The 71,611-nt window shown below is 44.1% G+C and overlaps 2 protein-coding genes across 3 annotated transcripts; both read right to left on the minus strand.

Moving 5' to 3' along the window:
• Positions 1-2,634: 2,634 nt before the first annotated feature.
• On the minus strand, positions 2,635-29,130 carry SMC3 (structural maintenance of chromosomes 3). 2 transcript variants are annotated; one of them, XM_027692120.1, is made up of 29 exons: positions 29,000-29,130; positions 26,207-26,282; positions 24,146-24,184; positions 23,295-23,362; positions 22,847-22,918; positions 22,580-22,659; positions 21,979-22,057; positions 20,502-20,619; positions 19,779-19,954; positions 19,033-19,113; positions 18,613-18,777; positions 17,980-18,101; positions 17,340-17,553; positions 15,597-15,700; positions 15,282-15,381; positions 14,667-14,827; positions 13,763-13,904; positions 12,695-12,845; positions 11,563-11,715; positions 9,205-9,356; positions 8,835-8,993; positions 8,352-8,459; positions 7,944-8,052; positions 7,192-7,439; positions 6,858-7,070; positions 5,985-6,176; positions 5,658-5,835; positions 5,022-5,128; positions 2,635-4,710 (listed from the first exon to the last, which is right to left on the minus strand). In XM_027692120.1, the coding sequence occupies exons 1-29, from the start codon at positions 29,012-29,014 to the stop codon at positions 4,639-4,641; spliced, it is 3,654 nt and encodes a 1,217-aa protein (XP_027547921.1). In that variant the 5' UTR covers positions 29,015-29,130; the 3' UTR covers positions 2,635-4,638. The 2 variants fall into 2 exon arrangements, with proteins under 2 accessions (XP_027547921.1, XP_027547923.1); XM_027692122.1 differs by lacking the exon at positions 24,146-24,184.
• A 13,130-nt stretch (positions 29,131-42,260) lies between these two features.
• Positions 42,261-52,588, minus strand: DUSP5 (dual specificity phosphatase 5). Its single transcript, XM_027692275.1, has 4 exons — positions 52,076-52,588; positions 47,645-47,787; positions 45,982-46,201; positions 42,261-43,865 (listed from the first exon to the last, which is right to left on the minus strand). The coding sequence occupies exons 1-4, from the start codon at positions 52,467-52,469 to the stop codon at positions 43,465-43,467; spliced, it is 1,158 nt and encodes a 385-aa protein (XP_027548076.1). The 5' UTR covers positions 52,470-52,588; the 3' UTR covers positions 42,261-43,464.
• Between the last annotated feature and the right edge of the window lie 19,023 nt (positions 52,589-71,611).

A 71,611-nucleotide genomic window follows, 5' to 3' on the forward strand; every position in this document is an offset into this window, starting at 1 on the left:
AAGAGATGGAGAAGGAAAGAGTAAAAACTATATTAAAGGATGAGCAAAGCAGAGTAACTAGAAATAAGGATCTCAGCCTAACTGGCTTCTCTCTGCAGTTCAGCTGACTGAAAGAGCAAGAAGAGAGATGTGATGCCAGGACTGAGGTGAAAAATATCTCCTAATAAAATAATCCCTAAATATACTTACAGAAATGCAAATACATAACATTTCCTTCTTGTTTGATTGTAAAACCAAATTCACTCTTTCCTAACCCTCTTGGAAATTAACAGTACCACTGGTGAAATGAATTTAAGCACACATGTGAAAAGATTTTAATTTGGTTACTGAATGCTCTTATTGGTTATTAGGGAGACAGTAAAAACATCCATTATGCCTAATGAGGAATGAAAGCAGATGCTGGAAATAAAGATCATCCATGGTCTAAAGGTTACCTTTCCCCCTAGGAAAATATTCTGAAACAATGTCTGAAGACTCTCAGCTTGCCAAATCAGCAGGGCTCTAGTAAAAGTCAATAAAAAAAATTGCCATTTCCCCCCAGATGAAGAGCTGTTCTCTATTAGAATCAGGTGCTCCAATCACAGAGCAGCTGTTCTTCAGCAGTGCTCTCATATACCTATTAAAAAAACCCACACTCTGATAGGAGCAACTGAGAGGATCCCAGAAGTTGCCAACTCCAACAGTCAGGGTAACTCACTTCATACCTCCAAATTGAGGGAAGAATTTTAACAGAAGCAGCCCATCACCTCTATTAATCCCTGCCTTGGGAATCATCACCTCCCACATCCACAGGTTAATCTGCATGGAGAGAACAAGGACTTCATTTGCTAGAAAGAATTATTAGTAATTTCTCATAGAGGAACCAGAATCTTTTACTTTTGTGACAATTTTTTACTTTAGTTGCACAATGTTTATTTTTACATAAACTTACTCATACACTTTTCTGGATTGGCAAAGTTCTACCCAATAACATTTTAGCAAATTATTAAAATCTTAAAGGCTTTCATAAATTTTTAAGCAAAAACTGTAATTTATTCCCATTTACTTACATTCTTGTCCATGTAAAACTATTTATAATTTGTATTTCTCTATTTGTTCAGGATCCTCACAATCCTGAAACTCCAAAAACCCACAGTAAAGTTTTGATTTTACCCTAAACTTTAACAATAAAGTAAACTTCCTTTTTGCATTTAGTCCAGTTTGGCTCCATCTCCTGCCCAAGGTTACAAACTACACCTTGTAACATTTAGATAAGTTTAAAACTATGAAACTCAAAGGTGTTAATCTTACAAAGTACTTAAAGAATGTTTGCTAGAGATGAAAACTATCCTAAGATATTAGAAGTGATCAGTGATTCAGCTGTTAAGTGTCACATGTTGATAATTAAGAAAAGGAACAGCTGAACACCTGTATTGGCGACACCAATGACACTCCAGATACCTACAATTTCTGGGATATCCTACGTTTTAGGGAAAGGGTGTAGTTTCATCGAATTCTGCCTTAAAAAGTTTCAGGTGGAAAAAACAGGACACCTGTGAAGAAACTCCATGACACAGTAACTTCCAAAAAAGCTTATTTTTAAAACTTTAGGAAGAATTTAAAGCACTGGCAGACAGAAAAGGCAACTTGTAAACCACGATGCTGAATGGAGCAGATATGAACCATCACAAACGGAACACAGAAAGAACATTCACCTCAGAAATGTACCACTCCAATCACTGCATTCCACAATGGCTGTGTCACATCTTCAGATTTATGTAGCAATCTGAAGAAAATCATCAGGGGGCAGCAAGTAAAGAAAACTTCTCTGCTACTCCTGTCCTTCACCATGGCCAAAACAGGCTGGGGAAAAACCTCCTTTAGGTTATATGTACTGGCATTTTTTTCAAGACCATTCTTTCATCTTTGCATAAGGACTTTCCTTAGGACAATCTGTAACAGACGAGGTTCTGCTTTTCCTACTTTCATGCAGTTCTCTCCCATGCAATTTGCTTTTCAATAGAGTGAGTTGGTATGGATTTTGCTACATAACCTACCTGACTCCATCCCTGTCTGAAGCCCTCTTCAATTGTAACCACAACTCCCAACTTAGCAACCCAAGCTCACTGTGGAGCGTTCTCAGCGCCACACAGAGGCTGTGCTCTGACAGCTGGAGGAGGTGCTGTGTTAGTTCAGCCTTTCCCATTCCAGTCCCACGCATGCCAACATTACTGGTAACACTCAGTGAACCAGATGAGGGAACTGATGCCCTTAGGTTTTTTCACACTTGCCATACATGACTACACACCAGAAAGGCAGCACAGCATTAAAATGAGCATGTGGGAAACAGTATCCTCACAGGGAAACAAGGTGTCAGCTTAGAAAGTACCTCTCTAGCAGCGCTACTTTCTAAGGACATAATAAAGTTTAGTAGTAATTTAAACAAACAAAAAACCACCATCACCCTCCAAACTTACCTTGGAAAGGGATTCTGAAAATCTTGATAAATCTCCCAAGCTTTGTACAAGTAGGTCTAAAGCTTGGTCTTTAGCAGATGAGAAACCGAGCAATAGCTAAAGGTCTCTCTGTTCTTATCAACACAGTATGCAGTGGTTTCCACCAGCTTGCTAGTTACCCTTTTCCTACTGTGCTCGGTAACCAACTTAATGCTACACCCAACCCAGAGGAGAATTCCTGAGACAGTTGAGATTGCTTAAGTTATTCAGTCGCATTTAGGTTCTATTATGCTGAGTACTGTATAAAAAAATCCCAACACTATAAAAACAAAACCCCTTTTGCTCTGATCTACCTGCATTTTAAAGAGATTATATGCGAGAAAATTCATGATCAGTCTTAGATGGATTTAGTACGAAACTTCTTAATAAGCACAGTAATTAGCTCCATGGCCTGTGAACTGCTTCTCTCTTCCAAAATTCAAACTAACAACTGTCAAGCTGATACCCTAACACTGGCAAGCCTGAGTTAACTGAGAACAGAGCCTGCTACTTCCAGAGCAATTTATGTATTTGGTGGTCATGGATTACAGACACTTCCAGTGCGCCCTTACACACACTGGACCAAAAGGCATGAAATCAGCAACCTGAGGTGTGAACCTGAACCTCAGGCTGGGTCCTTTAGGTCCTTCTCTGGACTTTGAACTTGCTGGTTTCACCTCTAAGTAGTTCAGGAACACTTTGGTCTGCATCCACCATAAATGCATGTTCAGAACTCTGTATGAAGAGGACAGATTTCAAATTCTTCAGGGTTCTCAAATATAGTTTATTCATATGGTAAAAATTTTGGGGGCATTGGGGTTACTTTGTTTCATGTTTTGTACTCTATCCTCTCTTCACTGAGAGAAGTCTACTATGCAGCTAGTGAGTCCCTAGAACTACAGAAAGCTTTGTTATGTCACAACAGCCTCCTCCTTTCAGCTTAAGACTTACTGCAGGTAGTAATTTCCTACATGTTTATCACTCCCTGGGGAAGTTGCTCCACACCAGCTTTAGTACTCTTCTCTCACCCTGCCTTGTGATGCAAGGATATGCACTCCTGAGCCCAGGAGGCCTGCCATCAGTTCATGCTCTCCTTTCCTGCACTTCCCAAAGCTCTCAGTGGGGAGGGAACAAGGGTGCTTGTTTCTCACTGTACTATCTACAGTTACATAAAGTACTGTTTAAGGTTATGATATTTTTATAAATGTACTATTGTAACACCTACTGATTCTGTTTTTACAACTGCTTTGCTATTTAAGAAATATATGGCTTGTAGTAAATCTTTAAGTGTTCCAGGGGAACAGAACAAATTATTCAAAACCCCTTTGCCAAAAGCCTAGACAGCAGCAAAAGACTTCACTTTTTGCCTAGTGACTGTCACTTGGCCCAAGTTATGCTGGTCTCTCAGGCTGAAAAGATGTGATGGAGCAGTTACACTGGCCAGTGTGCCAGGAAAAGGAGAGGGCTGTGATTTATTTTGATACAGTTCTGGGGTCTTTTCAGACTTTTCTGATACTTATATTTTTTTCAGTTCAATAACCAGAACAGTGTGAATTTGGACAAGCATAGATTTGGGATGGTTTTCTGCTGGCACTGACAAGGTGCAAAAAAAGGGAGGAAAAGAAGTAAGAGTGGCTTGGAAGAATTGCTCTGTCTTGTGTCTCTGAAATATTCCACTCAAATATGACCAAATAATGCTTACTCCAGCTCAGTGGATTCCTCTTAAGAAAGACAATATAAAGCAGACTTTTACTGTATACAAGTTACAGCAATAAAACCAATCATTTTAATTGAAGCCATTAAAAAAAACATGTGAGGCAATATAAATGATAAAACTATGCTTAAGAAGAAATAGCTAGCACTTTCTGAAAAGCTTTAAAACAGCAACAGACACTTTACAAAAGATTTGAGGGAAGAGAATAAAATTTCTGAACTACAGGTACTGTATAAAGGTAACATTAACAATTATCTTATAAAATACAGCAACAGAGACAAAATGGATACTCAAGCTCATTTGAAACTAAGCCTTCTGGGGTCTTGGTTAAAATGTATGTTCAAAAACTATTTTAAACAAGGACTAAATAATTCGTATTTTAAATGTACAGGTCCCTGGCATAAACAGCACTATACACATCTTCCAAACAAGCAGTAAGTACAAGTTCCTTTAACCATGTGTGGTGTCATCTTCTACAAAGTCTTTGGCCATTTCTGCTGTGATCACATCAATATGACTGACCTGGCGGAACAAAGAAATGTGCAGTTATTACAGTATCTATCTCCTGCAGAGGAATACAGACATTTCTGAAGGCTTCAGAACTCAGCAATACATCTATAATCGATTTCTAATTCCCTTTAAGGAACATGACAAAGGACACATCTAGATATTTAATATCTTTTTCAGGAAGGAACTTTTTATAGAAGACTGCAACATAACTAGAAATCTATCACTGAAGTGAGCCTGCTTCAGTTTGAACTCTTGTTAAGTCAAGTCTCAAATTTAGCTATTTTAGTTATGGTGTTTACTGAGAACCTTATCATATTATTTACCTTGTTTCTGAATTTTACACCATAGAACTTGTCAGCTGACTCAAGTAGTTCAGGTCTAAAAGTTGTTGTAATAAACTGAGCATGTTCAGCTAGTTCCATAATCATATCTAAAAATGAACACAGAAATTCTTGATTAGTGTAATCTTTCCAATAAAGCAGGACAGACAGGTAAAGAGTTTGCTATTGTTTATTCAGAATGAGGTTTCGTTTAATTAAAAAAAAATAAACACCAACAAATCAAGAGAGAACCCATACCAGGTTTTAAGTACTATCACTAATTCCAGTATCAACTCTTGACAAATCCAGCCACTCTGCAAACATAAGAGTGGTATTAAACTTCTGTGATGAAAAACAGAGTAAGTACTTTTCCACTGACTTTTAAAATCAAACGAGACTTCCAAACAGGACTGTTTCCACCACACTGAAGTGTAGTAAGGAGACCCTTTAGACACAGTAGATAGCACAGAGCTTCGTCCTAAAACCAAGTTCATGAAAGCTTCAGAAGGCACAAAGTTAAATTCTAACACACACTGGACTTCTCAAAAATGTGCTTTTATGATTAAAAGCTTTAATCAGGGATGAGAAGACAAACTGTTACTTTTAATCACAATGAAGATAAGAAAGGTAGACAGGTACCTGAGACAGCTTTTCTGTGCTGGGCATCCAAGGCTTGGTCGATTTCATCAAACAAGTAAAATGGAGCTGGATCACATTTCTGGATGGCAAATATCAGGGCCAGGGCCACTAAAGATTTCTGTCCACCTGAAAGTTGCTGCATTTCTCTCATTTCACCCTGCTTGCCTGTGAAGGATACCTAACAAAACAATATAAGAGCAAGATGATTTCAAAACACTAAACCACATCACTTGATATTAAACCAACAGGACCAACTGAATGTTGCCTTTAATTAAAAGCAACTTAAACAAATATTTAGAGTACTTAAATACAAATATTTTTCTTTACCCTTATGCCAACTCCAGTGAACTGATCTACAGATGGAACACTGCTCTGAGATCCAGACCCCCTATCACTCTCGGTGCTGCCTTCACCTTCATCCTGGGACTGATTGCCCTCCACATCTCCTTTCTTCATTACTAATGTGGCCTTGCCACCAGGCACTAACTTCTGGAATACTTCACTGAAATTTTTTGACACCTGAAAAAGAAACAGTCAATAAACCAGCTCATTCTTAGAGTGGAATCAAATGCAGACAACAACTGCTTTTACATGATCACACAAAGTATCTGCTTCAAAGCAGAGATCAACATTCATTCTTAAGCAGAACTGAGAAATGTTATGCTGTACAGAGCTTGGCTTAAAAACAGCTAAGACAAATATTCTTGTAGTATGAGAATTTGAAAAAATCTTTTTTAAAAAATGGTAGAATTATAACATAAAACTGTAGCAAAAGTATGATTTCTTTCAGTCACCTTCTATTAACCAAAAGACCTTTTAAGAGGAGCCTTCACACACTTTGTAGTTAAGATCCTTTGCTAACATTGGAAATACTTTCACTAAATCTGGAGAATGGATTTGGTGCAGTTTTTTACCAGACATGTCCCAGAAAGGGTTGTAGGTAGTACAAAGAGACTCACTTGAAAGGAAATATTAAAGAGGTTTAAAGTAAAGCTAGAGATGTAATAGAGATGAGCACCTGTTTAAAAGGTTAGTTATTTTTCAGTATTTAAAAAACCCACAAGCCTCAAGTTACATGACATTGCCTTCTGTTATTACAGACATACTTAGTATTTGCTTCTTCCCATAGAGCTGCTATATAATGGGACAATTTGATTGATTTCAGCATCAGTGTCTTTACAATTGTTCCCATTTTGTTACCTGTTTGAAAGTCAGCTGAATAGCCTCGTATTTCCTAAGCTCAAGGACATTCATCAGCTCCATGATGGATTTGTAGCCCCTGTCCAGTTCCTCTTGTCTTTTTATCAGTTTTTCCTTCTGCTCTGAGAAATTCACAAACTGATCTAAAGCTTTTTTATTAACGTGACTGTATTTCTTCAGTTCCGTATTGCACTGCTCCAGCTTGCGGAATAACTGTAAATGGAAAACATTAACACATCAAAGTGACTTGCAATTCCAGCCACATTTGACACTTAAGATGAAGGTGACACTGATATTTCAGGTCAGGAAACGTGAAACCAAGCACACTATTTACCTGCTTTAAACTTAAAGTCTGATACTTTTCAAAAGCCTCCTGTGGAAGTGAACCCAGCTCTCGGATTTTCTTCATGCATTCCTCTTTCTTCTTGAGAAGCATGCCTTGCCTGTTGGTCATTTTCTCAAGTTCTTTTGTATCATGGTTAATGGCATCCATATGCTCCTTTTCCATGTTCTTCCAGCGTTCCATGCTCTTCTGAAGTTCTTTAATTCCTGCTTCTGTTTTATCAATAGAGTTATCCAGATCTGCGATATTGGGTGAGAGTACAAAACCCAAAGGAGTAAGTCTTACATGCCTGCATAAGATCAGCAATTATCCAGAAAAGTATTTATGAAACAAAAAGATAAACTAAAGAACACGATCTATTAAGGACCAGAAGGTTAAATTTCAGGCAAAAGGCTGAAAATCCCTCTCTTTTCTTCTCCATAAGCATTATGGCTTAAAAAACCCCCAAATGTACTACAGTCATATTGTTAATGTCTAGAAAGAGAAGCAAAGAAAGTTTTGAGCCACACAGATGCAATATTTTATTTGACTGCAGCTGAGTTTTAGATAGGTTAGACAAAGTTCAGGAACAACTATACAAGATTTTGCTTGTAGGAAGATATGTACTATGCCCTGAAGTCAGAAGCCTGTTATCACCAAGTTAATTACTTTTCACATTATGGTCTATTTCTAAACCAAAAGACGGTACATGTGAACTTCCAAAACACTGTAGAGTTTTCTTTCAAAAAAATGATGCTACCAACCATCTGACCGTGCCAGCGTGTCCTTCACTCGTTTGTTGATGGCCTCAAGTTCCGATGTTGTGGCAGTAAGAACTGTGCCACCTTCTGTTTCTCGAAGCTCATTCAGTTCCTATGGGATAAATAAAAGCCACCGAGCTTCAGCACAAAGTGGAGTAGAAGTATAAGCCAGACAAACAAGTTATCCTCTGCTACTCTACATATAACTGTGTTCAATATTTAGTAAAGTTTTAGAGAATAGCTAGATTTTCAAACAAATCTGTCATTATGATGCCACACACACAGACTGTGTATTCAAAGCACAGATAATGCAGGGTAACGAATGAGTATTTATCAAGTGATTAATACGTGTTAGCCCTGGAAATAAATGAAAACCAGACTGTAAAAGTACATTTAAAACAAAATTCTTACTTGTTCCACTTGGTCTAAGCGTTTTCTCAGATTCTCATTGAGATACGTTTCAACTCTTGTGATAATGCCTTCTAGTTTAATCCTCTCATTCAAAAGCTGTCTGTTTTCCTGAAAAAAGTAAAAAAGAATATTAGTTGCCTTACCTTATTTTCTTTTCCCGCACTGTGCATAATCCCTTCAGATGATGCCTAATTGTATTTATTGCTGTGAAGTTCAATAGCAGGAGCAAAGAAATTCCTATGATTTCACCCCAAATAACCTTAATTCTCACACAATCAGCTGGCAAAAACCACCCAGCATTTGAGAAAAACATGCAAATACACCTGGCAAATGAGAGAACTTCAAACATGCCTACCTAGTACTGATGAAGTGCTACTTTAATGACACTGTATTCATAACTGACTTTTCATATAAAAGAACAAACATAAGTTTATTGCAAAGAAAGGTACCACATTTAATGGCAAGACATTTTAATTTCCTTACTTGCTGTAGTTGTCGAATTTCATCATTAAGAGCATCTACACGCTTCTGATCTTCAAGACTGAGCTGAGACAACAAATCTGTCCCCAATTCTGCTTTTAATGATTCTCTGGTTGACTCCATAGCATGCAAACTCGCCTCCAAGCTCTGCAAACTACGTTGCTGTGGGACAGATATTAGTCAGAATCATTCCTCAAAGCAATTTGTATATTTATATGAATTTCACCTTTCTGTTTATATTAACATACACACCTCTAGTCATCTCTTAATATTTCATTAAGATGTTAACCAGAAAGGAATGCAAGTTTATCAGTAATATTAATGACACAATTAACATAAAGGGATTAACAGCTTTCAAAAACCCCATACCAACCTTAGGCATAAATGTCTTTTCAGACTGCTGCCTTTTCTCCTTCAGCATTTTCATCTCTGACAAAATACTGTCTCGAGAGGCTTTGAACTTCCTCTGCTGTGTTTCAATTTGCTGCATTTGGTTCATTAGCTGGTCAATCTCATTATTAATCCATGCTGTGGGCTAAGGAAAACTCTGTCCTTGTTTTAAAAGGCCTTTTATACCTACTAGAACCTCTGTCATCAAAACAAGAAACAAACAAAAAACCTCACTATACCATAATATTCAGTTGTACAGGAGAAATCAAGACTCATCAACAAAAGTAACTTGAGCAGCTTATCAAGTAACTTTTCAATACCAGGAACTAAGCTAAACGAAGCTTTCCTTGTTTATTTTACAACACGGCATTGAAAAGAACACAGGGATACATTTGAACATGCAAGGAAAACTCAAATCTTACAAAATACAGAGGAGATGCCTACATTTACAAGGAAGTATTAGAACAATACCATTATCCCTCGCTCAATTTTGAGGCAAAAGTGTAATTTGTTCAGGCCAATTTTGATACAATGGCTTAAGGCACAGTGCAGAGCTTGCTAAGACTGTGTTTTAATTTATATTGTGTTGCTATCATGTTACTCCTACTGCAATGTATATTTAAACACATCACCCTAAATGCTTTAAAAATGAAATAATTTCCTAAGCAGAGGTTACAGTAAAACACGCATATTAAAGCATTTGGGGAAAACTAAATGAGCTATAGAACAGGAAGTTACTGGGAATGGATATTTTACTTTTAAAACAACTGAGGTCTGTTTTTATTATGTTTTAGAAGTTACTGCCAGATTGCAGTAACAGCAACCAACAGCTGAAGCATATGCCACAGAGCACTCTACTTACATCCTCTATAGATCCCTGCTCAAAAAGAAACTCAGGCCTGAAGATTTTGACTTACATGACAGCAAGAAAAATTTCTCAGTTCCAAAATAGTAGTCCTGGTTAAAAGTTAAACTACACAGAAACACAAGGGTCTAACAGGTAACTGGAGAATTTAACTACAAGCAACAGGAATTCAAGTTCCCATTCCTACTTACAAAAAGCAGGCCACCTGCACATTGCACACTGGGTTGTTAAAACTAGTTTCTGCACAGATACTTTTAAAACCGGATGCCTATATATCTATAGTTCAAAAAATACCTAAAGAAGGAGAGAAAACACACTAATTTTAGATATACACATTTGGTCCTGCACACTGCCCATAAGTAACCAGTAGAAGGGTAAAAGACATTAATTATTGCTGGTGCATGTAAAGCCAGCTGGCAAATTCAGCCTATTTAACCCATGTTTAACAGACCATTCTGAAATTCTCCCACTGACTCAAGGAGACATAGTCACATACTTCTAAAGCTTTACTCATCGGCTTAGATCTAACCATAGGCTTCAGTGGTCTGCTTATCTGCAGTCCCAAAAATGTCTCTAATGCACTGATACAGGTCATAAAGCAAAGGCATTCAGTTTGAAGGACAGCATGACCTGGGTGATGGTTAAGAAAATTGTATAAACCTCCCTTGCCCGTGAATTCTAGATACTGGATCTCAAAAGGACACTGTACAAAGAGACTGAAAAGACCGAACTGTCAAATAACTTACAGCTTATTATAACATAATGGTCTCCATCTCCCCTCCACAGCATAAGGGGACTCTGTAACACAACAATTCAGGCCACAAGTACTAAAAATATAGCATGAGTCAGAAGAAGCAGTGAAGATTAACAAAGATAACAACAATATCTGGTTATAGCAGTTACTACAACAAACTCTAAAAGGAATAGAAAGCCTCATAATTTAGGGTTTAACCTCATCTGTAAGCTTTAATGATCAGTATCAAATTTTAACTGGGAAAAGTTTTTACCTGAAGGCCACTGTGCCAGCCACTCTCTAAAGCAAACTATTGACAAGGTGTGCTTCAATTACTATTTTTGAGTCAAGTTTCCCCAGTAAGGAAGTTTTACCAAAACATTAACAGTGGTACAGCAATTACTTCTTACCTAGTTGCACTGATCTAAATAATATTATTTTTAAAAGAGAATGCAATTCAGGCACATAAACAATGGATATGTTTTAAAATCTGTTCTTTTCACTGGCTGTACACCAATTTTCACATGCAGGGCGTTCTTTATTTTTGTTTCACCACTGATTCATTTGTTACAGAAATCGCTTCAGTAACATATAGAACCAGGCTGCACAAGAAACAGTCAAAACAAATGCCACAGCTAATGTGTTACATTAACAAGTTAGTCTCCTGCTTTTCATCTATTACTGTAACCAAAACAAAAGATCTGTCATCACACAACCTTCCCCCATCAACAACAAAAGGATATTTTCAATGTTTCTGCGTAAGTTTTCATTGAGTTTTGCTTCAAGTTCACCAAGTTCTTCTTCTGCTTTTCTAACATCTTTCTGCAGTTCAAGCCGAGACTTCCTGGTGTCGTAATAACCTCCAGTCAAAGCCCCACGATGGCTGACTTGATCACCTGAGAGCACAAGAGAGTGAGACTATAAACAGCACAATATATGCTCTCCAGTGCAGCCTAGCAGATTCACTGGAACATCAACTCACCTACAGAAGTGCTGCATGTCATGTACCTATGTTTAAAGCAATTAAGGAAATGCTTATTTCTGTATTCAGTTTAAGTGCATTTCCTTTCTCAAGACAAATGCAGACTGCTATGATGTCCTTTAAGCATTAGCTTGTTTTTAATTCACTTCTGAAACCATGCAGCTCAAAAGAAAGAAAATACGTAGGAAAAATGCAAATGCCTAGCACTACCAGTTTGAAAAAAAACCCTCGAACTTCTGTGAGGAAATAAACTAGAGATCAAGTAATCAGCAGCATCTGTGGCTTGTAGAGTACTGATACTGTGGCTGATACTGAAAAATTAGTAACTTCCTCCTCAGACACCCTTAGGAATTTTTTCAGATTGACTTGGAGTGACAAAAAGACAACAATAAGCCTGCAGGGAATCTGCCTTCTTAAGAACTGGCAATTAAGAAGAGTTATAGATTATTTCAGAGAACGTAAGATGTAAACATGCCTGTTGCACTGGAGAATTCACCTTGCACTTCTCAGTAATTAAGGCCATACATTCACACACTAAACACTGGTTTAAGTTTGAGGAAAACATCATAAATATACTCCAGGAAAACAAACGCCTGTTAAATTGGATAAAACAAATTGTATGAATACAAACCTGATCTGCTTTACAATTCTCAGGATGGAGATACATGGCTACTAACATCTAGCTCCTACAAGAATTCCACAGTTTGTGAAGAAATTCTGTATTTTTAAGCACTGTACTTAACCAAGTGCAACTTTGTACGTACATCTCAGTCAAGTATACTATTATTTTAAATAATCTTATTTTGACAACACCAAAAGACCATGTTTAGTGAGCCTCACAATTCAGGGATCCTGTTTTTACAATAAATAATTTATAAAATTGAAATACTTACCTTCCAGAGTGATACAATCCATAGTGAAAGCTCTGGCCAACTGGGTAGACACTTCCATGCTACGACAAATTAAAGTCTTTCCAAAAACATGTTTGAAAGCTTTATCAAATCTTGGATTATATCTCAGTTTACTGATCATAGGAATAGCATCCTGAAATGACAGGAATTTTAATGATAAGAGCATATGGCAAGTATATTGCAACTAAATTATACATAGCATTCAAGAGTAAATATAGTCATAAACACTCTACAGAAATCAAGATATTGCAATTTTAGCTTCTCACAGCTAGGCTTGTGCCTGAAGTCAACTACAGGTCTGCCAGAAAACTCACAAGAGTATTAGATTGCTACTGAAACAAGTTGAATAAGTATCATGGTTTTTTTCCTTTTTGTAGAGAGCAGAACACAAACATTAACAGTTGTACTAATACAGCCTCCTCAAAATAAACACACTAGAAGTCTGCTTGTTTCCTATGTCTATCTAGGAAAAAGAGAAGAAAATCCCCCATTTTTGAAGAACTTATGCAACCGTGATTATTGCAGGAAGCAATGTTAATGTTCACACTATGAATTCACTACTAAAGTTTCAAATAAGAGCCAATACTTTCTTGAAATGCATTTCAGAACTATTTTTTAAATAGTAGTCACTGAAGGTTTATTCATGCATTTTTAAATATAAAACCACAACTATTTCCAATAATTTTTATAATCTGTCCGTGGCTGTAATGTGGCTCTTCAGCTTTTGTCCATAGCAGCATTTCAGCTGAAAGAATTGCAATTCAGAATTTAGGCAATTCTTGATTTTTAGCTTGCAATAAAATTCTACCTTTTAGTATTGCCTTTTTACTTGTAAAGTGCAGTTAAACTTTAAAGAGCAGATACCTCATAGGAAAGTATTTTTCTATAACAGAGGTTTTTTATGTTGTGAAACATACATTAGAAGTAGCATTTACTTGCAGACATCCAACAGAAAAGCAAGTGGGCAATAAGCAATGTACACAAACAATTCAAAACATAAGGCTTTGTAATCATGAAGCAGAGGAAGGTTCAAAAGGAATTCTAACTCACATTAGTCTCAGGATAAGCAGTATCTCTAACATCCAGCTTGTTCAGAGGGAGGAAGGTAACTTCTCCAGGAAGGTTCATTTTGTTAAATTCCATTAGGATCTTTGTACTGACCTCATCAGAATCCACAATGTGATAAAACAACCTATTTAACAACCCCAACAAACAGACAAAACTTTATCGTGCTAAAAGCACAAACATATTTCTATAGGAACAGTAATCATGCAGGTACATATCAATATAAAGCTGCATTGCATTTTCCTTTCAATTCCATGCCTCAGGAAAAGCAAGTGGATACATTCTATTTACTTTGATTAATATAGGATTAGACAAGAACTTTACATTCCACCCTCCTGACACAAGAGCAGCTCAATCTCTAGGGCGTCACTGTATACAAATACTTTACACGGACTCCTTAACACTCAACATCTTTTCAGAGCTTTTAGGCAGCAGTTTCTGACAGTTTAGAGACCATTCTCACCCATGAGATTTTCCAGTGCGAGTGAAATATTTCTTACTGTTATTGAAACATCAGCCTTGTTTACTGTAGAATTTTCCACACTGGAAGATGCTGTAAACTTCCGGTTACCAGTCCTTCTGGTAAATGTCAGGAGTGTGGGTCTGGGTCCTTTTTTTGTTCTTTGTTTTGGTTTTGGTTTTTTTTTTCTTTTTCTCTGTGGTTTTGTTTTAGGGTTTTTTTGACAAAAGTCAAGAGCAGCTAGGCTTAATATTCAAACAGGCAAAATTCTTCTTAGTTCCTTGACAAAGGAATAGCAGTTTGATCATGCTATATAGAAGGCACTTTGACAAAAGAAAGGCAAAAGCTCAAGTTCAAAAGACTAAAATTTCAGTAGCAGCTTGCACCAAGAACTGAACTGTGACACTGCACTGAAGAGCATGTCATTACCTGTTCCCTGCAGTAACTTCAACACAGGTGTAGAAAGCTGGCTCACACTCAAAGTTATTCATCACAATGCCATGGTAGCCATTCAGAACATGCTGGTTTATGCCTTTGCGACGGAAGTGCTCCAAAACTTTATTTATGCTGTCTATACCATTCAAAATGGCCTGTTGAAGAACAACTTATTATTGTATTGCAGTTAAAATATGTACACATAGCATCCACTTTAACTTCGTGAAAGTTGTAACCTCCTTTTCTGCCAAATTTCTGCTAACTAATCCAACAGCTCCAATAGAAAATATCTAAATACTTGAGTTCATTACTTTTCAGGTTGGTTTGTTTGTTTGGGTTTTTTAAGTAAAAAGATATCAGAAAAAATTTTAGAAGTGTTCCTTTTCTGCCTGGTCTCCTCACGTCAATTACCTTAAGTTTACAAAACAAATTTTCAAGTAGTTTTAGAGCTATAAATATTTGAAAAATTCAGCTTCTAATATAACTTGTTTTAATTATGACAAAAAGACTGTAATTAAAAAAGTAACTATCATATCTTTCAGATATGACTATGACTTGTCCTTTAAGAACAAAATTCCACAAGGAATTCTCAAATATGAGGTATATTACCTTTCCTGTTGCTGCTCTGAGAAGCTGCTGTTTCTTTTCTAAATCCTCCCTCTTCGCAGCAAGAGCTTGTTGTTCTGCATTTTCTTCTCTCCATAGATAACTACAGAACAAAACCAATAAAATTTTTAAGTGTGAATGCAATCTGAAGATTTTATAATTATTTCCTTAAAGACTGCTCATCTAATGGGAAGGCAAAGTGCAGGAGTTCATACATGGCCATATTCAAAAAACATACCTACATGCCATGTTAACAACTACACAGTTGGGGTCCTTCATATTAAGTGAGACTGAGACATATTTCAATTAATTACTAACTTTCTTTCACTTTGTAGTTCATCCTTTTTATTTTTCACTTCATAGTATTTTCTGTCCAGTTCTTCAACACGAGCCTTCACTTCATTAAGATCCTGGTCCAGTTTCTAATTCAAAGAAAATAACAGTATGAAATTACAACTCTTTATATGAAAAAAAATCTTTATTTGATACTGAACTACTACTTAAAATTCAGAAAACAATTCCTACAAACATTTAAACCAGTTTACAACAAACTGCAAAAGCACTAAGAATAAATACACCATTGTAATGAAGCAGTAACAAGGTCTAGCTGCTACATAGATGGCAAGGCAGGCAGAGTTCAACTGTGCATCTGGGCATTGAAGTGAAATGGATCAACTGTAAGTCATGGTAAGAACGTAACTAAATATAAATTATATAACTATTATAACAACTACTATAACTACCGTGTAATCATGCTCATAAATGAGATTTGTGATAAGAACATACATAGTAATCTCATGTACCATGCCATCCTGCTATTAGTCAAAAATCTTAGGCTGCTCTCCAGCAGTACCACACCTTAACACATGCTGTTGATGTGTGCTGCTTCAGCCAATGCAGACATCTTTCCTTTGCTCATTTAACACCTGCCACTTACAAAGTAGTTCAGGGGTAGCACTCAAGATAGTGTTTATATATTTATACGTGTACAAGGAGGAGTAACTGTGTTCTAAAAACATAGGCAACTTGTTCCAAACTACCTTTGCAAGCTCTAAATCACATTCACCCAAGACACCTTCTCTCTGAACAACAAAAAGCTATACAACTCTTTGCCTAAGCATAAATCAATCTTCCTTAGGAAGAAAAAGAAAACCAAACATTCCTATAGAAAGAAATCAAAATCCACCCCAAATTTAACCTCTTCAATGCTACGGAATACCCATTGAACAGGATAGTACAATTACAGTCAGCCAAAGAAATCCCATTTCTTTCATTCACCAACTCAGAGAATCACTACTTTGCCAATGTGGGCCCCAACCAAGCAGTATTTTAGCTGAACACCATCTTTTTTGTACAACTACATTCCTGTATGCTGTCAGACTGATCCTCAGTTTTAGCAGATATATCACACAAAGTCCAAGAACACTGTCTATCAGCATTGGCACTGTATGCTCTCCCAATACAAGAGCAGAGCTTTTCACTGCTGTAATTCCTAGCAGGAGTGCTATTTTTGGATTATACTGTTGTATTTGCAGTGTAAGAGCTGTTTCTGAATGGACATTAAAATCTAAGTTACGCAGATAATACCAGAACAGATCAATCTTCTAACACGCCTAGGGTTGCAACTTCTAACCAGCTGCAATCATGGTACAAGGGTGCAGTGCCTGCTGCATAGTTTAAAAGATCCTCTTGCTTGGGAAAAATGAGAAAAGTGAAAACAACCAACACAGACCTCTATAAGAATATAAAAAATGGTTATCTATGACATGGCCACATTCAATGTAGACAAGAGCAAGGCAGATAGAAAACTCTTCCTGAAAACTCAGGCCAAACATACTGGGGAAAGTACTACAAGGCAAAACCAAGACACAGAGTAAAGTTAGATGCTAAAGGAGTTTAAAGCTTATCTACAGATGTTTTCAATAACACATTTTTCAAAGGCCACACCCAACCAGAAAGTCACATCTTCCTTAGAAATAGGCATTGAAGTCTAATTGTCCAAGATCAAAATGAGTATTTAACCCTTCTCTCAAAAACCCTGAGAATAAGCTGAAAACTTACACTGTACTGTTCCAAGTTTTTCTCCTTGTTTGCCTCTGTATCCTCTAAATCCTTGTGTATAGCTGCAATCTGCCGCTTCTTGTCATTGATGGCTTGATCTAAAGACTTCAGTTCTTTCTTTATCCACTTATCCCTTTCCTCTTTGGAAGTAAACTGGCTCCCTCGACCTTGTTTTGCATAAAGATCTGTTCTTTCTTGTGTAGCCTGTGCAAGTCTATGTTGAGAAGCAAAAGATGTGGTGTATTATAAGGAAATCTTGAATTTATTAAGAGCAAGCATTAAGAATTACTTTTAGAATTTTCAAGAGGTGTCAAATCATCTAAAATTATTTGTCAAATCTAAAATTTAAGCACCAAATCAGTAACAGAAAGAAAAGGATCATGTTATAAACAACAAAAATCACCCAGAAGACTTCACAAGAAGTCAACCACAGCCAACAAAAGTGGCCACAAAACCTTAAAAAAAAAAAAAATCATTTCACCAAATACTGTTCCCACCCCAACAATAAGGAAGTCCATCTCCAAACACATAATAGCTACCCCATTGTCGAGCAACAAGTACATTTTAACTGCACAGATGAATAGCATTGATAAAATTTTGCCCTAAATGCTTTGACTCCCCGTTATAGAATGGCACAAACCTAGCAATTCCCCTCTCTTCTTTTTCTTTTACGCTGTTAAATTTCGGCTCTGTTTCTGCCAATTCTTTCTGCTTCTCCTCGATTTTCTCAAGAAGCTTTTGCCTCTCTTTTAGCAGTCTTTTCTGAAAGTCAAACAAAGCAGTATTTAAAGTTAGGTAATAGCAGGAACTATTATTACATTTATGCACACTTCTGAAGAATAACTACACTGTAAGGCTGCAAGATGCCACTGCTTATCTGACACTATGCTATTTTAACACTTAACAAAAGTGAACTAATTTCCAATCAGGACAGCAAAGAGGGATGAAATTATGCATTCTCAAGAAGTTAACCAATGGAAGCAAGGAAAGTTTGCATGGGCCAAACAACCAAGTTCAAATTAGTGCTATAAACAAAATCCTCCATCCCAATACTTGCAGCAATTAAGATCAAGAGAATTATAGGTGCTTGATTTCGCAACATGCAGGATGATAAATAAGGGACCATAACACAGAAGTCCAAGTTTACATCCTCTGGAATCACACTGAAGACAAGACAGAAGACTAATTTATCTGTCTGGGAAACCTTACAAAACAGGCTGCAGTATGAAACCAAAACTTCAGAGTACAAGAGCACTTCACTGCTGTTACATACCCTTTGTTCACTGTTGCCAGCTAATTCATCCTGCAGATCCTTAGCCTTCAGCTCTAATTTAGTCCTCTGCTTAATCTGCTCTTGTCTTTCAGCACTAAGTTGTTCTTTCTCTTCTTTCATTGCAGAAATCTTTGTCTTCAGTTCTCGAACTTGCCGTTCTATTTCCTGTGCAAATGTAAGTGTGTAGTATCTCAGACACTGCATGTACATTTCACTATCTATCAAAACTCACAAGATCATTATTCTGTAGATCACAATACATTAGAAGTGTGAAAGACTTCTCATGTTTCTAAACAGGATGAAAGTATAAAACTGGATTTAATACAGTTTTAGACACCACCAGCCCTCCTCCCCTCTCCAAAAAAATGCAAACCCACAAAGCAAAACACATCTGGAGAGCCCTTTTAAAAGTATTTTTACCTCCATTTTATCTCTAGCATCTTGCTGTGCATCTCTCAGCTGCCTTGACTTCTCTCCGCTTGTCTCTCGTTTAGCAGAAAGCTGTATGGAAACATCACCAATAGTTTAAGTAGCAAGAATCCAGTTTAGTAGTGGTTCCAGAAAGAAAAGAATTTGTTTTATTAGTGAAGAACACTGATGTTGAGGAACACATTCAGTGCAGGTAGCTCAGTGTGCAGCTGCAGACTGCTGCAGATTAAGCTCTGGGCGGTGCGTGCCCCAGGCAGGAGAGCCCAAGGCAAGACACTGTGAAGTGCTGCCAGGGCCCGGGGATCTGTGAGCAGGCCAGGTAACTGGACACTGGGAGACACAGCAGGAATCAATGACGCCAGACTTGCATGTGCTCAGACTGAGGGGATAAAGTCCAGGGCTTCCTTTGTTTGGGGTTCCTCCCTCCTCAGAGGCACCCAGCTCAAGCTGCTCTGTTATTTAGTTATGACACCAAGATAAAAGTAATTAAAGTCTGCTGTGGGAAACCTGGTCTGACTGTGTGAGTGAGCACCTGTTGGCTCACTGGAGCTGCCTGCTCTGAAAAGACTTTGGTCCCAGCTCAGCTGGTGTGGCTGCGACTGACAGAGCAGCTCCTGGATGGTTGGATGGGAAAGTTTCCTTAACACTGACAGGATTCTACCACAGAACACAAAGAGACGGTGGCAAACACAAACCAGCAGCTCATGTTGTATCTTGTACCAGCCAAGATATTTTACCTCATCAAGCTTAGCTCGGGTTTCATTAAGCTCCTGATTATAGATGGTGTATTCTAATGCTCTCCTCATTTTATCCCATTTCTGGTACTGAGCCAGCTCTTCTTTCTCCTCTTCGAGTGTGTGCAGTCGCTCTTCAATGTATTTCAACAACTCATTGATCTTCTCTCGCTTGCCCTCTTCAGAAAAGAGGACAAGATTGAAGTTCAGTTAAACACTAATACATTCCCACACATTTACAGCTACTGAATCTCCTGAAGTGATTAATTATTTCTCAAGAGAAATCTGAAGAGAATCCATGTCCAGAAGTTCCCAAAAAAATATCCTAACAGCAGAACTGTTGATAATTGTTATGTAAGGCAACACAAACACAAACCCTCTTGGCTCACACACTTAAAATAATTATAGACTACCTGACATGAACTTTAGTGTTTGCATGGCAGTAGGTATCCTGATTTTTATCACTGCCAGCTGACATCACTCATATTTTGAACAGTAAATTTATCCCTACTAGCTCAGCTAAAAAGTTTTATTACTAAAAGCACATGTGAAGTAACTTATTATTTTGAGATATTTGAAATTCAGGGAGGAAATATGACATGTTCTGTATCATTTAACATACCACAAATAAAATCTATCTGGTAATTAGGACTACTGAAAAAGTCAGACTTTCAGAGTTAATGGAATTACTATGGCATAAAATAGTCATTTCTTAAACCATTTTACCTGTTTCTTTCATAAGTGAAATACTCTCCTCTTTACGTTCATCATATACTCTGGTACCAGCTACTTCTCTCAGTAACTTCAGTCTTTGAGAGTCAGGAGCTGTAGCCATCTGGTTGATCTGAAAATTAAAGATTTATGATTTCAGTAGCCTGCTCTGGATGTATGGCTAACCACAACAGATCAAAGATTCCACTTATTTTGCTGTGCCTGGTTGCCTGAGGTTTTGGCAGGAAGATTCAGGTACATAGTATATACCACACTACTTTTCTTTTGAGACAATTACTTTATTGGATGGCAAGTACTCTGCTTGTAATGAAATTTGTTGGTTTTCATATGTTACTAAACTAAAAATCAGGATACAAGTATTACATACACTGAAGAAACCATAACCCATTCAAAATTACATTTAGAGAAACTCAAGCTTGAGTTTTTAAGCCCTGGTGCTAAATCAAACAGTTTAAATGCCTCCATAAAACCACACTAAAATGCAGGGGTTATAAATCTTAGAATAATTCACATAATGAAACACTCATTAATACAACATTAAATCAGCCATACAATTACACCGAACATAAAACTCACTTCCCTTTAATAGAATTTCAGAGGCTGCATCCTTTTCTAAGAAGGTTACTGTTTCTAATTTGTATTATATTAAAACCAGTATGTGTCTTTTGGCTTTAAATCATGTGCACCAATCCCCACTACAAAACGCAAATGACTTTCCAGCCCAAGTCGTTTCTTTCAAATACACACATTGAGCTGTATAGGAAAATTTATCCTGATAAACATTTGAGGGACCTTACTACGGGTCAGAATTCTTGTCATCAAGTGCTCGAGTCTCCTGCATTTCTGTTCAAGTATCCCTTCCAGTAATCTTCTGGAGGTGACAGTTTCCAGTGACTCCTTGAGGATGCATCCTGTGAGCCATTACAAGTAGAATGTCCTTTGTCTACAGCTATGGGTGTCCTTTATAAGCTCTAGGAAGCTGCTTAAGTCTTGAACAGCAGCTAAGACAGGCCATGCTACGAGCCCTTTCCCTCATGTGTGTTCACTTTTGGTACTTCAGCATGTTTCCACTCATTCTCCATTGACAGTATTTTCAATCTCCTAAAATTTCCTACCATTACTTTGCTGCCTCATCTTAAGGCCCAGAAATCTATGAATTTACACTGAAATAGTCATAGGAATCAAGTTTGCTTTGTACTTAAGTATGGAAAAGCACCTGATAGCCAAGAACAGCATGAAAAAAGCCCTTTTCTAAATATTAGCATTACAGACATGATTTTTTTTTTAAATTCAACATAAACTCCTAGAACAGTAATATTTGCAAAAGCAGCATCTATATACAAGAACCATTTCAAACTAAAAACGGATTTAGGTTCTAGTTTACTTCTGCAATAATTGAGCTAAGTTCAGCATCCAGGAAACATGATACTCTTGACAGCAATTCCTTCCATTTTGTGAAAAAGAATCTTACCTTTCCTTGTTTGACAATATAGTAGGGATTACTGCGAGAAAATCCAGCACTTTCAAGAAGATTCATTACATCATTTTTCCTGAAATGTTATTATGAATCCATTAAAAACACTTACAGTGAAAATCACAGCTGTAAATATTCAGTAAAGTATCACAAATATACATCACATACTATAATCACCATGTGCAATGCATGCTGTTTGAAGAAGTTTCTTGATTTGATAATGGCTAACTCTAAAATGAAATGAGAGAATAAAAATGGAACATATCTAAAATACTATAGCGTTGGAAAGAGACTAAGAAATAAACACCTCAAAGCACAGAGGAGGCAAATACAGGTAAAGATATCACAAGGAAGGATACGAAACAAATCTAACTCCTCTATTTTAAAAAGGCCCGAAAGAAATACTATGCAAGCAGTTAAACATCACATTAAACAATGGATTAAACTGCAAATTCAAAGTCTGCTGTCTATTGCACAATGACTGATGTTCTAGCTGTTGGTAAATGATTTCAGGCTAGGGATGCGAGTGTTCGGTTGGACTAGAAAATGTTACAGAAATACTATTAGTCTCATCCAGAAAAGGAAAAGAAGTACCTACGTCACCATTTTCTTGTCTAAGAAATACTGGTCCTTCTTGGCTCCAATGACTCTGCGAAGTGAGACTTCCTCTTTATCAATCTTGAGAAAACAAAAACCAGTAAATATACATATCTACTGCAAGCAGCTGTAACTAATCCAGAATGTCTATGGCATTTTTTACCAGAAATGACTCCAAGGCAGTAACTGTACTGAAGACTTACTCTGAGAATGAGATTACAAGAGACTAAAACAATAATCTATTTCCAAAGCAGTTTATTCAACTCACCGGTAACCTGTTGTCCGAATTGTCAAATATAATTTCCACAAATGCTGAAATAACACGAGGACCTGTACCTTCCTAAGATAAGAGATATTTTGGTTAGATAACTGCCACCTTTGAAAATATTTTAAGCTCATTCATCTCCCCTTTCTCCTGACAACCCTACTTCCCCTTTCCTTTCAAGGACTTGAAAGTCAAGATCATCTATGTAAGATTCAGCACATAAATTTTTATTTCTGAAAATCTTGGCTACATATTCACTGGTGTGCATTATCAACATAATGTATTACTTTGTAATAAATTCCCTTTTGCCAATGGGAAACGAAAAACGTTTAAGGATGCTTTCAAAATAATTGGCTTAAAATATCCACAGCCCAGCAATTTAACATTTTTGTAGAAACATTCCAGTGCATTAGCTTATTCTTTAGTTTTGCTGCCATACACCTTCACTTACATGCAACAAAGCCAGTCTCTGCTCTGGGCGAAGATGACTAAACTCATCACTGAGGACAAACTGGATTGCTGTAATAAAATAGTAAAGAAACAGAAGACTTATTCTTTCCTTCAGGGAGATATGCAGCAGTTTCATTAACTCAAAACATATTGATTTACTATTGTATAATAGAGTCATGCTGTTGCTAAAATTTCACAGTATTTCTTCATTAAAAACCTTAGTCTGCTGGATCTTTACCACTCAGCCTGCTGTACACCAGGATTTCTCTGAGCATATCATTGTTGTCACATTACTAGTTCACTGCATAATCTCTAACAATGCTGCACAAGAAGAGATTCGTGAGCTTTCCTCTACAAATACAGAGCACAGAGGCTAGGCTAAAAATATTGCTACTACTTAACCTTTGACAATTTATGAATACAACCATCACACAGGCTACTAACATCTCTGCTCCTCCATTAATGCTCCCACCCCACAAAATCCCTCTCATAACCGTACATTAAAAGACTGTATAAGCTGTGCCAAACTGCTATGGAGTAGAATTTAGCCACTAAGAATGTCTAAAACAACTGCAAATATCATCATCATCTTTCACAGTGGGTGACTCTTAGAATCAGTTTCCTCCTGTAAATACTTCTTTTGGCCATTTTGAAGTTAGAAGGCTCTTAGTAAGAGAAGCTGAATACTAGGGAAAAATCTGAAGTAACTATTAAACAAGTGCATTGAGATCTGCCTTTCAACAATCAACTAAATGTTGAGGAGGAACATTTGGTAAACCAACTTCTAGCAAAAACAAGCAAAGAAACCTGGTATGGTCAGCATCCTGGTGCTAATAAGAAATCCATGCTTACCATAAAAAAAGTTGCTTTTTCCGGATCCATTTCTTCCCACTGAAAATTAAACCACAAAGAATAACCTCAAGTTGACATATGTTAGCAGTGCAAGGTACATTAAATGCTGCATGAAAATATTCAAGAACAGAACCCAAATATAACACAGCCAAGCAAAATCTCAAGGGAATGAGGCACATTTGGTAGGTGGATCACTCAGTCATTGAGAACAAGAGAGCAGTCCTTTGCCCACTCAAACGCATTACAATGATTTACAAACTCCAACACCATTCCACAATGAAAATAATAGTTAAAGCAATACTATTTATTCTCATCTTTTTGGTTTTTATACTGATCTTCTGGTGGGATAGGAACAGTAAACCTAAATCAAATTCTCCTGGCATATTTAAGTGGAGCAAATCACTTGCCTGTACATTCATGTTGACATTGAACTTCAAGTAGCATATTGGGCTGGTTTGGGCTGGGGTAGAGTTAACTTTCTTCACAGTGGCTGGTATGGGGCTGTTTTGGATTTATGCTGAACACAAGGATGATAATATAGAGGTAGTTTTGTTACTGCTAAACAGGGCTTACAGAGCCAAGGCCTATTCTGCTTTTTGTACTGCCACACTGGCAAGGAAGTCAAAAGGTTGGGAGGAAACACAGCTGGGACACCAAACTGACCAAAGGGATATTCCAGACCATGACATCGTGCTCAGTATATCGAGCTGGGGGGAAGGAGAAAGGGGGAAGTTTGGAGTGATGGCATTTGTCTTCCCAAGTAACTGTTATGTGATGGGGCCCTGCTCTCCTGGGGATGCCTGAACACCTGCCTGACCATGGGAAGCAGTAAATGAATTACTTGTTTTGCTTTGCTTGTGTGCGTGGCTTTTGCTTCCCCTATAAAACTGTCTTTATCTCAATTCATGAGTTTTATAGTTTTTATCCTTCCAATTCTCCCCCGATCCTGCTGGTGGGGGAGCGAGTGAGCAGCTGTGTGGTACTTGGTTGCTGGTTGGGGTTAAACCACAATGCATCTGAACTTCTTAATGCTCCACTTGCTAATTCAGCAATATTTTGTTTTAAAAAGACTGGAAGAAGTTATTTCAAAAATAAAAGTATAAGAACACAGCACTACACTACCATAATCTTAGTGTTTATTCCAAAGTGTTTCAGCAAGGCCCAGTGTCTCCTCTTTAAGATCAGTACCTACTGTATTAGTTTAAAAACCGCTTGACTTCCAGCAGCAATGAGCATCTCAGGCCTTTCATCCCTTCCCGCCCACATGCCTTCCAGATTCACCTCATGCCCAAAATTACTTGAGGATCACTATGAAGTCTTAAAAAAAAGTGAAGCCTGATTTTTTTAGTGTACTTTAGAAACATCGATACCTGGATAAAGTTTTAGCTCCTGTGGAAGTAACGCTACAAAGTAAGACATGCTATTCGTGTCATGTGTGTTTTTTCTAAGACCACAGTAAACCCTGCCTACTAAAATTTTACATCCAAAATTGACTGTTTGCTGTTGGGTCAGCAGTCTCAAAAGTTGCTGCACAATCACTAAAATCAATGCACATGAAAAGGCAGGGCCAGGTGTCCATGGGCAAAACCAGCAAGATGCATGAGAATGGTGGACAACAACATGCTATTAGAGTAGGTGTTATTTATCAAACTGTACTTTGAAACTTATACTTTTTGACAGTCCACATTCCAGAAATTCATTCCTTTAAAGCTGGAAGAGGATCTTCCTTCCCTGCAGCAGTTTAGAGTAGCTGGTGTGCTTATTTATAAAAAATGATCACACTTCCACAGAGAGAAGAAATAAAAATCCCAAGTGAGTTCATGGACCTCACTCAGTTTCTGAAGACTCAGATGTACAGCAAAATTGAATGTTAGCATTAGTTTGCTGTAAGTGGAAAACACCTTGTGGTATGTTACAAACCATACAGAACTTTCTGAAACAGAAAATATAGTCATCAAATGTAGGCAGAATACTGAAAATTACAAAGGAGACTAATGTGAACAACATCTGAAATAACACTGCAACTTTAATTAGTGTGAAAAAACAAGTATTGGAACTTACCAATGACATTGTGTTTGGAGCTGAATGGGTCCACAATGGTTTGGTCCCTGTAGCTTCGAAAGCCCTGAATAATTACCTGGAGAGAAGAGTGAGTTATTTTAACCAAGTTCTCTGTTCTTGAAGTCTTTGAACTGTAAGGTTTGACAGAATATTTACATCAATTGTCATGTAACTGATTTTGCCTGCCCTTCCCGCACAAACTCAACTTTCCAGTTCAAGATCAGAAACATCACAAAACTGGCCCCTCGCCTAAGCATCACCTTAGGGACAGATTTCTCTCTCACCAAGAGATGCTGTTCCTTGTGTAGGTCAAAGCACAGCAAATAAGAGAGTTCCGAGAATCTTCTTTTAACAAACTACACAAAAATATAGATTTGCTTTAAGTATCATAAACAGGAAAGAAAACTCAACATAACAAGCACTTATCCCAGCAGGGCCAAATTTATTCTTAACTTTTATAACGCAATCCACTTACACCTGAAGAATTCCATTTGCAAATTCTCTAAACAGTGCAATTGCAGGCTGGAAAAACTGTACTAAACTGCCTATTTCACATGCAATGCAGTCTTGGTTTAATGTGCAACCTAAGGGGAAACGTAAAAAAGCAAGCTATCTTGGTTCTGGCAAATTCAATTCCTAAACAAATACAAACCTACACAGACAACTACAGGAGCTACTCATCTGGGAGCAGCATGTCAAATCTCAACTACTCCATTTCAGCAGCAATTGGGGTTTGCCAAGCCCAGTAGCACACAAGGCAGAAAATGACAATATCCTAATACTTCAGTGCTGCATAGCAGCAAAACTGATCCAACTTCCAGCACCAAGTAATTTGTTCCATACATTAAAGCTGTGCTGGAAGACTACACAGCAGCTTTGCTCTGCTCAGTAAGACATCAGAAAGACAACAGCCACCTTAAGGTTTGATGCTTGCAGATTTTTCAGCACCAACACTTACAAAAGGACTACGGTTGATATTTTATAGCAATGTTCTTCACCCAGCTCTTCCAACGAGATACAGTTAAAATAATGGTAAGCTCAGTGCCAGCAGCTTTCAAAGCAAAAGCAGGAACAGAAAATCTCACTCAGGTCTTGCCACCAACTCCAGGCCACAGCAACTGTGTTCACTCACTTTGATTTTAAAAATTAAATAAAAAATATTTTTAAAAAACCCAAACATTTTGCAAATAATTCTGCTTCCCAATTCACCAGATTTCATGACAGGAAAAAAATTAAAAGAATGACCAAAAAAATTTGGTGTCTACTGGTTTTACAGTTTACCCGTAACATTCTAAAAAAATCCAGATTGGAATAATTCATTTATTTTATTCTCATAAGAACCAGAAACTCTCTACAAAAAGATAAAAACAACCCATTATTATTTACTGGATATTGCTAGAGAAGCCAAACTTTTACCACCCACATCCTGGGGCACCATGGGACTGCAATACAGGCAGACTGAACACCATCATCTTCCCCCAAAGTTTTTCTCTGGATGGCTTATCACTTCTTCCATCCTACATATTCTGAAGCTTCATGAGTTCTTTATTGCCTTGTATAGACTCGGATTAAGACTTAAATAACTTTAATGTTCAAACTCCAGGAATAATTTCTGGGAAGCAACAGAATAAGGGATACTGGTGGAACCAAATTACTTTTATTCTCACGTTCACACTTTGTTACACTATTTTATAGCTCTTAGTATAGTATTGACTATTGAACACCCAAATTTCCTCTTTCTTTCTCTCCAAATGAAACGTTTCCCCTATTCTGAGTTGATTTGGACTTTTTACTCTATATATCTTCACCAGAGTTTACTTTTGTGCAATTCAAACCTTGAGAACAAGAACTCTTATTCAAAAACTTTAAAGCAAGGGGCACACCTGTGGTAAAAATGATTGACAAAAGCACGAACAAAAGGCATTTCAAACACTGCCCAGTCAGCCAAAGAGTAGATGAAAATCTAATTTTTACTTAGAACATGCACTTTCTAACATGATAAAGCATTCTTCTTAATAATGATATCTGCAGAGTGTCAAAAAAAAGTGTCAACTTTGAGTCCACCGGGAAATGAGAACCCCAGTAGGCTTTGTATGAACGTGCACAGGTAGTGGCACGAAAGCAGTGATAAAAATCGGTGCATACTATACAATATACTGCTAAAGCAGCTGCAGGGATATACTGCAGAAGTAACATTAATAATGACCTCAAAAACTGTTTGAAAAAGGTCCACATCAGGATATTCTTTTTAATTGAACGTCAACCTGGCAAGGGTGAAGTATAACAAGCGAAGTGGTCCATGCCCGGGGGCCTGAGGCATCACCCCAAAACAAAGAAGAGAACCCACAACTTGAACAGCTGCAAGGTGCCGCCTGACACCTGAGCAGAGCCCTTAGTTTGGGGACGAGCCTGCGGGCGGTCGGGACACCCGGGCTGCCGTACCAAGGGTCCCCGTCAACAAGTCCCGGGTTCCAGAGGGTCAGCCCCCAGTGCCGCTTCACACCTCCAATGAATGAAACCAGCCGCAGGAGCCGGGGCAGGGCAGGCATCGTCGGCCCACCCGGCGGTGGGACCTGGGCTGTGGTCCGCCCTGGCCCGCGATCCTCCCCCCGGGGCAGGGACGGGCCAAGCAAAGGCCTCAGGGCCCGCCGCCTGCCCACGGGCCCCTTCCTATGGGCCGGGCAGGTGTGAGACTGCGAACTCCCCACCCCGGGCGGGGCGGGCTGGGCCAAGCCCCCTGCCAGGCCCAGGCCGCGCCGCACACGGCGGGCGGCTCCAGCCCCGCCGGCTCACCTGCTTGATGTACATGTTTGCCACTAATGGGGTGGGCGCACGCCCCGCTGTCGCTCAGCCCGCCCTCGCCGTCTCCTCCCGGACCGAGCGCTCAGCCGGACCGCGGGTCTCCGCCGCCGCCTCCCGCCCCCTCAGCCGCCGCGGGGCTCCCGCACAGCGCCCGCTCGGCCCTCACGCAAACAAAATGGCGGCGGAACCTCCCCGTCCCGTCCTGGCGCGAACCATTCCGCCCCACATGCAGGGGGAGTGCGGAACAGAGGGCGCGGCCCTGCTCCACCGGAGAAGCGACACCGCGAGGGACAGAGGGATATCCTCCTTTCTTGAGCCTTGAAAGTGCCTCGATGTCTTTTGGAAGGCACTTCGGAGCGGGGAAAGTCGTCAACGCTGTCCTCCCTCCCCGTAGGGGTCCCCCCGGGGAGTTGGGAAAAGTGGTTTGTCCCGCAGAGGGGCGGGTTGGGCGCCAAAGGCAAGTTGAGCGGAGCGGGGAGAGCGGAGGCGCGCGCGGGGGTGCGGCGGGACCGCCGGCAGGGGGCGCTGTGGTGGGGAGCTCCGTGGCGCCCTGTGGGAGCGTTCACCCAGAATGTGAAATAAAGGCTTCATTTGGAGTCCTGTCTTTTATTCGAGGATATAAAACTAATTTTTAAAAATAATATTAATAAAAAGGGGCATTAGCAGCATTAGGGCCTGCGGCTGGGGATCCAGCGCGCCCCTCGCCCCAGCGCTCCCGCTCCCTCAGCCATCTATCTCCTCCGGGCCGGCCCCGTGGCTGTGCCGGGCTGGGAGCCCCCAAAGCTCCCCATCCACCGGGATGGCAAAGCCAAACAGGTGCTCAGGGTGAGCGAGGCAAATACGAATAGTACGAAGCGTTCTCAGGAAGACAGGCTGGCTGGAGTCTGTGCCCACGCCCTCATCTCGCAGAGCTGCTGTTCGGCCGCCCAAAGGAGCCCTCAAAACCACAAAAATAAGGGAAATGGTGAAAGAGAAACATTCATTTTCTCTTAATTTCTTCCAGTTATGGTAATTTCAGGTGTTGTTGTGACAACGTCTCAGAGAAAATGAGATTTTCAATTTGACAGTACTCCTTTAAAACTGCAGCTGTCGCCAACACTTACAGACACACGATAGAATTCCTCCAGTGATCCTCTTAATACTAACAAAAATTAGATTTAAACTGAAAAGTCTAGTTTCTGCCTCCACTAGAATAATAGATGGATGAATTACTTTTCTTCCCTAATGGGAAAATCTCCTCAGTTCCAGACATTCTTAACTACCGTGTAATTAAATGGTTTTACTAACAGCCCTTCAAGAGGCTATTGTAGCACGCTTTACCAGCACCTTTAGAGAAACGGTCCATTGTTTCTTCGGAAAACACAGGGCTTAAAAAACTAATGCATTTAATGGTTGCTCTGCAAATTCTGAGCGAAAATTTCCTGCCTTACTTTGCTTTTAAATAGCTCCGTTCAATGGGCATGGGCAAAAAATATTTTCTCCATTTGCACTTTCAAAATCCCTTTCATCTTAGGATTTCAGGGAATTTTAAATTCTTAAATGTGTCTCACAACATCTTTCTGGGATTGGTTTGTGATACTATATTTACTCTTCACTTTTTCTGGGGCGAAGTGACATGATGCCAGTAGTTTGGGTTTCAGGTGTCTGGCCATCCAAAGGGGCTCATTGTCAGGGGGGAGAAGAGACTTTAAGAAAAGAAAGAAAAGTGAAATTCGACACTTTTCCTTACAACACAATTAACCAATCGTGTACCTCGTTAAAAGAATTATTTACGTCCATTTTTATGTTACTATTTGCATATAAACAAATTGCACAGATTTGCACACTCTAAATAAACTTGGAATTTTCAAAACCACCTGAAGCACTCAGGAGGGAGAAAATAGAAACATGTTTTATGCATTTGAGACCGTTGGTACCGCACAGTGGGCAGCGCATTCCGACCTCTGCTGAAACACGGCAGCAAGGGGTTTGTCCCAACAACATCTGGGATATCTCCTCACTAACAGTCTTCTCCTCCTGCTGAAGACACGGGCAGAATGAACCATCCCTGTTTCTCGGGACAGTAATAGGTGTAAAGATGTTCTTACATTGGCAGGTTCTAAAGCTCATTCCTCTTTGTGTTATGCTTTAAGAGGTACGGGTTGCCTTGAGTCATGTTTTTGAGATTTCCTTCTGTAGTTTAGAAGCTTATTTTCACTTAATCATAAACTCCCAAGCAAGGGTTCTCTTCATCCTCTAAAGACGGGGTTCAGAGAAACCAGCTGAGGAAAAATGTGCCTTTTCTCTTGACTGCTGCACTGAAATTGTTGTGCCTGGATGCAACGAGTCCTCTTGAACACCCTATCTCAAGTCAAATAAACCCACATCTGGTGCTCCAGACAGCTCGCTGTTGTTGAGGTGTACCAAGATGTGCATCACTCCCTGTATTATGAACAAGAACAAATAAGGACTTGGGATCTCTTTTATCCCCAGGTGTTCATCCTCTCTTGAGGACTTTGCATATACAGCATACTCCTGCGGTTTTGAGAGGGCTTATGTGTGCATACAAATGAGCACAGACACCAGGTTATATTTATTTATAGGAATAAAATCATATCTCACTGATATTTCATCATCAAACACTCTCACCAGTGTGATGTGCTTGCAAAAATAGCTACCGTATTCATTAAGGATTAAGTGGCAAATGATTGTCTAGTTCAAAGAGTGTTTCGAGTAGGGCCCCTGCACACAGGTTTTGTCACATAGTTTTTAAAGATTTATACTTGAGGGAGTGGAGTGGTGGGGTAGGTATTGTATTTTTTTTTATTCTGTTGTTTTTGTAGTACATGCTGAAAATATGCACCCACCCCAAGGGTGATGCATGTAATTTTTATTCTGTCAAGCTGCTGTGGCCGTAGGAGTGCAGAAAGCTGGAAGCCTGTAAAACAGCGCTCTTCATTCAGAACCTGCAAACATATAATCAGTGCTTGCTGCGTGAAATTCACCTCAGTAGGTGCTGCAGAGATTTTTTCTATGGCCCTGCTTTCTAAGCAATGTTTTTGTATAAATATGCTAGAATTAAACATTAGCATTAGAAAGGAGAATGTGGGAACACTGCTTTAATTCATCTAGGCTTCATCAGCATAAAAATACGTCAGGCATTTCTTTCATGAAACTTAATGGGAATATATAGGTGGGGTTTCAATTCTGTAGAATTTTTTTCTCTCTTCTCAAATAGTAAAATTTCTCTCCGAAAAAAATGTTAAACCTATGTGGGGAGGGAAAAAGCATTTTAAGTATTATTAACCTCTTCTATTACCGCTTTCATTTGTGAACCAACTGTGTATAGACTGCTTTCTTTCATGAATGGCTGCAATCACTGAGGTATTTACTGCCTTTTTAAAATGACTGTAGAAATCAGTAGGCTCACTGCAATATCAATCACTTATTCTCCGTCACTTGAAGCCATTATGAGAGGCAGAACTGCTGGGGGCAGTTCTCCTTAGTGCTGGTGTTGCAGCAGGATCTCAAGAGCAAACCAGGGAACTGAGATTTTGGTTGACACTTCGGTTAGACCCTGCAGAAACTGGTGTTCAATGGCACTTGGAACTCACAAACAGATATTCTCATATTCTACTTTCAGGTTAGGAAATGAAGGCAGTGAGAAGGTATCTTGCCAAGCTCAAGCAGGGTAACTGTGGGACAGCCAATACCTCTCCTCCTAAACCACCCCTACCAAGCCTGAATCCTAAGGCAGCAAGGCAATAGTGCGTCTTTCTCTCACCTTTGAATTCAATGGAGATTCTACAGGTGAAGTGAGAGAAACCAGTGCTTTCTTTACAGATCCTGGCATCCATCTCAATGCACTCAACCCACCAGGCTTTTGAGGAAAAAGGAACACTTAGTCTGGCACAAATGCAAGCCAACCACATGTGGATTTCCTTTCCAACAGTTTTTTTTTTCTCTTGAACAAAGTTACTGAGCTCTTTTGCTCTCAAGCCCCATAGTCACTCCTGTGCCTTACAATGCACAGTGAGACCCCTCACCAGAACCTGGAGAAGTGTCTATAACTTTGCCAGAGAGCAACTGCCTGTCAGAAACTTAGAAGAGGGAGCCCTAAACCTGCAAGACCCTTAGAAATCTGTTTGATAAGGGGTGGATGTAATTACAGGTTCAGATGCTGTGGATGTGCAGCCTTAGTCAGTGATGTCCATGTTGCCACGGTGGGTACCTGTTCCCACCACCCGCAGACCCCTTTCTTGCTGTTTTTTGTCTCTGGTGTCCATGTTGCAGCAGGCAGTGGGTACCCCCTCCCTGAGGGGTGCTGGGGTGTTGGCTGTAAGGGGCAATGGGCTGTGGGGCGTCTATATACATGTATACAAAGGACAAATGTGCAATGGGTGGTGATGATGGCGCTTACTCCTTCGATTTGGGAGCAGTCCAGTGCTCCTGGTCCCAGCTCCGTGAGGCAGCAGGCAGGAGGCAGCCGTGTGCCTCAGCTGCCCAGCATCGTGTGCAGATCATTAGCTCTTCTCCTTGAGGCAGCTGCCATGGGTTTTATAAACTGCTGGGGGTGGAAGGGCAGCATCCTGCCGGGCTCCAGGAGACCTGCCAAGCTCTCCTGTTATTTCCTCACGGTGGGTACTCTGCAGAGCATGAAAAGCACTGGAGTCTTTCTTTTGCTTTTTCTTTTCTGACTCAGTTTCTATTCACTTTAAACAAGTAAAAACAGTCAGGCAGCTTCTTTTTAAAAATAAAATAAAAAAACTTTCTCTTGATCATTATGATCCTTTGAATGTGTAAAGGTAAATAATTATTGTTGACTGTTAAGCATTCATCCACAAACCCATTAATCCAACAACATTTTAAGAAAACTAACATGCTTGTCAAGAAGAGAATGGCAGGGTAAAACATTAGCGTAAAATGAGCAACAGAAGAAGTTTTGTTCTAAGAACCATGTATTTTATTATGAATGAATCTGCTGCAGGTTTACTAAGGGAAACCAGTTGTTATGCTCATCATCTTTCAGACAAGCCTCTCTGTGAATAAAATGTGGTTGTGGTTGAATTAATTTCGCTTGCTTTGCTAATTCCATAAGTCAGACCATTGTGTACAGACCAAACGAACCCCACACACGGTGCTGCGCTGGGGCTGTGCCGGGAGCTCTGCCGGCAGGCGGCGTGGGCCAGCCCCAGTCATGGCGAGGGTCACATCCTGCCCTGCATTCTTTGCTGGGATGCAACAGAAAGCTTTGTTGTGTTTGGAAATTTTATGAAAGAAAGCATCGCTCTGTTTTTTTTCTCTTTTAACCTCTGGAGAAGGGAAGAGCCCTGCAGTAGGCTGTTTGTGGGGTCAGTCGTGCTGGAAGGCACCCACAAATGCACCCCCAGATCTGTTTTCAGGTGGATTGGATGTGAAGGAGAAGTGAATCAGGAACTCTCGACCCCACGGATCTGTTGTTGCCCTAGCAGTGAGGGTGGCAGCCCACAGGACCCTTGGCTTCAGTAGGGGCTGTCCTGGAGAGTGGCTGGGTTGGCACCAGCTCACAGGCATCAGACCAAGGGGGGGCTACTTTCAGAGGGCTATCTGATATTCCTGAGACCAGCACCTCCCCATCCATCAGCAGGGCTCAGGGACAGCCCTGGGAGGACAGGATCAAATGGTTCTCATCAAAATAAGTCATAAGAAAGGGTGAAATCTGAAGACCTGCCTAATCCCAAGCTCCAGGTTAAAGAGCACCAGGTCAGACAGCCATGTGAGACTGGGAGGTCAGAAGGTGAGTTAACAACAGTCAATTTTACTTCCAAAGAATCTCCTCATGTTCAAGTGAGCAGTAAAAATGCAATTCTGGCAGTAAGAGAGCCATGCAGATATAAATATGTCCCCTGTCTGCGGGACTGGCTGCTTGCTCTGAAGCTGTCCCTGCAGAAAGACTGATTTTTGCTGTTATAAAGGAGTGGGTGAGGGACCGAGGGGAAGCAGCGGTGTCTGTCTTGACCCTGGAGGTGTTGCTGGTTTGATGATATCATTGACCAAAGGGATATTTTGCAACCTGTTCCCAGCAGTGGTAGGACACAGACAAACTGAGGGCCGCAGACACTCCCTGGAGAAGTTGGGGGATGGATGCAGAGAAGCCTCTGAATGTCTGTGCTCAGCACATGTAATGAGGCAGACTGTGGAGCAAGGGGCACAGACAGCCTGCGTAGGCCTGTGACCCAGGCCACCTCATTTGGGGGCAGCTTTTTCAGCCTTTGTGGCCAGTACAAACAAAATTACGTTTGACAGAGATGCCAGACTGGACGTCTGACTTACACAGAGCATCCTGAAATTCTGAAAAAACCATTCCATCTTGCCTCTGCTCCTCATTAGCACCCTGGAAGGAGGTGGCTGCAGTAAATTTTCAATTAGATTAGAACGAAAATAATTATTTAGGCTGACCACATCCATACAACAAAATAATACACATCCAAACTGAACAATCATATTAGAATCACATTGACTGGGTTTTACTCCCTCTTTAAGCCATCCATCTACAGCCTCAGGATCCACAAACAAATGTGATTTTTCTAACCAAGGCATCAAAAACAACCCCGGGAAAATGCAGAATCTTTTCTGCAAAGCATTTTCACACTAAGGCAGGTGAGCTGTTGACCTTATGGCATCTGATTTGCACAAACTGCAGCAACCTCACCTGACACCGGGTGGCCTCCCCTAAGTGTGAAATTTCCTCCTGTGCTTTGAAGATCAAAGGAAAGCAAAGATAATTTCCAGTTTTGTCATGGAAACTAAAAACACTGCCCCAGGGACTATCTTGGACCTCCCTCCCCATTAGCGCTCAGCATTTCTCAGGCTCTTCCCAGGCTGATCCCAGAGGCAGCAGGACATCCTTCTCCTATCACACCCGAGGTGGCAGGCTTCACTGGTGCAACTTTTCACAGTCCGGTCCAGATAATAGGCATCTTTTTTTATCTTTTCCAGCCCTCTGAGGATGTGTCTTGCTGTTTATTCTACATGATCTCTCCTCGTCCTGGCCTGCTGTGCCTCCCCCTGCATCCCCAGCTCTCTCACGGAGAGAGGACGAAGAGAAGGAAATGAGAAGAGAAACCAAGATGGGAACACTCGGTTCTGTCTGAAACCTCTTGGCAGCCTCCCCTGCTGTCTGCAGACATCCTCCATTTGTCCCGACGACCTTTCCCCAGGATCCCACAAGCCACAGCACTGGGAAGGCTGTGCAGAAGCCTCTGCTTCTCCTGTCTTCCCCATGCACACGGCTGAAATGTATCCCCACTGGATGTCACATACAAGTTCAGAAAAACTCCTCTCAGCTGGGTTTAGCAATCAGAGCTGCCAGGAACCACTTTGGCACTTAGCAGTGCAGGGAACAACATACCCTCCCCTTCTCCCTTCTCCCCGTTGGTGGCCCCTGATCAATTCTCTCGAGCGTATCCGCCTGCATATGTCATGGTGACTGCCAGAAAACCAGCTGCTCTTCACAGCTGGATTTAGTAAACTGAACCATGTCAATGCTTTAGCATTCAGTAGCACACAGATTTCTTGCCACCCACCCAGGGCTCCCATCGCCTACTTCCTGGCAGAGCGGCTGTGGTGGTTGTCTGAAAGTGTTCCCCAATTGGTTTTGTTTTTAACTAAGTAAAACATTATATCCTGGGGAAAAACAAACAAACAAGCAAACAAAAAACAAAAACCAAACCCCCACAACAAACTCTCTCTTCTAATATGGAACATATGGTCTCAGAGTCACAGTACAATAAATACATCACGGTAACAAGATTTTGTGCTTAGAATAGTCTTTGTCTAGCGGGTCTAATGTGCATTGCAAACACATGAAAAAGGCTTTATGCCTATCTCAGAATGAGATTGATATTATTATCCCTGATGCAAGACAGGATGCTGAGATGTACAGATAAGCCTGTGATAAACATTTAGAGAGAAATTCAGGTTCGCTCTAGCACCAAAATGCTTCTTGCATGAGCAAAGCCACATCAACAAAGTTCAGCTTTTTACCAACAGAGCAGAAATATCCTCTGCAGGAGAAGTGAGCTGTCCTGTGGAAAATGCAGTTTTGCTGCTGCAGTCCTTTTCTATATACTCAAGGGACCAGTCTGGTCAGCTCAGTTAGTCCAGGTCTCACTCACTTCCTTTATGCTTTTGACAAATATGGCTTTGCCAGCAGGAGTGTACGGAGCAGCTGCACTGCTTGCCCTGGAAAACCACACACACAGCCCACAATTGATCCCAGACTGCCTGACCCCCAGGCTCTCTGTTAGCCACAGTAATTACTTGGGGCAACATGGGCATTGCTAGGGAGACCTCAGGCTGAAAGCATCTCTAGGACATGAACACGCACAGTTCTGTTCCATCCCTGTTAGAAATCTGTTCATCCTGGCCAGGCGCTCAGGGTCCAGCCGGATGGAAGTTAATGGTCATGCTGGAATTTGTGTCAATTGATTTTCCAGTTAACTTGACTTAACATGATTGGAGGCATTAGAGCAGAGAGGATATACCCGTTGTTCCAGTTTGAGTCCTGTAGACCTCATATGCCATTTCAATGCAGCAATAAGTTTAGTTCCAATTAGAACAAATGGTTCCTTAAAATAAAGATTCAATGGAAAGATTCATCCAGGGCCTGATCCAAAGCCCATTGTGTTCAGGAGCCCTTCTCCCCACCAAAGGCAGTAGGCTTTGGTTCGGGGCCTGAGGCAGCTCACAATGTATGGACAATTTAATAATGAGAGATGACTCACTAACAACAAAGGAATCTCAGAAATGGAGTATCTGTGTGACAGAAATAAACCACTATTCACCCACACACAGTCGTGTTCCCTCCCCCACCCCCCCCCAAAAAAAATAAAGAGAAGAGCCCACAAAAACTACATTGTCATTTCACTTGGGACACTTAAACCTGGCCCAATTGAAACGTACTTAAGTGAGTAACTTTGCTAACATGATTAGCTCAGAAAACCAAATCTGGAAAAATTGTTATGCCAAAGGCATTTGAATTGAGGTCTTTATCAGTTTGCTTTTCATCTCTGGGCCTCTAACAGTCCCAGCAGATCAGAAACCTTTATGTGCTGCCTGTCCTGAAACCCTAGTTGTGATTGCAGCGAGTGTGGGCTGAGCTGGAGAAGGATCCCTGTGTCATGTAGCTGTAGGACTTATGCTATAGATGTTTCCTACTTCTTGTGTACAGCATGGATCCCATGGATCCCATGCATGCTTCTCTCCTAGAGATGCTTTCCATCCATGATCTCCCCAGCACAGATGTGGGATATGAGAACAATCCCTGACAGAAATATGTGACCCCTAGGGCAATGCTGTAGCTTCTTTCTCCCTTTCCATCTACCATGGTCACTCCTGGTCCTGAGTTACTGGCTTTATGGGTTTGTTTGATGTTTGTACAGCACAACAGGTCCTGCTTGGATTCCCAGGAGCTACAAATAACAGCCAGTGACTTCTATGAGCTAGGCTAGTACTTGAAAGGGATATCTAGGGGCCATAAATCCTCTTCAATAGCTGGACAAAGCTGGAAGAAGTGCTGGACATTTCAATTATAACCACAGAAGCCATTTCTCTTGGTAATCTTTACATTCCCTGCAATTATTCATAGGTGGGGCATATAGGGATGTATCACCACTGCTGACAGAAAACATGAACAGATTTAATAATCCTCACTTAGATGTCAGACTACTTTGAATTTTAAAGCAGAAATAAACAGGTTGAAATGACCCCGAAGTTTCTAATGCAATGGTAAAATAAAGTAGGACTTAACAACTGAGGTGAAAGAACTCCATTTGATTTTCTCTGATGACTCAACCTATTTCACAAGCTATTTTCATATTCCTTATTTAGCAAACTTACGTCTCGGTAAAAGCCTACGATGTGATAAAGCCAAGAAACCGTAATGTGTGGTACTGGTAACACCTCCCACGCCAAAAAAAATCCTACTTCCATATTTATGTGGCTCTGCAAATTGGTTCCTGCCTTTTTCTCCCCAGAGAGTGAGCTGGCAGTGTGTCTCCTCTCCAATTAACACGAAGCCGTGAAAAGTGGAAACGGAGGGTCACATTCACCACACCTGAGGCCTCACCTATCTTTTTTGCCATGTTACAGGCCCATTTGGATCTTTGACTTCTCTGCAAGGCAAGTGTTGTTTTTAGCATACAAATAAAAACACCTGCAGAATAGCTTCTTCATTCATGCTTTGTCTCCTGAAAAAAAGCTCACCACCAGGAGGCAAGAAGCTAAGGAGAGCTACCTGCCTTGTGTTGCTCAGGGAGTGGGTATGGGCACCTCAGTACTGACTCCCCACAGATCAGGTGAATTTTACCTGGGTTTGACTGGTAAGGATGCAATTTCTACCTTTTGGAAAGTTCTTTAATCAGGAAGCAGAAGTAGCTGGAGAAATCCTATGCTCTGTAACCAGCATAGACTGCAAATCACACCAGCAAATTCATGGACTAAAAGAACACATAAGGACACTTAAGGACAACACCCACCCATCCTCACCCACCCCAGATTTCTTCACAATCTGATTTGCGACAATGTAAAGACATGTATTTTTTGTGGCAGTTTTTGAAGAGTTTGTTTGTCTTGGAAGCAGAAAGGCAGAAAGTGCAAAGCAGAGGCAGAGGCTGAGCAATAGCACTCACACTTGCAACGACTGCTCCTTGAAAGCCTAAAAGCAAGGGACCAGAAGCTACACGGCACAAGCCCTGTTTAGTCCCACCCCAGGCTCTGAAACAGCTCCCGACTGACACCCAGCTGATCAGGACACAAGGGTGCCCCATCAGGAGTGTGAATGGAGAGAGATGAATGGAGAGAGATGTCACGTCTGAACTGGCACAGCTCTGAACCAGCACTTCCATGGGCAGCAGAACTTGCAAAATCCCCTTTCCTTCAACATTTCCTCTCATCTTCTTTGGATTCAGTATCATAATGGATAAGGATAAGCTCTAATCAAAGTTTTGCCTCAGGGTACAGCACATTCCTGGCATCTTTCCCTCATTTGCCTCTTCTGAAGTCTGAAAGCATCCTGCTATAGCCTTCCCCTTGCTGTTATAGCTACGTAGGTCTCTACTTTCCATCAGAATTTTGTTTTTGAGATCCTTATTCTTCTGCCAAGCTCTGACAGATGGACACAGGCACGTTGAACCAGCCCCCGTCACTGTCAGCCTCCATCCTTCAGCTCTGACATTCCCCACACACCTGCCTGATCTGAACTTCCATCCTTAGGAATAAATCACCAAAACTCAAGCCCATCAGGGCTATAAAAACCCTCTAAATCTTCCATCCTACCCAATCTGTGGAATTTTCTCAGCACACAAGCCACAAAACACTGTTGGAGCTGTTCTTTTCCCTAAGGATGGAGGTACCTATAGTGTGCTGGTGTCTGGAAGCAGAGAACCAGGGTTCCTGCCCTGGCCATGTGTGTTCAAACTCACACATCCCATTTCCCAGGTAGGTGCCATCCACATTTGACATACTCACCTTCACATATTGGTGCTTGCAACCTCAGCTCCTTCCTTCCTGTGGGAGCAGTGTGGCCAGGGAGAGAGGAGAGCACGTACTCTGACCCCAGAGCCCTGCAGTCAGATGGATGTGATGTCCCTCAGAGAGGTGTGATATGCCAAGCTGGCCAAGGGACTGAGCTGGGGACAAAGGTCTCACATTAGCACTGAAGCAGCAGAGCAGGCACCAGCACAAGCATGTGAGCACATCCCTCTGGGAGGCAACATTTACATCCACTCTGACTTGGATGCTGGTTCTTCCTTCTGCAGGGAGGAGAGGTAGACTGAGGCAGCCAAAAAGAGGGGAACCCCGCCCTGTGCAGGAGCATAAACCTCAGGCTCCTCTGCCCAGACATGACAACAACCCTTTTTCAGGCTCCCACAGGGCTCTGACCCTCTGTCCTTCCTGAATCCTAGCCTGGCATCTCCCTCTGCTAACACTATCCACCAACACACTGTGCTTATAGCTCAGGGTGAGCTTCTCTCCAAACCCAAAGCAGCTGCCTTCTCTCTCTGCTAAATACCTGGCTCCTCTGCCTGGCCTGATCTTTTCCAGCTGCCATCATCAAATCTGCCAGGGCCAGCAGTCCCTGTGTTAACCCCTTCAGTCCACTGCCTTGTGCTCTGCAGGTTCTCGTAGCAAACACCGTCAGCTCTGCGCAGGCTTTCAGCTTCCCCATCCTTAAGAAACAAAGCTGCTCATTCTCTCAGATGGGGTTTCATGAGAACTGTTGGCTACTCTGTTCCTGTCAAGGTTGTAGGTCTCAGTGCTCAGGACACGGCCACTCTCACTAAGCCCAGCAGCCTTTCTGTTTGGGTGCTTGTGTGGGCTGAGAGGCAGAGAGCACTTTCTAGAGATCTCCAAGGGAAGCGATCAGGTCTTTCAGAAAACTAATTGATTTGCTCTTATAAGATCATCTGCCTTACCTCCCTGGCTGCTGGTTCCCATGTTTGGGTTTCCTAGAACCCAGGTAGGCTGCTGCCACATCCCCCTGACACAGGGAAGAAATCCAAGGCTCATCTGCAATAACCACCTCATTCGTCAGATTTTCTCCCCTGGGGTAAAAAGTTACAAACAGATGGACTCCACAGGGCACACATACTTTGTAACCCAGATAACTACTGTATGTTTTTCAACTTGATAACTTGGAATTGCACGTTATAAATGTGCTGCAGTGATGAACCAGAAAAGGCCTAAAAACTTCAAGATGAAAAGGGGCATGAACTGGCTCAGAGATGCTGGCACTTTGAATTATTTTTTTTCATTTAAAAAGGTGAAAAGACAAGTATTACCCACATGCCCTAGTTTCTGGCACCCAGAGGCGCTGCAAGCCCACCCACAAGCATCACACCAGGGACCAAGGCATGTAGCATCCCATGTGGTGTGCCCAGGAAGGAAGTGAGGGCCATGCCTAGTTCAGATTTTCATCTTCAGCAAGATGGCAAATCTTATATAAAACATGCATGAATCAAAACAGAAGTGCCTGCCCAGCTGCTGGGAAGTGACGCCACCATGACTCATGTCATACTGTTTAAAATAGTCCTCCCCCTCACCTTCCCCCCTCCATAGAGGTGCACCTTGGTGGCTTTCAGCACAAAGCCCAGTGATACTTTCCCACCTCTTCTACCTCTTACATCACTTTTACACCGCATCATTTTTCTCAGATGACCTCTCCTGCCACCGAGCTGTGCCAAAGCACCTTCGCAGCTCACTCCAAGTACAACACAAAACTTTATTCTCCTGCCATTTTTTTCCTTTATTATTTTTTACACTCCATAAAAGCCATTGCAGGTTTTTTTTCACATTCACGAGATCTCCTGGAAATTATTGCCATTTCCCATACATATTACATATTAAAAAATAATAAAATGGTCAACAGACACTCATTCTGAACTCCCTGCAGACACAAAAGCCAATGCAAGCAGGAGAGAAACCATCTTTTGTGGACAAAGGCTGACTAGACGTGATCACACAGCTAAGCAAGTCACATGACACTGAACAAGACCACTTGACCACACAGGATACACAAAGGGGACACTTGGGAAGGGATGGAGGAAGAGTTGGCTTGGAGCAGAAAGCTTGTCAGGTTTTTTTGGTGTGAAGTCCAGCAGTTACAGTGTTATCTGATGGGAAGTAACTTGGATGAGGATTGTGGAGACATTCAAGTATACTAGGGTTGTTCTTAAATAACAGATGGAGGATTAATAGCTCAGCAGGGTAGTTGATAGTGAGTTAAGTCCCTGCTTTAGTTAAAAGCACGTCCAGTACAAAGGCAAATGTAGAAGTACAGGAAATGCCACACCTGAATGGACCTGGTTGACCTGGTTTGGTATCCAGTTACACTGTGATCAATACCTGACACTTCAGAGGCTGGAGCAGGAGAGGGGGTTTTCACCTGGTTGTGCAACAGTGTCCTGGGAAAGGCCCCCCCTCCAGGCACACCAGCTCTTTGCTCCCTGAAACATGACACATGAGAGGGGAGGAGGAAAGCTAGAAAAAGAGCTGAACAAATATTCCCTCCCACCACCTCTGTGGTTGCAAAGGTGGTGCTTTTCATTTTACTTTCTTCCCTGCTGCTGCTGTTTATTGCTTAAAACTTTAAATAAGGGTCTTTTCAAAAGTAAGATGGGAAGGAGATGGGAACTGAGAACATATTAAATGGATTTTTCATTGTTCCCCAGGAATCTGGAAATACAGTAGTGGGTGCACATTGTGTGGATAAAAACCTAAAAAAAGCACTTGGTTTTTTTTAAAAAAAAGACAATAAAAGTTCAGAAAACCTGCCACACTTAGAACACTTGCATCTTACAGTCACAACATATGACCCATGACAACCACTCCATCTCAGACTAAGTCGATGAAGTTTCTCTATTGCACGTTCATGAAATGTTCTTGTTGGGGATCACAGTTTGGATCAGAGGGCCACACCTCTCGTCTCCCCACGGTGTTCAGCAAGACGAAGATGCCGTCATGGGGCTGAGTTTCAGCTGGTGGACAGGAGAGTGGATGGGCACAGAACTCAGCACTGAGGTAGGAAAGGCAAAACACGAACCTTCAAAGTTTTTGCCTAATGTCAGTTCCTCTGCAAAGAAAGATGCAGCTTCTCTTTTGCATGAGGCGACGGGAGGGCTGGGAGTGGAAGACAAGATCTCTGACTCGTATTGTAGCAACTGGCCCATGAAACCGAAGTTGGGTGAGATCAGGCTCCGGCGCTGCTTGATGTAATCGAAGGCTTCGTCCAGGCGGAGCTTCTTGGTCTTCATGAGATAGGCCATGCAGATGGTGGGGGAGCGCGAAATCCCCGCCTCGCAGTGCACCAGGATCTTGCCCCCTGTTCGCCTGACATAATCTAGGAGGAAAAAGGCATTGCAGAGGTCAGTTGTAGTTGGGATGGAGAGGACACTGTGACACACACCCAGCCCTGGACAGCGAGTACGGCACAACGCCAATCTACCAGCAAGGAGAGGTTTGCTCTCCTCTTGGGTGCTGAGCATGACATGGAGATCAAAGGACAAAGGGGACAAAACACAGCCTGTGATGGAGCAGAGCTGGAGATGACAGTTTCAGAATCTGTGGATCCTGATTTGGTTCTTTTTGCATTTTTTATGAAAGTCTGTTCCTGTCCCCTTCCACGTGCCTATTTCTCTTTTGGAACAACTGACATTGCAGAACACTGTGATACAGAGATCAGGTATTTGGGCAATGCTTGTGTTTGCTGTACATGCATTTCTCTGCCAGCAGCTCAAAATGATGACCCAAGCCCAGCCTGGTGAGCCCTCCCACCACCAGGTCTTTCAAAAACTGCAGGGGCTGCCTTCCTCTCATCAGCTTTGCTAGAAAAATAGGACTTTTCCTTAAAGTCCAACCTTGGCCAGCTGGCAGCAAACAGCAGTACCAGGAGGTGAGCCCTTGGTGGGTACCCTTGGGTGGAGAGGCTGAGCTCAGTCCCTGGGGCCTCACCACAAAGCACACAAGCACTGGTAGGCAGTTGCTAATTACAGCCTGGTTAAAGGATGCTTGGACTTAAGTCAGGATATAAAAGGCTTATACAAAGCACCCATTTTACACAACAGGAGCCACTGTGGTTACTAACACAACACAATGATTGTTATTAGATTGAAGAGAATGTGCTTAAAATAAGCCCTTTCCGCACAAAAATACTGTTCAAAAAATAGACCTTCTCTGCTCTATTGCCTTGAGCAATATGTTCAAGCTCCAATTTATGGATAACTGTGCTGAGTGTAGAGCTCAGTGAAACACACAGAGCTAAGCAAGTTATCATTTGCCTGCCTTTGATCATCTACCAGGGGACTGGTGCCACCATGTCCAGTTATATTTAACTACTGCAGAAAACAAGGAAGATGTGGATTTGAGTCATCCCCAGCATCTACACCACATGTCCAATTTTAAAAGAAAGTGAAAATTAAAGTCATCCTCAAAATCTGGGAAATTTCCAAGTGACTCAACAACTATCAGAAGGGGTTAGGGATGGGACAGAAGAGTGCCATAAATTATTATTTCCCTAAAAGGTGTGAGATGTCCTTTATCAGGAAGGGGAAGGACTCAGAGAGCCCTCAGGTCAGGTTTTTGTAATTCTACATGCACTGTTGAAGGACTCAAACTCAACTAAACAGTGAGCCCAGAGAGTCTCTAACTGTGCTTTTTTCTCTTTATCTCTTGAATATTCCTGGAGAGCAACAGCACTGATTTCAACATTATCTCCACCCAGGTTCAGGCTGCTCCACTCCACCAAACACCTTGTGGTTCTCATGAAGGACCTTCTGCTTTATGCTTCCTGGCACAGCTGGCATTCACTCACCCACACAGCCTAACACAGGAAGATTTGGAAGGGAATGGCACAAAGTTTTCTAAAGGCATCCTAATTTTTTTGCAGTGGGGTATTTGATTACAGGGTGAGATACCAGCATGATCAAAAAGAGGAATGGAAAGAGCTCTGTGATAACGGGGTACAACTGATTTCTAAAAGACCCTGCCTTTGGGATATCTCAGCACAGCAAGGTGATAAACTGACCCTGCTTCACCTGGCTGTTACCAGGTCTGGCATGCAAGTCCAAAAACTGGTTTTTTCCTTTACAAAGTTCAGTAGACTTCAGTCTTATTCAAGGTCTTTACTCTCTGTCGTGCTGAAGTTACACCTACACTTGCTTTGAAAAATCTAATCAGCTCACTCGCCCCGTCTGCCAGATGTTAGACAAGAGGAGCCATTTTCCTTCCTCAGCCTCCCAGCCTGGAGAGAAGGACAGAGACCTTGCTCTGAATATCGCTCTTTCTTCCTTCCTCAGAATCCTTCTGCCAGAAGAAATGCTGGGGAATGGAGGGAGCTTAAAAGTTTTTGTCGTGACATCCAGAAACAGACAATAGCGTGTCTTTCCCACCAAAGCATACTTTAAAATAAATTAATTTAAAATACGTGAAGATCTGAAAATTTGTTCATTTGGACCTACCAATGAAGTCTATGGCTTCCTGGAAGTGAGAGCTGATGTCTGCCGTGTGACTGTCCTCCACTGGGATCCACTTGTAGCAATACTGGTCTTTGAAGGACTCTGAGCTCTTCCTGGAGACATTGAGCAGGGCCGTGATGTGCAGGTTGGCAAGAAACTCACACTTGGAAGCATGATAGGCACTACCAAGGTAGAGAAAAGGCAAGATTTCGACTGGACCACCCTGGAAAAGAAGGAGCAGAAACATGTAATTCTTTTTGAAGAGTATTTGAGTCCTGAGATCCAAGAGAGCCAAGGGAGCCTGTGTGGATGCCTGCTCCCTCTCTCTCTAGCTTTTTTGGACCCCAGTGCTGCCGGCCAGTTAATCGATCCCATGGCAAAGCCCACGCTGGAAAAAAGTGTTAATTTTCTTGTCCACATCTGTGAGGTACAAAGTCAGATCCAGCCCACTCATGTGCAGGATGTTTCTGACTCTCTTGAAAGTGCTGCCCCTCGTGATGCATCCAAAGTGCTTTCATATGTGAGGCCTGCTCCCGCTGAGACTTTACCAAAATATGGGCAAGGCAGGGAGCCACATCCCAGCAGGGAGGAAGATTAGGACAGTGGAAAAAGCTGCTTTAGCTCAGTCGAGGGCTTAGCCCCTCTGGTCACATGCCCAAAGGTGAAACGAAGCAAAAAAAAGTGGATCTAGGCTCCCCATCCCCCTGCACCCCACACCTCTCTGGAGTGCAGCACCCACTACATCACCCAGCCCGAGATGTCATCTCAGTTCCTCCTTCCTCAGCACAAGCCAAAGGCTGGGTGATGAGACCACGAAAGAAAAAAGCCACCGTCTGTCACAAGGGTTTCAGAGATCACAGGTAACTTTCCATGATGCACAAGAGCTGCTGCCACCCTCCAGCTGCGAGAAACTGGCTTTCCCTCCCCCACCCTGAGCAGCCCACACTGTGGGTCCCATACATCAGGGACAGCTGGGAACCACTCAGGGAGCAGGAGGACACCTGGTGTGGGAGGTGCTCCTGGGTGAGCAGAGGGGCATCACATGGGGACTCCCCTCAGCAGCAGGAAACGAACACCCTGGCGGAAGCGTCCTGACCGCAGGGTGACATCTCGGAGCACACACATTCCCCGGGCTGGGTGGGCACATGATGACTTCCTCCGCGGAAAACCCACTTCCCCTGTTGAATTGTGGCTCTCAATCCTCTTCTCAGAGGCAGCCCTATGGCCCTGGCCCCCTTGCCAGCCTCAGATCCCTCCTGGGATCTCAGAGGAGGCACCGGCAAGGCGTGCTTCTTTGTCAAAAAAATAACACTTCTGGAAGCCTCTACCCTGCCCATTTTCAGTCTCCTGTGGAGATGTGAGCTGCTGATGGCTCATGCTACCTGAACTTGTGATAAAGACCGTTCATAAATACAGTTTTGGGGCTAGATTGGGTGTTTTGCCTCCCTCCATTGCCCAATTTTGAAGCCAGGTGAAGGCAAAGCTGACCAGCAGCACATAAAAGGCAACTTATTCAGCACACGGGCTGTCAGCCTGGACTACAACAACTTATTGACAGCCCACACCAGTACCAGGGGCACTGGCACTCTGCCAGCCTCTAGAGCCCAGTGGCAGGTGGGAGAACACCCACAAGGGGAAGGTCATGCACCACAGCTGTGACACACACCTGGTCATAAGCAGGTTTGTGGTTGGCACTCGGCTTCTCACAGTGGCTGGCAACATTTCTCTCTGCCTCCGTCCTCTCTGGGGAAATGAGTTTTCCATCCACACAGCACTCAGGATATTGCGAGTTAAAGGTTTCATATCCCCCTAGGAAAAAAAAAAAGAGAGATGAGTATTTGCCCTCCAAATAGTTGATTTAATGGAACTGGAGGAGAAATGAAGCTCCAGCACTTGCAATGCAGTGGGATAGCACCACACAGCAATGAGCTTTTGGGGGAGGGTTAATGAAGGACAGTGCTCCCCAGGGGAAATGGGTTTTGTTTAAAAGGCTTTGGGCACCCAAGGAAAAACCTCTGATACCACTGATAATTATTAACTTGCCAAAAGCCAGCAAATCCAGATTTAAACTGTTAGCGAATGTAATTCTGTTGAGCCTATCAACCATTAACTCCAGTACGGTGGGGGCTAAACTCCCTTCCCCCAGATTTTATATATGAGCACTATTTCCAGTGTTTGAGACAGATTCCATACTCAGGAGTCATGTTTTCCAAATCTGCCATTACTATATATGCTGTGACAACATAAAAAATATTTTATTTGCATTTTTGAATGGACATAAAGACTACAGGGGGATACTTGCAACTGTCTCATTAATCACCACAATGCTCAAGACAGTGAAGTAATGAAGATGGTCCCACTGAAACCAATCTATTAAATAACAGCTATAAAACTTAATGAAATCCTGTGACAGCATTTGACAACTGAATAGCCCCACATGAGCTATTCTGCACGGTTAAGTACTGTGTTCGTTTCATTCAGTGCACTGCTAATGAAAAAGAATTAATCCTATTATTACATTGTTACTCAAGGTTTGTTGTCAGCTAAATCGTTGCCTGTTTCCAGGCTGGGAATAGGCTGCACAGAAGCACATAATCTCCAAAAAGAACGTGAATATGTCAGGTAACAGAAGCAGCCTGGAAACATCGGTGGTGTGCCACGTCTGCCACCTGTGCTTTTTCAGAGCAGAAATGAATGGCGAAAGCTCATGAACAGCTACATTCAATAATCCTTCACAGCGTGACCCTCAAGTAAACAAGGCTGGGAAAGCAAACCCTCCAATGTGATTCATTCACCTGCAACTGTTTCGCCCTGATAAGCAGTGCCGGTGTGGGTGCCCTGTTGCAGGGAAGGATTTCGAAACAAAGGAAGTGGTGAAGATCAGAGCAGCCGCAGGACCCCCACCGACCTCGCTGCCAGGGCTGCCCAGTACATTCAGGGCCGCTCTGGCATTTCAGCCCTGGTATCTCATTTGTTTGCAATGTTTGAGCAGATGTGAGCTCAAATTCACGACATGCTACAGTCACCTACTCATTCCTCGTGTTGCAAGTGGCCAGCATGATCCAAAGCCTGCTGAATGTGACGAAAATTTGTTTTCCATGGCAGAGGGCAGGAGAGTGACTTTATATCCAACTGGCATTCAGCACCTGTACCTTTCCTCCTGCCCTCAGGCACATCCTGCCAGCTCAACCTAGAGCTCACGGCATGAGGTCAAGCAGCCAAGTGACCCTGGAGACCATGGGAGGGGGTGGCTGTTTGATAAAATGTTATCCACAACAACTGGGTTGATAAAATTATATCCCTGACAACTCACAGTGTGAAAAAACAACAAACACAAACAGCTCTACAGACTTCCCTGATCTCCAACTGCCCTTCTTGGGGTGGACTTTTAAATCCTCTTGTTTTGCATAGCTGACCTTATCTCCCCCCAGCCACTGCCATTTCATAGGAAAAATATGTCCAGTTTGTATAAATAACCGTTATCCCCATTTACACCCCATGTTGTTGTTTTTACTCTTGAATTAACAGAGAGGTCTGTCCGAGCCAAATCAGCGTGTGTGTTCGAACAGACACGCATGTCTCATGTCTCTGGGGCAGCTAACACATGCAGCTGGTGAACGGTTAATTACAAGCCTTGGGGATCAGGATATTTGCAGGCCATTCTTACAGTGAGTCATCTGCTCATCCCATCCTCCAGCAATCTCCTCTCTTCCCCCTCCCCACTCAACCTAGCTTCCCTGAGGTCATTTCTGAAAATATGAGGTTGCTCATCATAGAGAGCTGAGCTGTGCTTCCGTTTCAATCAATAAGTAATAGAATCGTTATCAGCACCAAGGGACGATCCGTTATTTTATCTCTCTGCAAGCTCTTCCCCCGCCACGCAACCACCCTCCCCGTGCTGGGGCTGAGCTCACCCAGAATGAAACTGCACCTACACACATGAAACATGTCACTTGAACCCTGGAAGCCAGAAAGCGAGGTAAGGAAGAGGGCCTGGCATGGAGTGGCTCTGTGCTTCCTGCCCTCCCTGAGGCAAGAACCCCAGGACTCTTAGTGACCTCGTGGGATGGGGGTGACTTCCTCATATCTTATCATTGCAATAAGACCATCCTAGCACTTAAATAGCCAACACTTCCTCCCAGCTCTCCATGCCTAGGGAGAACAGGAATATAAGGAGAAATTTCAAGGAGTTGTTTTTTTTTTTAGTTTGTTTTTTTTCCTCCTGGGGGTTTTACAGCCTATTATTTGCAAAGTTGTTAATAGGGACCTCCAAAGGACCCTTTCTCCTGATCAGAACCTGGTGCCCCAGGGTGATTTACATCCCCACTCTGCCAAGGATCTTGCCCAAACCATGACAGCTTCCTGGGGGTCCATGGCCGCAGTGAATCATCAGTGCTGCCCACTGAGTCATTTGCTTCTTGGGCCACACCGGATCTGAAATGGAGCTGAGGGCTTCACTGGCTAGATCCTGCACCCAGGAGCACTTCCAGCAAAGCAAAGGGGAACCACAGCAGGAAAAGGAGGAAACTTTCTCATACACTAAGAGGAAATGTCTTTTGCCTCAAATCAACAGGTTTTCAAGATAAGACACTTCTCAACACAAGAGGTACAAAGCAGAGCCTACATCAACCCCCCAGCCCTGATAAACTGCCCACAGCCACAGTCACCACTTCAAAGCGTGGGGCTGGTATATGAGGCAGGAAGGACAATCTCGTGGCCAAACAAGCAGTCTGAGAGTCAGCAGAGCTTAATTCGCCCCCTGGTTTGCCACAGACTTCCCAGAGTGACCCTGGAGATGTTTCTTAATCCCTACTTTAATGTGATCCCTAAGGATTTGACTAGCCAAGCACAGTGCCAGTATCCCTGCCCTGCAGTAGCAAAATCTGTGCTTTTGGGCTGACTGTCAGAGTCCAGGGCAGGCTGGCGGTAGCTGGACAGAGCCAGGGTGGTGGCAAACCGCCCGGGGAACATCCCCCTACCTCGGTACCAGACAATACTCAGGCTGGAGATGCCTCTGCCCCAGCAGGGATGCCCTCCAACTGGGTTCATCGGGAGAAAAACTAGTGTGACAAAAGGCTTAATAAAAGTGAATTAACCCTGGCCGGTGAGGACACAGAGGAAGAGTTTATTCAAGAAACATCGCCTGATTTTCTCCTCCGTTTATGACCTCATGATATAGCAAGAGGGATGTTTAGGAACTGCCACTTCGGCGTGGCTCCGCTCCGGAGGCCCCGCGGCAACCGTGTGTGCGGTGCTACGGGCGGGAGCGGCCCCGCCCGGACACTGTCCCGCTACGGGAGGAGGTCGAGGGTGGTGGGGGGGAGTGCGCTGAGAAAATAGAGAGGGCACAAGGACAAAGGCGCTGCCAGGAGAAGTGGAGGGGAGGCAGGGGCGGGAGAACAGAGAAAGAGCGCGCTGCTATGTTTGCTATGCTATTTATCGTTTTATTATCCCCGGGTTACACGGAAGGAAAACAAAGAACCGCAATCTAAGGGTTGTAACACACGTGAAGGGAGGAGGTTTTTCTGTCCCCGACGAGCCCCAGAGTTTCGGCTCTGGGTTTCCCCTGCCAGTGTCGATGTGCCCGATGGACAGAGAAACTTCTCCGCCCTGGGTGAAGGAGCAGGCATCGATCCCTGAGTTTTGGGTGCCCAACGCGGGCCGCCCCGTGTCACCGCCCAGAGAGCAAGAAGCGGTGGCCTCGTCTCTCCTCTTATCTGCGGGGTTGATTTTCTTTCCCGTGCAGTCCCGATGTCTCTCGCCACCGTCCCCTCCCTCCTTTGATAAACCAACTTTTGCTGTTCTTCCCTAATATTCTCTGCTTTCCATCAGCCTCTTAAACTCGCGGCGGGGGTGAGCGGAAAGGCATTTCAGCTCAGCCCGCAGAGCCTATCCGGGATTTATTTCCAGTGGGTGGAAAAGAAACAAAATCCCGGCGTTACCTCTCTGCCCTCCACCAATAATCAGGTTAACTGCGGGGCGAAGGAGAGGGGACGGGAGCACCGCAGGGCCGCCGCCAACCAGAGGAGCTTTGAGGGTCGATCGTGCCGCTCCCCCCCCAGCCCCTGCCCCCCCATCTCCCCGCCACCCCTCTCACCTTTCAGGAAGCAGACCCTGGCCCCGGCCTCCGGCAGGCTGGAGAGCAGAGCATTGAGGACGATCTGGGCTGTGCTGTCCTTCTTCAGCTTCTGCCAGTGCCCCGTGCTCTGGTCCAGCACCACCACGGCGGCCAGGCGGGCGCTCCCCGCCGGCCCCTCTCCGCCCAGCAGCAGCCGGGCCCGGGCGGCCGCGTCGGGCACCACGAAGTGCAGCGGCACGGCCCCGCCGCGGGCTCGCCGCATCACCACCGAGTTCAGGTTCACGTTGAGCGAGCCGCGGAGGCAGGAGGCCGAGTAGGACAGGTAGGGCCGGCAGTCCAGCACCAGGCAGCGGGAGGGCTCCTTCCGCAGCAGCTTCCGCAGCTGGCGGCAGTCGAGGGACGTGACTTTCATGCCGGCCGAGGGTCGCGCCCCGCCGCAGCCGGGGCAGGAGCAGGGAGAGCGGCGGGAGGGGTCCCGGTGGTAGCGCGGAGCCGCGGGAGCTCGGCCGGTGGTGTTGGATGGGATAGGGCGGGAGGGACGGAAGCGCCGCGCCGAGCCCGGGCAGGGAATCCCGACCGGCGCCGCCGGGCATTTATATGAATGGGAGGTCGGGCCGTGACGACACTGCCCATATTAGGGAAGTGACGCGCCCTCCTCCCAAACATGGGCATCCCCCGCCCCGCGCACCGCCCCTCGGCGGGGATCCCCTCCCTCCTCACCCCCTCCCGGCCGCGTTAGTCAGGCGAGGAGGCAGAGGAAGCTGAAAAACGCCGCAAAAATTCTCCACTCATCGGCCTGAGGCTCATCCCGGCATCACCGCTCCCCCTCCCCAGCCTGTCAGAGGAGCCGGGAAGCGTGCTGGGGGCACGGGGGAGGAGTAGGAAAAGGATGAAGGAAGGAAGGAAGAGCAACGGCGGGGCAGGTTTCTCACACTAGGTTGCAAATGGGGCTTCAGTTCCCTTTATTCCCCCCTCGCTGTGCGTTTCCTCACCCCCAGCAAAGCCTGAGCACAGGAAGGCCTGCTTGCGAGAATACTGCTGCTCGGGGGATGGGAGCTGCCTGCTCCTACACCCCCTTAGAAAGAGCTGGGTCCCTGCTGTTTAGGCCACTGTTTGTATTTAGGCAGCTTTGGCAACTGAGTGATCAGCATGAACTGCCTGGGGAACATCCCCGAGGATGTGGTTACTGGGCCCAAGGTTTACTGTCTGTTAGCAAAGGAGAAAACGAGGAGTAACAGACTGGGACAGAGCAAGATGTACCATTTCTGCTAAACTAATGAATGCTCTGGAGGGATGGGGACAGGGATGAGAGGGTCATCTGCAATAGAATTGCTGGCATGGCTGTTTGGAGAGAGTCTTACGTCCCTTTCATTGTGGCTGCAAGACTGTGCCTCAAGGACTTGCAAGACTTACACTACAGACCTCTAACTGAGCCTTTGTCCAGATGTCATGACATTTAGACACACAGGAATTAGGAAATTTGGCACTTGCCCTTTCCTTGTAGATAAGTTTTGTAAAGAGACCAAAAAGAGGAGTGGAATTCCTAGAAGTTAGGCAAAAGGATGAGCTCCAGCCAAGCTCATTACAGCCCAGGCAGATGACAGTGGAGCAGTCTAAGAGCAGGGTATCATTTATTCTGATGGTGCCCTGAAAGAATGTTCACCTCTACAGCAGGCAGGAAGTGCCATCCCTGCCTCAAATTGCCTGCAGCTGAAACAGAGAGCCATGAAATAGACTGCGAGGAAAATGTTCAAGCTGACTGAAAGAATAGCAACTACTGGTTTTGAAGCAACTCCTCCTCCTCCTCTTCCTCTTTCAAACTCCCTGCAGCCCCCCCCCATCTGGCTCTTTCTAACCTGATTCCCCTTGCTCCCCTCCTCTGAGTCAGCCCGGGTATGAGACGGAACAAAAATAGAAGTAGCTTGTGGGTAGGGGCAGATGTTCAGAGCACATTGAGCGTGGGTGTTGTCTTCACCTGGCCACTGCTGCCAGAGCAGCCCAGCTCCTTCCCTTCCCCCGCACGCACCCTGGGGAGCAGCTGGCCATTGCTGGAGCCACGTTGCTGGTGAGATCCACGTGCCAGGGGTGCAGTGACCTGGTTCTGCTCACACAGGAAACCTCTGCACTGCCTGCACACAACCTGCTTTTCCTTCCTCTCAGCCCCCAGCTTCAGGAGCCGCTTCTTCCTCTCTGAGAAGCAGCCTGGTTCTTTTGGGACTCCAGCCCCCAGTAACAGCTCGACTGGCAAACTGGTCCCAGTGTGGCACAGGGAGGGGAAGAGAAGCTGCGGGCAGATGCTGGTGTGCTCCTCCCTGCCGGGAGGAAGGAGGGGGCCAACGCAGTCACACGAGAGCATCATTTCCTCTCAGGAAACCCAACTCAAATGTGGAGGGGTGGGAAAGAGAGGGTTTTTTTCCCCCCACACTACTGCCTGAAGTGCTACTCTGAAGGTGGGGGCAAATCACCCCAGTCCAGAAAATAAACTCTCTGGGGAGCACCTGAAGTTTGGCCTGTGCCAGTGACAGGGTGTATATCACCCGATTGACCTGGCGCTGACCTTCTTCCTTTTACACACCTAATGCTGAGCATCCAAACAACTGCCTTTCAGTAGATTACAGCTCTGCTTTTGTTTCTTAATGGAGTGAGTCATGACCACCTTTTTATTAGGAGAAAATAACAAGGCTAACAACAACAGTACTAATGCTTCCTCCCCTGCAGGGTGCTGGATGTTGTGTCCCTGGCATCTCTGCCCACCAGCGAAATGTCTCGGTTGTACTTGGGAACAGATGAGCAATCGGGGCTGGTGCTGTCAGGGCTGTGGCATGGACACGAATATTCTTCCCCGCTGGAGCAGCTCCTTCGTTTGTCGAGTGCTCCCAGTCAGAAGGGAGAAAGGGGCCTCGATTCCTGTAAATGGAAGTGGTTGAGTAAATTAAAACTGTCTCTGCTTTAGGTAGGAAACTCCCCTCCTCCCTGCAGCACTTTACATCATTCCCACTTAGGTTCTGCTGCATCTCTCTGCTCCTCCTCCCGCTTCCCCTTGGTAATCTCCCAGGCTCTATCGTCCTTTGTCTTGGGCTTTTATCGGGGCTTTCAGATCAGCTGGTTCTTTCCTTTTCTTCCAGGCTGTATTTCCCCTAACCTAGCTCATTCTTCCCTTCTCCCCTCCCCACCTCCTCCGGGCTCTTTGTTTCTGCTTGTTCTCAGCGCTGCAAAGGCAAACTTTATCGCAGCAGCTGGGGAGGGGCAGCCCTAGCTCCTGGGGGGCGCGGCTGGACCTTTGCCCCAGGTAAAAGCTCCCAGGGAATAGCTTTCGCGGGGCGGCATCTAGAAGGCATTGCTCAAGAGCAAAAAACCTGAGAAAACAAACAAACAAACAAACAAACCCCTAAAAACTTTGGAGAGAATAAAACTCAAAAGGAGCTTTAAGGAGGGGCTTAGGTGAATAAGTGAACGCTATTTTCTCGGGAAGCAAAATAGACAGGATCAGCCAAGTTTCTAGGGCTCGAGTTGCCTGAGTTGAGACATGGGATGCTCTGTGCTACGAGTGTGCTTGTGACCCCAAAGAGTTAACCCCAAACCTCAGCAAGACCAAAGGTGAGAGAAAGCCAGTAAACTCTTGTGCCTGGAAAGGAGACTGAGAAGGCAGACCAAGGGTCAGGCAAGAGATAGGTCAGGGAGGTGTTATAGAGAGTAACCTAAATGCCATGGAGTCCTAGTCTGGGGCTTGAGCTGCATCATATCCCTGCTGGGGCACAATCCTGAACCTTCATCCTCTGGTTGGTTGTGAAATGCAAGAAATTCCTCAGATGAACAAATCATAGCACAGGGCAGCAGAGAAGATGGGTTGGCATTTCTTTAATGTTATTAAGTTTTCCATAACATCAGTTTCTATTTTTGGAGTGGCTGATGTCAAAACACTTACAGCACAAGCAGTGAGATAAGTTCGTGCCGGTAAATGGAGAGCTGCAAGACAGGTAAATTTATACCCAGGGCCAAGGTCAGCTGAGCAGTGGCAATAGGAGATTGTCAAGCTGAGACCTCATCGGTTTCATGACTTGGTCACTCATGAGATGAAGTCTAACAAAACAGATCAGATCATGAACATTAACCTTGGTATGAATTTCTCAGTCTCAACAGGACACCTGTTGCCAAAAGCTGGTTCTAGAAGGTGAAAAACACTATCAGACACAAACTCTGGCTTGAATGGGAGTTGCCTGCACTCAGCATTTCTGAAAATCAGGCTGAAAGGGAATCTCAGACTTATGTCTGATTTTCACCTGACTCATGCCTACGTGACTGCACTGACTGCTGCAAGCTTCTGTTAACAGCTGCTGTCAGGAATGAAAGAGGAATAAACCAAACCTCTTGCCACCTTTGAGAAGCCACTGTTCTTTCTGTTCCACTAGCTGACAGCTTAACCCCATGTACAGATGGACAGGCAATTTTTAAAACAGGGATTCCATTAAACTGCATAATCAAGTTTCAATTTCTCTGCTTGCCTGACGTGCCCCAGAGCATCGTGAGCCATATTGATGGAGTACTTGCCAGACCCAGTTATGAATGTAAAGGACTCATCTTCTGTTTTTCAACCACATACTATCCCTGGGGTAGCTGCAGTAACTGCTTACATGGGAAAATGATTTGTGTAGTTAGCTGCCTTTAATGTGAGACAAAGCCCTTTTGTTCTTTTATCAACTTGCCAGTTCTCATTTGTTCTTTCTCTTCCTGCCACTGTTTCCCTGCATGCATTTCTTGCCTTCTCATCCTGTCTCTTCCCTTTTCCTGGATGTATTTCCCAGGAACCTGCTCCTATTCTTCACTGGCAGATTTCCCTGCACTTGCATAGCCAACACCAGCCCGGCCATGTTTTCATTGACACATCCCAGCTATCCCTGCCCATTGATACTCAGCCAGCCTGTCATGCTGCAAGTCCTTGTGTGTGGCTACTGCTTCTTTAGACTCTTGGGAGCCACCAAATGACATAAAATATTCTTATACGTGCTATTTAATTGGCTATCAGGACAAGCATTGTGAAGAAATGCTGTATACTTTGGTCCAGACCTTCTGGAAGCAAATCTTATAATCTCTGAATCTGATTCCCTCTGCCTTGGTCTTTCTGACTGACTCATTTCTTAAGCACCAGGTTGTTGCCTAGAGGCTATAATCACATAAGTATAATCCACTCCACAGTGTGTGCTACTATGCCCACTCCACTAAGAATGAGTACAGCTCCTGGGTACAGAAATGACTTTTTAAGCTCAGAATGGAACAGCTCATGCTTTTAGCTCAGAATGTTTTGGAGCCATTTCAGTAGGCTACACAGATATAAGCAAAACAAACACATTCAGTAAAAATCCATGTGCCTGTGTTATCTATAGCACTGCCAGTAACAAGAAAAATCCCCCCCTTCCCCAAGCTTGTTCTCAGGGGTCTGCAGGCATGACACAGGCAGGACAGGGTGACAGACTACAAACTCCCTCACTTACTCCAGCACATACATGGCATTGCACAGCCCATGCCTGAAAAGCTCTTTATCCCACCTTTGCAAACAGAAAACAAACAGCTAGATCTAGGCTTTGATCTACCCTCCGGACACCACCCTAGATGGTGTTTCTGGATGGTATTCGGGTCTGCTCAGGCAACTGTGGGGAAAGGGGAAGCAACTGTAGCCGGTGGGCTGGGGGAGGCTGCGGTGACAGCAGCCCGCAAACACGCCACCCGGAGCTGCGAAGAGGAAGGAGATAAACCAGACCTCCTCCTTCACCAGCGGTAACACGGGGCTAATGGGCTTACAGCGAAGGAAGGCACAGCTGCTGTAGGAGGAGGGAAGTTTCTCGGCGGCAGAGTGCTGAGCTGGGGGTGCTCACCGCGATAGGCTCTCCACTGCTGAGGGCTCCAGGAACAGGCTGGACAAAAATCTGTCAGGAAAGACTTACACAGAATTGATCCTGCCTTCAGGTAGAGATGGGCTGGATGACCTTTCAAGGAGTCTTCCTACAAATCCTTGTTTTACAGGCTTATGTGGGTCATGCTCAGGCACACAAGTCTGTGACTTCGTAACTGCCCTAAAATCTATTAAATGGCAAAGTAACCTGAATTAATAAATTGATTAATTTATCTTTTGACTGAGTATCCTCTCTACTGAAGTTGCTCTATGGTTACTTCAAGTGTTGTCTCCCTCTCCTGACATTGAATCATCCAGAGAAGAAAAAAATAACTGGAATTAATTTTTTTTCCCCAAAATAAACCCGGTGAAATAAACTTGCAAAAGAGAGGAAATAATCTACATCTTTTATGTTCCTTTCTCCTAGGTTCCTACTTACTTAACCTCATTTAAACTTTGTATCAGCTTATTACATCCGGTGAAAGTACACTACAGCTTATTAAAATTTAAAGCTGTTACTCCAAGGGAAAACACTGAAAGCTCTTTTATGGATTAGTGAAGCCGGCAGGATGTGGCTTCGACTTTGTATCCTTTTGATGGCACAGCCCACTTGAACATCTTTATAAAATAAATCTCCCCCATTACTTTGGGCCCATTATAGTTTTCATTCTGTGCACCAAAGTGTTTTGTGCCAGTAGGACTATGTTCCACCTCTGTATTTCACAGGCAAAGTAAGAGGGTATCATATACTAACCCCTGAAATACACAGCTATATTTAAGCTAAGGTTAAGTGGAAATAAATACTAACAACAGTGCTATTCATTTAAAAACAGGAGAGTTAAAAATATTGGATGATACCTGCCATGCATTTGCTCACCTGTGTCTCATCTGAGACCAGCAGGACCTCACTGATAATTTGTACTGTTATTATCAAACACACAGTTGAACCATTGCAGTGCCTTGGCTTCTTTTAACTCAACTTTGCATTGGAAGATCTTTCCAATACAATTCTACTGCTTATAGTATAAGTCTTCACCACAGTTTCCTACTGACCGAAAAGAGCCTGGGGGGTGACACAGCTGATTTTTTCTGCAGATATGGCAAACGGCCTCTTGCACAGGAACTCTTGCAACAAAAACTGCCTCTTGCCACTCCGTTTGCAAACTGCACCCCCAGCAAGGTACAAACAGAGCTGTCTTTTATTTGCTCATGTTCCTGGAAAGGGTGGTCTTCTCTGAGAAAGACGCTGTTCCTATATGGCTTACTGGAGCTTCTCCAGTTGATTCTTTGGCTCACACAAGTGCAGAAAGGGCTTGGGTCCCCAGCCCTCTGGTCCCTCAGTGTGTTTAATCTCACTTCCTATTACTTCTTCTCTGAAGCCTTGGGGGCCTGGAAGAGGCCAGTGTATCAAATTTAAAAGGGGGATTTCCAGGTTCATTATGAACCTCTTGTTTAATGAAAGGAAAAATAACCTTCAAAGCCAAGCTCTTCCCATAGCCCTTCCCAAATTTCTCCTGGGAGATGTCCCTTCTGACAGGGACTGCTCACAGTGAAGGATCTCTAGAACTACCTTATATCCAGAGGGTCCCATCCTACAATCCTGATAAAGTGAGTAACAGCCAGTCCTTCAGAGCAGGAAGAAAATGCTAACACTATGAACTGCTGCTCGCTCCATCCCGTCTGTGCCCAGTAGGTTCTGCTTTGCTTTCCTTTTCTAAAATACCCACAGAAAGGTCTCAGCTAAGCCAGCATTCACCAAGCTGGAGGGTGAACCATCCTCACTATCCCCTCCTTCAGCTCTGTGGTGTGGTGTGTAACCTCTGGCTTAAGACCAGCACAAAGCCGTCACATTTCACACCACTGCAGATGTTTGCTGCCTGAATGTGTGCTGGAGGTCTCCCAAAATATGGCTTTGGGCTGTAATCTTTGGCAGTCTATTATTCATGAACTGTGAGCAGGGACTTCAGTCATGCAGCATCATGATGATCTCTGCCTACATGCAGGAAAATCTAGAAATCCAGGGGAAAAAATGTGCATCAGTGCAAACTCGCCACCCCATTAGCGCACAATGAAGAGGGCATTGAGGCTCCTCTGGAATCATCTGTGTAGGCAGAAGCTGACTCACAGGGAAAAAGGGGTGGGAAGAGGATGGGTTGAGCTGGGAAACAATTTGTCACTTGCCAGAACATTTGTCCAGCATCCCTTACTGTGACACTAAAACCCAGTTTGGGAGGGGGTGGCGAAGTGACTCTCCACGGCAGATGCTCAGCTCTCATTCCCACCACCATCCTCCTCCAGGAGCACGGTATAGACATGAACATTTCCATTCCTGCACTCCTGAAACCTCTCAGGAGCACCTCAAGAGGCAGTGCTCTGGGAAGCGGTGCTGTAGCAGGAGTGTTGTTTGGGGAGAAGCTTCCCGGTTGGGAAGGCTGGGCGCTGGGATGTGCCACCACCCAGAACTTAGCAGTGCTGCCTTGGGAATCGGGACATCTGACACATCTTCCACTGGCTGAATCACTGACAGTTTCAGTTGTTTACAATACATCTTTTATCTACTAGGAAGTGGAAAAAATATTTACTAGGACTGTTTTGGAAAGACCTTGGACAGCTGAACCCAAGGGGCTTAGAGATGCACAAAACAGCTTTTCCTCTAGAAACCATTCCACCAAGGGAGGTCAGTCCCAGAGAAATTGGTCACTGTGCAGGTGTGGCGTTCCTGTCATACCACTTGAGCCTAAAGGTAAGAGGCTGCTGAAGCTGCCATTCCTTTTTTTATCCTAACAACCCCAGGAACTGCCTACCCATAAGGAACAACTAACGCTTTTCCAGGAATAAACTGCATTTTTGCAAACCTGCCCCTGGGGCTGTGCCTGGCATTGCTTTGAGCTATGAATGTGTGGTGACGGAGACTCTCTTTTCCATACTTATACCACATGGATCACACAGCACCCTCTGTGCATCATATGCTGCTAGATAGCCAGAAATACCATCAGACTGTGTGGGTGTCCTACCAAGAAGCACATACATGGTGTGACACCTCTGAGTACAAACCTCCAAAGGCATGGAGGGAGAGCAGACAGGGATGTGCAAACGATGGAACTTCTCAGGGGTTACATCTATCCACTCCCTTCTTGTAGTAGGACAGCAAAGGACCCACAGAAGTGCAGCAACAAGATGAGACAGGCCTGGAGAGTCACAGCTCAGCATGTATTTCCCATATGGTGACTCTACCTTGTCACAAGGTTAGTGTGACAAGACTGCCTGAACATTTTCTACTGACATGTTGAAAGAGTGGAGAAAGCACTCTCACTGCAGCAGGGAGAACACAGGAGAGCTATTTGTACACCTGACAATACCCCAGTGTCATTCCTAAAGGCAGGTTAAGTATTTGCTCCCCTATCCCACCATCTGCTCCTCAGGGTGGCCTGGAGCAGCACAGAGCTCCTTGTTGTGGCCATCGGCAGAGGTATAATGAGTCCTCCCCGCTCAGGGCAGACCTACAGTAGTTTTGGGACAAGAAAGACCTTTCACAGTGGGATTTCACTCTGACTGACCCCGGTTAGAGTGGCATTTCCAGAGGGCTCAGCTTAACCAGCTCACACTTGGGACCTTCTTTGCCCTTTCCATGCTGCAGCTTTAAGCCCAGAGAGATGAAACGTTGTGTCTGCTTCACGCTGGCCATTCACCGCAGCATGGCGTAGGTGGCTCTATTTTAAGATAATTCCCAGGTTTTTAAAAAACCCACCAGGTAAGAGGCATATGTGTCTGCTTCTTCTGCTCTTGCTGTGGGGACAGACACCTGCACGAGGGAGATAGTGCAGATGGATACCAGGGGGAAATCACTTCCCAGAAGGAGCAGCAGGTAGGCATCCCTCCCTCATTTAACACCCACCTTGGCACCATTTAGACCAGAGGCTGGTGCTGGAAGGTGCTGCAAAGCTCAGCCTCCTCCCTACAGGCTTATTCCTTAACAAGAGGGCATTGTCCCTGCCAGCAGGAGCCTGACCTCATGATGCTGAGCAGGACAAAGGATCAATTTACCCTGTGAAAGAGCTGGAAATCAGGAAGGGGCCAGAGACAGCCAAAGCCCACTCTGCCTGTCTGAGACACTTTGGATTTTGATGCAATGGAGTGGTTAGCTGCAGGCACAAGTGATCAGGGCTTAGAGCTGCCTGCCTTCAGCAGGAAGTGCTCTGGAATAGCATGGAAGTGGGAGGTGTTAGGGCCTTATTATTCCAATACTCTCCATTTCCCATGGCATAAATCAATAAGAGGAGAACTCCAGATGCTCCGCAGCCAGACATAAATATATTAATCTTGTGTTTCCCTTGGCATTTAAGTTGAAGCCTCCTGCATTGCATATACCCCCTAGTGCACAAGAGGAAAGGTGGGGCCTGATCCTTGGAAAAACTGCCTATGATTCTCCAGCTTTTTGCTGCTGGTAGTGCTCTGCCTGTTTCAGTAGACAACATACAGTATGTTGTTCTTTACAAATGGTTTCTGCACTCTGAAAGAGTACAGAATTTCCTGCCTCCTGCTATGCACCAAGATAACCAAGACAGGAATTATGGGGAAGATTCAAACATCCCTGTGAATGCCAACCTGCAGAGAGGAGGGAACCCATGTCCAAAGCCAGACACTGGACCATCTCTTCCAGGCCAAGTCAAACACACCATTTAGTGACAGCAGCAAGATTCTTTCCTGGAGGGTGGAAAGAAACCCTTGTTCAACCAGCTCTGTGTTAAAAGAGTGAAAAAGGGTTGAAATTATGAAGATGAGGGAAAAAATGTGGCACTGCCTAAGGGAAGGTGAGAACATGTAACCACAGATCACTTAATTCATCCTGGAGAGGGAAGAGCTCAGGGAACCAGACAGGCATCGGACCTGGAGAGAGAGTCTTAAAACTGTTGTGAGAAATGCCTTCCTTCAGCCAGAAATGGGGCAGTTTCTTATCACACCAGATGGTGACTTGGTTGAATTGATATCGACATCCTCCAGGCTGCTGTACCCAGACACAAGCACATAGACATGCAAAAAAAAAAGCCTTCCACAACTAAAAGGAAAAAAAAAACCCACAAACATTCCACTCTAAACCAACCCCAAAGTACTTAATTGGGGCTAGGATTTAGGACACCATTTAGTACCTACAATTTTTCACAACAGGCAATTTTATCCCTTTGTTCAGCTTCCATTCTTTGTCTGCAAATGCAACACTTAGGCAGCGGACATTTCTCCAGTCCAGTCACAAATGACAGGATCATTACCATACGTATTTATTCCTGTGTATTGTAGCTGTCAGCCAAAATTGGATCATTTTAGACACCCTAGGAAAAGCTACAGTGAGTGCCTGTCACATTGCTGCCATGCAGACGTTGTCTGGGGAGGCAGGAGGTGATGAGCACATGCTGAGCTCAGTGCAGAAGGAGATGGCTACACAGCCAGAAATAAATGCTGTCTGGTAGTGGACACACATTAAACACTCGGCTGCAAACGATTCCCAGTCCTCCCAGGCTCCCAGGCTAGATATGTTAGATCCAAACCAGAGGAGTGATTGACAAGGAGTTTTGACTCTGACATTTGGGACTAGGAGACACTACTAGTGTAGTGCTGTCACATCAAATACCATCCCATCAATTCTCCAATGAGCACAGGTCAGTGGGAGACAAAGCCCATCAACAAGCAGCAGTTGTGTTGCTATTTCCTTGCTGTTGAATGCTAGTAACTCAAGCTTGCAAGGCTGCGCTGCAAAAACATCCAGATACAGGAGTTCTTTCTTTCAGCTCCTTAAACTTTTTTCTTCCCTTTTTAAATTAGAGTTCAAGGAAGGATATGAAAGTAGAGACAGATTTTTATATCAGATTTTGGTTACATCGGGCTTCTGTCTGCATGATTAATTGCAAGGTTGTTTGAGCTGAAATGTGCATTGCAAAGGGATTTATAAAAACAACTGTAATTAAACTCATATTGAAGCATTTTTTCTTTTGCTCTCAAACACAAGAATAGGATTGCATCTCTACAGCAAGCTGTCAGCCAGCTTATTCTGCAGAACTAAAAATGATGCTCTTGCTGTGAGTTGCTGTGGGCCTGATTTATGAAAGGTTCCTCCTAATAATGCAATCCCAGCTTGATTAGCCACATAGTGCCTATTCCTGAAAAGGGATTTTTCTGTTTTGGTTTGTTCCTTCAGAGGGGGATTCCCTCCTAATCAGCTGCAGAAAAAGAAATTGTGACAGAATTGGAGGCAGAGAGTGACGAGAGTGTGGAGGCCAATTCTTTAAAGTCAGAAGGGTTATTTCTCATCAGCTGCTGCAGAATATTTTGTCCATCACTCCCCTGGAGAAAATAAGTTGCAGTCCTATAGAAAATTTTGCAGGTAGAATTTAACTTGAGATGCTCTCAGTCATCTGGCCCATTTCCATTGCTCATGCTGGATGAGACCAGCACAGAAAGGCAGCAAAGGGAAGCAAAAGTCAACCAAGTTCATGTGAGAAATGAGGCTCACACTTTTAGTAGCAAGAATGATTAACCACTGGAACAAACTACCAAAGGAAGTGGTGGAGGTTCCCTGTTTTGATGTCTTCAAGACAAAAAATGCTCTTGTCAAGTAGGAGTTACAGCGTTCAGCTCAGGAATCACTGGATCAGATTGTCACGCCTCAAAAACAATGAACCCACATGTGTGATGCGTGGATGCAGGGATCACATGGCTGTCCCATGCTCAGACACACTGGTTGAAACCCCTTAGCAATGCACTGTAGTGTAGCTACAAATAAGCCATGTTTGTAACAGTTCAACCTGGCCCTTTTATTGCTGTGCAGTAAGAAAGAAGGACAGTACATCCTGGCATGGGTGAGCGGGTGTGCTCTCCTGGGAAAGCAGCTATTTTACAGCTGTAAGTGTTTAAAAGCTGATGAGGGCATCCTCCTGCGTGCTTGCAGCACCAGCCCTAAACTAAATCAATATTTTTTTGCAAACTCACCACATGTCATCAAAGTAACTGATATTTGCAACATCGGGTGAAAAAAAGGTGTGTGAGAACACCCGGCTTTTGCAGTGAATCCACACAGTAATCAAAGTGCTTGCGGAAGGGAAATAGATAAGGAAAAGGATGCCATACTTCAGAGAGAGAGGAGGGATCAGAGCTGCCTGGTGTGGTCATGAGTGGGGCTGGAGTCAGGGATCCCACAGCTCTTGGTCCCCATACCAGGATCTGCACCAAGCATTGCTGTGGGAGAGTGCAATTAGCAACCTTGTAGGAGGGAGTCAAATTCCCCAGGCCTCATGGCGGGAATGGGGGTCCCTAAAGACACCATAAAGTCAAGATTCCACCTCACTGTGGCCACTGCCACCTCAAAGGATGAGGCATAGATACAGCTGACCCAATACACTTGAAAAATGCTTCCAGCCTCCTCGTGCCTGAGTGACAGAGGATTTGTCCTTGACAGGTTCCCCTTGGTCCCCTATCTGCGCCTCTGCAGCCCCAGGGTTTGAACACGAGGAGTGCAGCTCAGATCCTCAGGCAACACAGAAAAATGAGAAGAAAGCTGAATGTTTACATCTGTTGTGGCTACAGCCCACTCAAGACCAGCAGTGTTGAAACAGTCTCTGAAGCACAGCTCTGCTTCCACCCAAACCAGGGACCACTTTGCCCTTACAGGGAGGTCAAGCTCTCAACTTTTCTTCCTTTCCCTAGCAGCTGGTGTGAAGAGCACTCAAATGTGAGAGTACACAAGTCTCCTGACTGCCCACGGGCAGAGGAGCTACCAGTGCACAATTGAATCTAGATTAATTTCCCTTTTCTAATGATTTGAGTGGGTGCACAGTAAAATTCTCCAGCAAGTTCCCCTCCACCAAGTAGGAGAAACTCTCCTTCTGCCACACTAGAAACAAACACAAAACCCAACATAGTTATGTTTGCACTTCCAATAAAGCCATAGCCAGCAGATGGGATAAAAGGATAATTTGCTTTGACTAATACCCACACAAAGGTCATCAGTGTGCCTTGTGCCTTGGAGCTCCCTAAGCAGGCAGATAAGATGGACATGGCAAATCCCAGGTGGGCCCCCTGTTTATTGACCTCTCCATCAGAGGGACAGTGCAGCCTGCTGCCCCGGGCTGGCTGCCACACTTGTGTCCCTGTGCTTGCACCAAGACACTTCCACAGCTCTGCCTCCTCTGTCCCTCTTCAGTGGCCAACATCTGCACTGAGATCCAACCTCCTGTGACAGGTGAAACACGTGCCAAATTTGCCTGGAATTGAGGTGCATGGCCTGTACTCCAGGGTCTCCATGCTCTGTGTTGCTCTGGCTGCACACTGAGCACGGGAGGAAGAGGTCCCTGAAGGGAGCGGCGTGTGGGCCCTCCAGTGCCAGCAGCTATGAGAGTACATCTTTCAGTTCAGGTAGGCCATGACTGATGCCTTAGTTACCTTTGGTTTCACTCAAGCAAATTTTAAAATATTCTATTGTTCATCTAGTGCTCAGCATTACTTACAGAGCTGTGTCAGCTTCCCAGGCCATGTCTGGGGTGGTTTGCAAACACCAACTCCTACCATTTTAATTCAGAGTGCCTGTCAGCAGGGCTGACATGCCCTCCTGGGCAGGGGAAATGCTGCACTTTTCCCAAGGCTGCAGCTTGCAGGAATGCTGGAGGTTGAACAGTGTATACAACTCATGCGTCCCACATTTCTTTCTGAGGTGCAGGAGAAACAAATTCAATTTGCCATCCACTGGGAAAGAACCGGAGTAGATCAACTTGCAGAGATCCAGGGTGCTATGGAAAGTCCTAGCAGGGCATGGGAACAGAGACAGCAGCACTCATACAAACATTTGAATTGGCTAACTTGATAGGGTTTCTTCAGCATTTAATCTGTCAAGAGTGGGGTCTCAAAGGTGTTGATGAAGGTGGTCTCAAAAACAAGGAGATCTCCAGGATATCCTACTGCAGAGGGTTCTCTGCTCCCCCTCCCCGTGTGCTGCTGCAAAGCCACCTCCTCACTGCTCCTCACTACAGACTACCCAGCAATTGCTTGCACAGGGTAACAGCAGCAAAATATGATGTGGATTTGGGCATCTTCTTATGCAATTTAATTGATGGAAAAAGCAGAAGAGTGTTTTCCCTCTAAGTCTGGGGAGTTTCCATGGATCATGTGTATTTCAGAGCTCTCCAGTGAGCTCTCCTTACACTTTGTGAGCACAGAATAAAAACATTGCTAGTGGAAAGAGACATGGAGAGAGAGAGGCAGTGCCAGAGATAAGGAGATAAGAAAAGCAGGGTGTCATCATCCGCCTGATCCTGCAATCATTATCTTCGATGGCAATTCCCACTGCTTTCATCAGGGTCTCAGGCAAAAGGCGGAATGCCGGATGGATCCAGCCCAGCATGTGTGATGATATCAGTGGTTCATTGTCACGGAGCTGGGAATTACTGCCAGCACATTAACATCCCCTGCCACCCACACTTTTATTCTATAACATCACACACTCTACAGAGTCGCTTGCTGCTGTTACACTTTGCTCAAAACACCATAGACAAAAAGGTCTCGTGAAGGGCTCCCAACTTCGGGTTCCCTCCTGCCAATCAAGCCACTTTGAGAGCCCCCACAACCCAAGCCACAGGGCTCCTGTGTGCCAAAAGCCCTCGGCGGGGCTCAGCAGCCAGAGGTGTGGTGAGGGGAGATTAGTCAGCAGGCAGAGTGCTGGGCTCCCCAGCCCCTTGATTTGTTTGTCTGATTGCAGGTGTGATGCAATCAGACAGCGGTGGAGGGTGCAGGGGTTTCATTATACACCCACTCACCACCTACATCTTCTGCCCTGATCCACTGAGATGCAGCACACCTGCAGCACAGACAAACATCAGCAGGTTTGGGAGCACTCGACACCCACAGCTGTATCTCTTGGCACTAGGCAGGTCCATAGTCAGACAGATTGGATTCTTTCAAAAACAGCTATGTAAGGAACAGGAAAGAGCTTGCATCTTCTGTCACTATTCATACTTGGGCTTTATGTCTCTCAGGGCAGAGGAGAATTGGTTTTTGCTCTTCCTTGGCTGATGGGGTTACAGCTTTTGCTGGGAAGTGACCTGTGGGGTTGGGCTCTGGTTGTGTGCACATGCAGGACACACATGCAGAGAACAAATTTGTGCATCACCAGTTTCGCTGTTGCAGTTCAGGCCTAGAAACATTCCTCATACCTGTTTATTAATAGGGACTGACAATGCCTCAGCTTCCAGGACTTCACTCCTCTTTCCAGTGAGAAGAGATACAGTCACATTGCTGGTTCAGAAGTGGCATTCCTGGTGAGTGCCACCAGCATGAGAAGGAGCCATGCACACTGCTCTCCTCCCCAGCTTTCAGCAATGCTCCCAGCAGCTGTGCAGCTAGCAAACAGCTCTCAACATCAAAGCAGGGAGGAAAGGACATAGCCTGATTGAATTTGCTTGTGGTCAACAGCAGACTTTACCTCTCACTACCACTCTTTATATGTTAATCAACCCTTCATTTTCTCCCCCACTCTCTCCAGGTGGACACCCTCCTGGATCTGATAAGACCCTCACCCTCATTAGGGCAATTAATTAGCTGGAGAAAGCACTGAAGAACCCAAAACCCAAATAAGCTTTATATTTCCCTTCAGTATTTCCTGTATCATGCTTTGTTGAGATTTGTGTTTTTTCATTGTGTGTGTAACTCTCCCCTGCTGGTTCCATTCCGTACCCACTGATCCCCCATGGATGTACCTAGACACAAGGGTGAGAAGTGACATTGCTTTAGGCTGGATCATCTGTGAGGGCTTTCTGAGTCCTCTTCCGTTCAAGACCCTGTGAAGCCCCATGTGGTGTGAGAGGATGTTCCTTAGATACTGGAGCCTTGGATGAGGCAGATCCTTACTGTCTGGCATGACATACCTACCATGGGACCGCTCCTCTGCTGCCCTGTCACCAGAGTGCACAAGGGTATGTGAACTCAGGGAAATGCCTTTTCCTAACCCACCAAAACTACACTGCCACCTGACCAGCACCCAGGCACTGCTAAGTTCAGTGTACATCTGATGTCTCTGACACCTCAACACCCTCCCTGATCTGTAGGATCTCTCCCTGGTTCCCCTCCTTCTCAGTAAAGCACAGTGGAAAGGGCACAGTAACACACCATAAAAGCCATGTCCCTCCCTCCAAGGCACTCTCCTTCACAAAACAGGAGCTGGAAATAAGTACAAAGCCACGGGTTGCCTTTTAAACTTGGCATCCAAAATGAACAACACAGCAAATTCAACAAGCTCCTGGGGGTACCTGGTTTCCAGGCAGTTAGTTGTATATACAAACTCATAACGCACTCAGAGGCACTGTGAGAGAGCTGAGCACAAACTGAGGTCAGTGCTGTGCAAACACTGCAAGGTTTGGGTAGCAAAAAGCTCTGGAAACCAAAGTCCACCATTTGCTTTGCAGTGGAAGGATGTGAAACCACAGCTGCAGCCTCCGGTCTGCCACGATAGCAGAGTGCCTGGGCTGGGTGGGTGGGGGCCATGGAGCAGTGGTTCCCCACCAAACCCTGGCCACCACCTGAAGATACTCTACTTTCCACAGAGCTATGGCTTGGAGAGAGGTCTTACAGTCACACATCCAGGTGTGCAGCATGTGGGAGCACAGCCACCAACATGCAGAGCAATAACCCAGAGCAGGGTTACAACCACTTCAGAGAAGGTTTCCCCAGGAGACTCTCAGTAGATTGAATTTGTTCTATGTTTCTTCTTCAGCAAGTGCTCGTTACTCTTTCACACAGGGGGGTTATGGCCACCCTCTCACCACAGTGCTGCCCAAACTATGGGCTCATTGAAGTTGGCCTCGTTGAAGCCCAAACTATGTCAAGGGCCCTGTTCTTTGAAGTGCTGATGGAGGGAACACATGGGGGATATTCGCCCCAGAAGGGGCCACAGGAGGGACACAGTCTGCTTTCTCATACTGGCTGGCTGAATTTCCTATTTCAAGGTTGTTTTAATACTCTAAGGCAAACATCTAAAAAGTGGGGTGATGTTTCAGCCCTCATTCAGGCATGCATGGGCAGCCCTAATTCATGCTAGTGCTGACTGATGCCCTTCCTCCACATCCCAATGACCATCCATGGCCACTGGTGGGCTTTGGCATCCTCTCCTCGTGGTGGAAGTTCCCTCCTTCCTGCACCCCTGCATTACCCCACGCACAGACCTGAGGGCAGGCAGCAGGGTCTGTGAGCTGCAAACACTCACCCCAGGCCTCCACGCTGCCCTGTGGTTCTAATTGGCAACAGATGAATCCAGACTGTTTCCTGAGAGACAAGAGTTTTAACAATCCCTAAAGCCTCTTAGGCAGCAGCAATATCCTAAATGGGAGCTTTATTCTCCACACTGCTCAACAGAGCCTGTATTCAGATACCAAATGCTGAAACACTCACTCAAGAGCCCCCCTCGGGACAGGAAACCTTCCCTGCAGGCGTGGGGTGTCCCGGATCATGCCTGGGGAGCTGCAGAAAATGCTCTCACACCAATGAGCTGTAAAGGCCAGGAAAAATGAGATGCCCCAAACTAGAAGGTTCTTTGTTGAGTTCAGAGATCCCCCTTGAGCTCCAGACTCTCAAACCCTGCTGATTCTCCCTGTTCGCAGGGGCAGGTTTTAGGTCCTGACCTGTCCCCTGAACAGGGGGCAGTGGCACAGGAACATACCCAGAGCTGCTGGTGAAACCCAAGAGTGTGATCCTTGATGCACTGGGACATTTCGCTTTCTAGGAAGCCAGAGGCTTCCCTACATTTGCAAACAAGGAAGAGGGAGGGCAAAGCACCCCACTGTCCCCGGTCTCACACAGAGGGCTTATTGCTGATGGGGGTGGCAGGAATGAATCTGGGTTCACTGCAGCTGCCTTCTCCCACTTTCATGCACCTCATGCCACTGTCCCCTGGTCTCCTCCTGGCCAGAGATGCACAGCCTCTGCTGTGAAGGGTGAGGGAGCAGCAGCTGCCAAGGGCTCATGTGAGTTTGCAGCATTCCTCCAGGAGCTCCTCTAATCTCCGTGACCTCAGTGGGTGGACAGCAGCCAATTGTCATTACTCCATCCTGAGCAGACCTTGTCTGCAAAGCCAAGGTAGTGTTACCACTGGAGGAGTTAAAAGAGGGGAAAACAAAAAGGAAAAGAGAAAAAAAACCCAACAAACTCGCCTGTCCAGTCTAACTGCATTTGGTTGATCTGATTTCAGGCATCTGCTAAGACACAGCATGACTGTTTATCATAATCAGCTTACTGCACAAGGACAGTGTTAACTAGGCTTTACTGGATTAAAACCTGCCAACTAATTCATAGCACCTACCCAACCAGTATAAGTGGGCTGAGTCTCTGTGCTTTGTTTAAAACATTTTAACTGGCATTAAATAAAGGGGAGCACCTGCAGAAGGTGGAAGGGTACAAAGACCCTATTGATCCATCAGCATTACAAGCAATCCTGCAAGGAAAGGGCATGGGAAATAAAGAGGCTCATGGTCCAAGTGCAGGCAGGTTAACACAGAGCAGAGCTGTAAAAGCACTGAGCATAAAGACTGTCTTGAAGTGTTCCTTATTCAAATTGCTCAAGGTTCACTCTGAAATAACCAGCAGTATGGCTCAGCATCAACTGCAGAATTCAAACTAAACTGAAATTTTCAGATAAA

The sequence above is a fragment of the Neopelma chrysocephalum genome, unplaced genomic scaffold (assembly GCF_003984885.1).
Source record: "Neopelma chrysocephalum unplaced genomic scaffold, ASM398488v2 Primary Assembly neopelma1_85, whole genome shotgun sequence".
Classification (NCBI taxonomy): domain Eukaryota; kingdom Metazoa; phylum Chordata; class Aves; order Passeriformes; family Pipridae; genus Neopelma; species Neopelma chrysocephalum.

Bases quoted from the DNA above. Each gene is read 5' to 3' on its own strand.
- SMC3 (XM_027692120.1), bottom strand. The intron at 22,919-23,294 runs GTAAGTGAAGGT...CTCTTATCTTAG, and splicing joins AGAGACTGGCTTTGTTGCAT to GAAGGTACAGGTCCTCGTGT. The intron at 4,711-5,021 runs GTAAATAATATG...TTGTTCCGCCAG, and splicing joins GTGTAAAATTCAGAAACAAG to GTCAGTCATATTGATGTGAT.
- DUSP5 (XM_027692275.1), bottom strand. From the start codon at position 52,469: ATGAAAGTCACGTCCCTCGACTGCCGCCAGCTGCGGAAGCTGCTGCGG. The intron at 47,788-52,075 runs GTGAGAGGGGTG...TTTTTTTCCTAG, and splicing joins CAGGGTCTGCTTCCTGAAAG to GGGGATATGAAACCTTTAAC. The intron at 43,866-45,981 runs GTAGGTCCAAAT...TTTTCCTCCTAG, and splicing joins GGAAGCCATAGACTTCATTG to ATTATGTCAGGCGAACAGGG.